This window comes from Cibotium barometz, chromosome 40 (assembly GCF_041138505.1).
Source record: "Cibotium barometz isolate CiBa-2024 chromosome 40, ASM4113850v1, whole genome shotgun sequence".
NCBI classification, from domain to species: Eukaryota; Viridiplantae; Streptophyta; class Polypodiopsida; order Cyatheales; family Cibotiaceae; genus Cibotium; species Cibotium barometz.
This window is the reverse complement of record NC_141085.1, coordinates 41581135-41653223: the sequence shown is the minus strand read 5'-3', so window position 1 is coordinate 41653223 and position 72089 is coordinate 41581135. Positions and strand designations below refer to the sequence as shown.

The window sequence follows — 72089 nt, the reverse complement described above, 5'->3', positions numbered from 1 at the left end:
AGTCATTCACAGACATACTCTTTTTCTCCACAGTATGAAGTTCATTCTTCAATTGTATCTTTCGTGCCTTGGTATTCGTTTCATAGAGTTTTACCAAGGTGTCCCACGCCTCCTTGGGGGACTTGGCATCCTGTATGTGCCCAATCATGGTGTCATGTATACTGATAGAGAACCAATACATAACTTTTCTGGCTCCTTGGTTCCAATCCTTGAACTCTTTCACATCTGCAGCAGTCGGATTGATCTTCGGTATCTCCGGTGCCTCTTCATGCTCACCTTCTATATAGTCCTAGTAACCCTTTTCCATCAGGAAATTTGTCAGCCTGAACCTCCAAGCATGGAAGTTGTTCTTATCAAGCTTCTCAGCAACACTCTGGTTTATGCCATCATTTGACATCTTGCCAGACACACAAATTTACGAGAAACAGCACTCTGGTTTGTCCTACACAAACTGCTGTATTTTCTACAGCGGTATTGTACTACACTCAAATGTCAAAACCAGTGACCTCAATGTGCATACATACACCCAATGGCAACTGTTGACCTCCTTCTTGCAGCACACACAATGTTTGCACAACCAATCTGTCTTCCTGCAGTTCTTAAAACAGAGTTCTACACAGAGAATCGATGACTTACCCGTAGTGCTCGAAATCGCGTGCTTTCTGAAAAATGGAGGTCATAACGCGCCCGAAACGCAATTTTGGCTTGAAAAATTCCGTCCAATAGGACAATACAATTGCCCTATAGCTTTACTACCACGAAGAAAGCTCCTCAATCAGAGATCGTTTGCCAGTGCCTCTCCCGTAGAGCTCCCGACAAGGGTGTAGTCACCAACACAAATAGGGAAGAGTAGATGAAGCTCTTACCCTCGTATCGCTTCCTGTGCTTCTCTTGCTTGTAGCTCAGCCCTTAGCATGAACCATGCTCTGATACCATGAAAAGATGCAGGGAAAAAGAGAGCTTGAGCTCTTGCAAGCACACACACACTCACAAAACCCTAAAAGAGAACACACAAGGTGAAAGGCTGAAAATCTTCTTCTTCTTCACGCAACACTCAACACACCATATACAAAGATAAGAGTACACCAAATATGAAAGGTACTCAACCAAATACATACTAGGGTTCTCTATAGTGTGAACCCAACTAAATGAGCCGGCGCTATAACTATGCCAATCTCTAGAATGGCTGTCACACAGCCTGTCATCCCACACTGGCCACATATCACCCATGATCTCACCAACCATGCCAGTGGTGTAAGTGTGGGGCCTATCCCCCAGGCGGGTCATCAGTGTCCACTGCCTCACTAGATGAGCTCAATATCTCAACAAGACTGGCATAGTTATAGTGTTAGCTCATTTAGTTGGGTTCACACTATAGAGAACCCTAGTATGTATTTGGTTGAGTACCTTTTCATATGGTGTGTACTCTTATCTTTGTAAATGGTGTGTTTAGTGTTGAAGGAGAAGAATATTTTCAGCCTCTCACCTTGTGTGTTCTCTTTTAGGATTTTGTGAGTGTGTGTGTGCTGCAAGAGCTCAAGCTCTCTTCTCCCCTGCATCTTTTCACTCCGAGGGTCAATTCTATCACATGATCTGCTTCCTGAATCAGAGGCATCTCTATTAGCTCTGTTGGGAATAAATCATCATATTCACTTAACCATTCTGGTTCTTTAGCTTTTAACTTTGTGTCTATCGGATTCAACATAAATGAGTTGTTTCTTTCTAAGTCCTTTCACTAACTTAGAAGCTTTTACTAATTGCAGACTTGGGGATCCTGAAATTTCGGTTCCTTGAACTTTGTTTCCGTGAAGGTCACGGAAGGAAATGGTTCCATTGTGACAGTGAATGTCGGCTTGATTTTTGTGGAGCCAATCCATTCCAAGGATCTCGTCGAAAACTCCCAAAGGTAGGACTCTGAACTGACAGTCAATTATTATATTCCCATCTAAATTGAACTGAATACGATCTGTCTCATGGTGAGTGAAAAGGATCTTCCCATTGGCCAATTCAACTTTCATAGGTTTCCCTGATTTCTTATCTAAGACTAGCTTATGCAAGTATCTAGGGGAAATAAATGAATGAGTATTGATCAATCAGAAGTTTGAATGACTTACCCTTATACTCAGCTGGAGTATGGATGACTGAGAATTGACAATTTGGCCCTTGGTTTTCAATTGCGGCATAAATCTGGCCTCTTTCCTCTTCCACTACTTCTGCTATTGTAACCGCTCTGGCTGCCTGCTGCGCAGACTGGGGCAGAACTCTTTCTCTTTGGTTACCACAGTTCTGGGAGGGAGTTCTGAGATTACTTTGTACAGAGGCAAATGGCTGAGCTGGATTCGTCCTGGGATTGCCCTGATTTTGACGAGATGGACCCTGATTTGACTGATAGGAAGGGGCTGGTCTCTACATTCTAGGTCCTTGACTTCCCTACCCTCTTGACATGGCAAGAGTCGGGCAGTCTTTTAGCTGGTGACCGGAACCCTGACATCCAAAACATCTATTCTCATTTCTAAGATCCTCCCTCCGAGTCCTTGAAAAAGGTGGGGCTCCTGAGAAAGTGTTCTGAGTGAGGGAAGGGTCTTCCTTCACTTCTGAATCTGCCAGCATCTTGATTTTGACTAGGGCCTTGCTGCCTCTTTGGGGGTGGAAAGTTTGAAGCACTTCCCGGGGTTTGGAACCTTTTAAAGCTTGAGGGTGCAGGCCTTGGCGACGGGACCTTCACAACAAATGCCTTGGCAAAGTCCTTTACCATTCTGATAGTGTTAAAACCCTAAGATCTCTCTAGATAATTGTTATGCATAAACATGCATAAATCAGGCATAAACTCAACCACCCAACCACCCCCGAGCCCAAGGGATGCACACATGAATCATAAATAAAATACATCATACCTCTATCTTGATGTCCCATACCATCAAGAGGTATAACTCCAATCCAATAGCATGTAGCTATAGTGTGAAATGGTAGAAGAGTAGATATGGACCTCTACACAAGAGACCATAGCATAAGCCTCCAAGCCTCCAAGCCCCCAAGTTTCCTTGAGTGTGCCCCATGCCCCTATTATATAGGAGGGCCCTCAAGTGACTCTTGACTTTCCATTTCCCATGTGTGACCCTTTACCCTAACCTTAATCCTTAAGGTTAGTCCTAACCCATGCTCCACTAGAGCTTGTTCCCATGCTCCCATGCTCACAAGGCTAATGTGGGTTAGCCTCCTAGTATATGCACACATGATGTGTATATAACATAGCACACATAATGTACATATAACATACTTCCCCTCTCTCAAAACATTGCACTCTTGCAATGAAAAGAAGGAGAACTGCGCTGAACCATCTCAACCGACTCCCAAGTCGAATCCTCAATTTCCCTATCTTTTCACCTAATTTTAACCTCAGGGATTAGTCAACTACAAAGTTTCCTTTCCCTGAATTCAAGTACCTTATCAGGTTCATATGGAACATAGGATAAATAATCGACTTCAACAAGTTCTTGAGGAGTAACTGTGTTATCATCACCTCCCAGTTTCCCTTTCAACCTATTGATATGAAAGACTGGATGAACTTTAACATGTGGAGGTAGTTTTAAGTTCAAACGCAACCGTGCCAATCCAATGTATAACTCGAAAATGGACCACAATATCTAGGAGATAAATTCGAGCATTTTTCTAATGACAAAGTCTGAGAATCTTTAGGAACATTAAAATAAACCAATGCTCTTGGTTCAAAAGACCGAGATGAGCGTCCCCTATCAGCATAAAACCGTGCCCTATCTTGAGCACTCCTGATAGAATCCCGAGCTTTGGTCAGCATTTCCTGTATATTACGCAAGAAATCTCTCGATGCATCAAGATCGATGTCCTTAAGACCGACATCAATAGGTGCCCTGGGTTGATACCCATACATAAGTATGCACGGACTAAAACCAATAGCCGTATATTTAAAACTGTTATAGGCAAATTCCATCATTGGAAGATATTTTTTCCAGTATGATGATTTTCTAGAGACATATGCACGAAGCATATACACTATAATTTGATTCATACGATCTGTTTGCCCATCAGACTGTGGAAAACATGGCATTATAACAACAGAAACCAGGGATTCATCACCCCGACATACCCACATCTGCATATGGGATAATCGACATCCCGAGTTACCCATATCAACATAGAGAGTCATCCACGTCTCGATGAGTCACATATGCCCATCCGTAAACAATCAACGTAGAGAGTCATCAACGTCTCGATGAGTCACATATGCCATCCGTAAACAATCAAGTTGACTATATAAATCACCTAAAGTACGGAACTAGAGAAAGAAATGCCAACAAAGGAAGAATCCAAATTTCCTTGTCCGAACACAACAAGATAAACTTGTTTAAACTCTAAAGAAAGAGATTTCAACAAGTGAAAATGCCGACGAGATTACCCTCATCAAGACATGTAGGCTATAGATAAAAGAAGTTTATCTAGAGAATGTCCACACTATAACTCCTAGTGAATTTAGAAAATAAGATTATCTTTGAATGTTGAGGTCAACATGCTACGTGATGTAAGCAAAGCAACAATCTTGAGCCCAAATTATCCCATAAGATAATATATGTGAGGGATCACTAGCATCCCATACCACCATGATACCACCCATACATACCTTAACAATTTGAAACTCCCTAGTATGCCGTCTAGGAAATATGAATAAAAATCCTGTATAAAAGGAATAAGATGGCCTTATCCAGACTTTCACATACTAAAACCTGTCTCTATCTACTTGAGACTACATCAAGGAATAACTCCTTCCGAGTACATCATTAGAAAAGAAATTGAATTATTGGCGCCTTTCTAATGATAACTACCCAAAACACAATAAAGTTAGGGTAGAAAAATAACTCACCTAGATACATAAGCAACTAGGTATCCGAGTTGGAATATGTACAAGAGTACAAGGAACATAGTCCAAAATTACGTGCAAAAAACGAAGGCAAATGCTACCTTCAAAGCACTGTAATTATTCAAAAGATCAAAAGATCCTTATAAAACCATGGATAAAAGCATAGAAGCTCCTCGAATCCATAAAGACCATAGTTGATCATAAAAATCAATGCATACCATCTAATGGACATTAATCATGCCAAAAGAAGCATTAAAATTGGTGGCCAACTCATCAATCCCTGGAGTATATGAACGTGGTGTCGTTCAAGCAAAACTCCAAAGTAAACAAGTGAAACACACGTGTGTAGCACTCAATAAAAAACCCCTAGACACAAGTGATCTAGGCGAAACCTGATGAGTCCATATAAAACTTGGAAAACATCCAATAAAACTCCACCAAAACAAACCGATCAACTAACCCATGATAGAATTTGTCTTAGGCTTAAGAAATTAAGCACAATCCACACTTAAATAAGTGCAAGATAAGTTATCATGAAAAAGTGTCAAAGGTAACACACTTTGAATGCAAATTATAGCCATCAAAAGAAATTAAGGAACATGTCCAAAAAGAATGGCTAAACAATGGTAAAAAATCATGAATACATCGTTTAGAATTAATCCAAACATAAATATCCATTAATACGAGATATAATCGTATTAATAATATGCGAATAACTCGCATCTATCTAATGTTACACGAGAAAACGTACTTCCACATTAAATAACCCTCGAAAATATTAAATTATCAAGAAAAAAATTATCATGATTTTTTTCTAATTTTTCCTAATTTTATAGGGTCTCAAAATATAATAATTTTGAATTCCACCAAACCTATCTTATGGAATTCCAAACCTATATTTTTCCAAAAAAAATTTAGCAATTGAATTTGCCAAAATATCGTTGATATTTTAAAAATACCAAATTTTCAGGATTTCTAAAAATAATTTCTAGAAAATTCCTATTTTTTTTTAGAATCCCATCGTTCACGAAATTTCCAATTCTGCCCGACAATTCTCAAATCCAATGAAAATTTATAATTTTAATGGATTTTCTAATTTTTTGGGTCAAAAAATATATTTTTAAAAAAATTTGAATGGTCATGGGCGCCGAATGGACACACCACATGCCAAACACCAACCCCATATTTTTTCAAATTTTAAAATAACCTTTGTCTAATTTTCCACTAGTTTTCAAGAATTTTTTAAAATTTTTAAATTACCCCGAACACATTTTAGAATATGAACGGTCAAAAAATTTCCAAATTCCAACGGTTTTCCCGGAATACGAAAAGCCAAAAGTTTTGGGAAAATGAAAAGACAAAAAAAAAATCGGAATGTGAAAGGTCAAAGTTTCCGGAATACGGAAGGTCAAAAGTTTTTCCGGAATTCGGAAAGCCAAAAGGTTTCAAGAAAACGGAAAGCCAAAGGTTTTCCGGAAGATGAAAAGCCAAAAAAATTCAACAAAAAATTTCCAGTAATTTTTCAGAGTTTTTTTCTCAAATCCCATATTTTTCAATATTTTTCAGGCTTTTTTCAAGCTTTTTTTTATAAAAGATTTCACAAGCTTTTTTTTAATAATAAAAAACTCATTTTTTAAAAATAAAAATAAAAAAATTTAAATAAGCTTAATTAAGCTTATATGGAATTTGATTTTTTAAGGGGGGGGACGTTTTTTTCCGCCGGCTGCTGCGCAGCCCCCTCCCCCCCGCTTGTGCGCAGAAAAACTGAGAGAGAGAGGGAGTGAAAACTCCCTCCTCTCCTTCTTCTCCCCTCTTTCCTCTCCCTCTTCTTCCTTCCATTCTCTTTCCTCCCCTCTCTGTTAATCAAAGAGATTAACTTAATCTTTCATTAAGATTTTTAATTAAACTCCTAATCATAATTAACCTTAATTATGATTAATGTTTAATTTAAAAAATTCCTTTTTAAGAGAAATTTCACGAAAAAAAGAAGGAAAAATTAGATTTGAGAGACGGAGAGAGTCCCACACACACGGGAGAGCATCTCATGCATCAACACGCTGTCCCCTACTGTATTTCAGTAGAAAATTGACAAAAATTTGATCGCATTCCCGCGGAAAAAACCCGTAAAAATGTATAAAAATATTTTTTTAATCAAAAAAATGCTAAAAAAATTCCTTAAAAATTAGGAAAAATTTCTAAAATTAGCCTCCAAGCCCCAAGTTTCCTTGAGTGTGCCCCATGCCCCTATTATATAGGAGGGCCCTCAAGTGACTCTTGACTTTTCATTTCCCATGTGTGACCCTTGGATGCCTGACCCTAACCTTAACCCTTAAGGTTAGTCCTAACCCATGCTCCACTAGAGCTTGTTCCCATGCTCCCATGCTCACAAGCCTAATGTGGGTTAGCCTCCTAGTATATGCACACATGATGTGTATATAACATAGCACACATAATGTACATATAACAGACAGCTTCCGCCATTGAGACTGGTTTGGCATTTTTCACTAAGGTATCCAATGGCTCGTTCATTCCTCGAGAATGAATCTGGCCCCATCAGCTGCTCTTCATCCAAAAGTGGAGAATATTATTTGAGAAGGGCAAATGCCTGATGGTACTCTTCAAATGTCCGGCTATCCTGCTTCAATTCCAAGAACTCATTCATTTTGGATTTCGGGAAGCCCGGAGGACATAACCTTTTCCTAAGGTATGCTTTAAGATCTAACCAGGTCTGGGTATTTCTATCGAGACAATTTATCTCGCAATGGTTCCTCCATACGACCCTGGCCGTTTCCACAATCTTTAATCTGGCGAGAGCCATCTTGCTCCTCTCATTGTAACCGGTTACATCAAAGTACTCTTCCATGGCCTCAATCCATTTTTCCACTATTTCTCCTAACTGTTCCCCTTCATCCTTAAATGGACCAGGTTGGGATCAGTGGAGGGCTTTACGAACGTCCGAATCTAACTCTTCATCATCGGAAGAGGATCTGGTTGCCTAGCACGGGCTGCGCGCCTCTAATTCTGACAAAACGAGATTTTTGTCAACTTAACTTTGGCATTAGATTTATGATTATTTAATTTTTGAGATTTATTTCTTAAACAATAATTATTCCATCATAATTCTTAAAATCAAGATTCATTCTGATAATTTTATTAACCAAAATTCACAACCACGAAAACAATTTGGAATCTTTTGCAAAACGTCATTTATTATCAAAAGTTTTTGATATATACATAGAGCATCTCAGCTCCAAAAGTCACTGCCTCAATCGCGTACGCATAAAAAGGCGATACTGCGATGGAGACATGCTATGATATACACGATCCATCACTGATAAGGGTGGTGTAATTCTACTTCTATAAATAAAGCGACTCATAAGTCTAAAAATTCGGTAAGAATTTCTAAAATTCCAGGGCGAATGATTAAAGAGTTGGACATAATGCACAACTCCTAGCCTTAACAAGATCATGGCTAGGGAGATATTATGCCTGAGTCTTTGAAGCTGATTGATATTGACATTAATACATCACCCTCCAGAGAACCACATGTGCTGACGTCGCTCTACAGGATCAGGGAAGTATAGATCCTCAAAGTGACGAGCGAGCCTCACTCTGCTTTCTCGGGTTGTAGCAGAGTTGATGAGATGTTCGAAGGCAAAGGCGATCATATCCTGACTCTACAGGATCAGGGAAGTATAGATCCTCAAAGTGACGACCGACCGAGCCTCACTCTGCTTTCTGGGGTTGTAGCAGAGTTGATGAGATGTTCGAAGGCAAAGGCGATCATATCTTGACTCTAGGAAAGTCCAGGAATGCTAGACAGATTTGGGGTATACATCTAAAAATCCAATTCAATTTATGAGTTTTCAATTTATGAATTCATTTCAAACATAATCTTAGCAAGTGAAAACATTTTTTTATAGATTTACTTTAAAAGTTTAGGCAATTTCTGCTGCTGTTTCATAAGTTTACCAACACTGCTCTGATACTAGCTCTGTGAGATCCCACTACCCCCTCTGCGCACCAGATTCCCGGTTGGTAGCTGCGAAAGTAGCTTCCTCTTGCGCGGGGTAGCGTTTCCCACTGGGGGCCTCGCCCTCGAATGTTCGTGCACGAGACTAATCTGGTGGTCATTCAAAAAACCAAAACCGAGAAAATTTTCTTTGCCCGAAAAATGAGGACGATTCCACCTTTTTGAATTTCTTAACGAAGTTTCTAATGGGGTCAAGAGACTAAACTAACCTTCATCTGATTAAACCAGATAAAAGAAAACTATTACAGACTTAACTTGAAGAAATCAATGCTTTTTTCCTAAATTGAATCAGGCACAGCCGTTGATCTATTCATTTGAGAAGTCTTCTGGCTTTTATTTAACTACTCGAGTTCTAAGCGTATTCTTATTAATCAATTTTATTATTAAAACTCTACTGATTCCAACCTAACCCCATCCGGCCCATGGGTTAGCCACCGCTCGCCCAACCACTGGAATTGGTAGAACCAGACAAGTACTCACCCACCCATTATTGAATGCCTTTCTTAACTTTTGCTTTAGAATACAATTTCCACACACTCCTCTTTAAACTTTAACTTATAAAACAATCCATTGACAAACAATTATTGGTTTTACTGATATTATAACTCTAAATTTTCATCCAATCCTTGTTTCTCAACAAAAATAGTATCACTCTGGACTCTCCGTTTGAGACCAGCTGGTCAGCCAACGAGATCCAGTAACAAACAGATTACAATAAACGAGATCCAGTAACAGATTACAATAAACATTGGTCCACCATACAATATCTTCCTCGACATACGCATGGGTGTCCTCGGCACCGCAAGCCCGTGCATCGCCTAGTCAAAACCCTCCAGGATCCTCCTTAGGTATCCTGGCACTTCACTCAGGGAGACCGCTTCGTCAGCCCTCGTCCATCATACCGGAAGCGCACCATTTTAACCATACCGAGGCTAGTCAATATAAAGAGATAGAAATTTCTCTCTTAGAGTATTTACTTATTTATTTATCAATTACTCGTAGAAATTAAACATAGAATTAAAGAGAACTCTAATTTTGATATAAAAATTCATTATGCATCTATTTATGCATAAATTCTAGCTTCAATGAAAATAACACTTTTATATAAAAGAAAATCCTTTTATGCATCTATTTATGCATAAAATCAATTTAATAGGAATAACACTTTTAAAATAAAAAAGAATTTCTTTTATGCATCCTTCCATGCATAAAAATTGAATTCAATGAAAATAACACTTTTATAATAAAAAATTTCTTTTATGCATCTTTCTATGCATATAATTTAAATCTAATGAAAATAACACTTTTATAATAAAAATTTTCTTTTATGCATCTTTCCATGCATAGAAATTAAATCTAATGAAAATAACACTTTTATAATAAAAAATTTCTATTATGCATCTTTCTATGCATAAAATTTAAATCCAACGAAAATAACACTTTTATAATAAAAAAATATCCAATATGCATCTTTCTATGCATAGAAATTGAATCTAATGAAAATAACACTTTTATAATAAAAAAATATCCAATATGCATCTTTCTATGCATAGAATTTAAATCTAATGAAAATAACTCTTTTATAATAAAATTTTCTTTTATGCATCTTTCCATGCATAGAAATTAAATCTAATAAAAATAACACTTTTATAATAAAAAAATTTCTATTATGCATATTTCTATGCATAAAATTTAATTCCAATGAAAATAACACTTTTATAATTAAAAAAAATATCCAATATGCATCTTTCTATGCATAGAAATTGAATCTAATGAAAATAACACTTTTATAATAATAAAAAAATTTATGCATCTTTACATGCATAGAAATTAAATCCAATGAGAATGACACTTTTAAAATAAAAAGAATTTCTTTTAGAATGCACAAACGGTGGGGATAATTCTTTTAGAATAACATAAAGATAAAACTTATTTTCACAAAATTTAAGAAAATTTTGCCATAACCTCCTTTGTATGGCTGACCATTTCTCAATTTTTACATTTTAAATTTACTTTAAAATTTATCCCAAGATGAAATAAAGCACTCTAATCTAATCCATTTTCACTTCTAAAGAGTGATCATAGGAAAAGTTTAACTCAATTTATTTGTTACCCATTTTAGGATAAAGAAAGGCTGAAATTCTTAATGAAGAGAAGGGGGAAGCCTTTTCATCAAGGCTTATCATCCATATTCACATTAAAAAGCAAAGAATTCAGAAAATCATAGATTAGAATTTAAAAAAATAGAATTATTAACTTACATGGAGTTTTTGTGAGCTTTCCTTTGACTTGAGGGATTGAGGATTCTACTCTTGTTTGGATCAAGAGTGGCCACTAATTCTTTGTAGAGGAATTAGTCAAAAACAAGTGAATTATCAAGTGAGCTTTCCTTTGGCTTGAGGGATTGAGGGTTCTACTCTTGTTTGGATCAAGTGTGGCCACCAATTCTTTGTAGAGGAATTAGTCAAAAACAAATGAATTCAATGTTTTTGGATCTGGGGAGGAGTAGAGTAACAATGCATAAACACTATTAAGCTTTTACAAAGGGGTAGGCTTCTATTTATAGAAAAAAGTGAGCCTCAAACCAAGCAAACTGATTCTAGAATTTTTCAGATCAGTTTGGTCAATTTTTGACCATTTTTGGGTCAATTCAGCTTACTTTTTGGAACTAGACTTGAATTAGGAGAGAGGGAGAGATGAAATATCTCATTTTATTGATTTAAAATGGAAAGCAATGATGAGAAAAAAGGCACCTCCTTCATGAGGGGGAATCCTCACTCTGAGGTGTCAAAAATTAGTTTTTTAACTATTTTCCTTGATCCTTAGTCCACTCTTCATCTTATGTGAGTATTTACCCATTTTTGGGGAGTTTTTCTTTATTTTTTCTCCTCCCTACATTTGGATTAATTTTATTGGCCCCTCAGAACCCTAATCTAAAATTTTAAAAAAATCTGGAGCCTTAGGCTAAGGTCTTTTTAGCAGATTATTTCTAATGCACCTTAGGAATTTCTTTTTAAAATTTTGTTTCGGGGGAATTTATTTTAATAAGAAAGGATATTTTTCCATCCAAAGATATCTAAAAATTGAGTTATCTCTCTCTAGAATATTTTCTCTCTCTAGGTCAAAACAGGTAGAAACAAGATCTTTTATTATTCTGAAAAGGGGATTGATTACAGAGGAAGATACTGGACATCTTGAGGGGCTAGGGAGGAATCTTACAAGAAGACCAGCATAAGATAGCTTTCAATACAATGTGCGAGACGTTTGCATAATACAAAATCATGCCTTTCGGTCTCACCAATGCCCCAGCAACATTCCAATGATTGATGTGCACAGCCTTCAAAGACTACTTACAGAAGTGGTTGGAGGTATTCATTAATGATCTGTGTGCACACTCTCAATGGTGGGCAGACCATCTAGCTTGCTTAGGGAAGGTGTTTGAGCAATGTCGATTATATAGTATATCCCTAAACCCTTTAAAGTGCCAATTTTGGGTCAAACATGGTGTGATATTGGGACACATTGTCTCAAAGAACAGTATATCCACATATGATAGTAAGGTTGAGTTGATATTGGAGCTACCACCGTCCACTAATTACAAAGGTGTGAAAAGATTTATGGGCCATGTTGGGTATTATCGACACTTTATAATTTTCTATGATGAAATCGCCATGCCATTTTACAAGCTACTCATTGTCTTTGAATGGACTGAGGAATGCCAGAAAGCATATGATCGATTGAAGCAGGCATTGGATAGTGCGCCAATTCTACGACCCCCATATCGGGACCTCATATTTCATGTGCATATTGATGCATCAGACTTAGCTATTGGATGTGTACTAGCCCACCCCAGTGAGTTCAAATTGGACTATCCAGTCTGCTTCGCTAGTCGTCAATTGAATGATGCAGAGGTGAATTACACCACCACAGAGAGATAAGGGTTGGCCATGGTTTACGTTGTCAAGAAGTATCAACATTACCTATTGGCCAACAAATTCGTATTCTTCATGGACCATCAAGCCTTATTATACTTAGTGAATAAGCCTTGCATGACGGGAAGAATCACACGCTAGTTGCTATTACTATTGGAATTCAACTTTACAGTTATTACGGTAAGAAACGGGATCATATGTCAAGAATTCCAAATGGGGAACCAGCAAACTGGTGTTAATGATAACCTCCCTGATGCTTGTTTGTTCAAACTGGACATGGTACCCGAATGGAACGAGGAGATATCTGATTATCTAGCTCATGGTTTTTTGCAGGAAACACCCTTGAATAAAGATAAAATGTGGCGGCTTATCAAGCTTGCTGCACCTTATCAATTAATTACGGGAGAACTATATAAGCTAGGTAAAGACAATGTCCTAAGAAGATGAGTTCGTCACCACGATATTGGTGAAGCTCATTCAAGAATAGCAGGAGGGCATTTTATTGGAGAGATCATGGCTTGCAAGGTACTTCAAGTAGGATTATGGTGGCCTACGTTGTTCGAAGACGCCATAGAATTTGTCAAAAGATGCGAAGAATGTTAGCGATTTGCTATCCCACAACAAAGGGACAAAATGCCGCTCACCCCTATTATTGTAAGACAACCCTTCGAAAAATGGAGGGTAGATTTTGTTGGACCTATTAGTCCAGCGGTACATCATCACAAGCCCGATATGTGATCGTTGGCCACCATGGACTGTTTCACCAAATGGGCAGAAGCCAAAGCCTTGAAGCGAGTTGATGCTTGAACAACAGAAAAATTCTTATATGAGAAAACTATCTCGAGATTCGGCTGCCCATTTAGAGTTAGCTAGTGACAGCGGCTCACATTTTATTAATGAGGTGATTGATCATTTACTTGCTGGATTCTTAGTAGTCCATCAGAAATCATCACCTTATTATCCACAAGCTAATGGTCAAGCAGAGAGTACAAACAAAATCTTGTGTACTATCTTGACGAAAACCTTGGAAGCAAGTCAAACGGACTAGGAGCATAAGCTGACAACGGCCCTATGGCCATACCAAACATCATATAAGGTAGTTATGGGATACACTACCTTCCATCTAGCTTATGTTGTTGAGGTAGTAATGCCTATGGAATACCTAGTTCCGAGCTTAAGGATTGCAGTGCAAGAACGTGTGATGGAGAATGCATTAGCTGAAAGGCTAATCGATTTAGAGAAGCTGGATGAGATCAGGCTAATTGCATCCCATGGACTCATGGTTGAGAAACTACACAGAAAGCATTGGTTTGACAAAAACTTAAAACAAAAAAGAACTGGAAACAAGGGACCTTTTCCTCATGTATGGTGTAGGAAGCACCAGGAAAAAGAAGCTCAAATATAGAGGCCTAGGACCCTTCCAAGTGTCGGAGATCACACCTCAGGGGTCCGTTAGAATTGAGACAATTGATAACGTACAAATGGAGGGTTACATCAATGGAAACAAACTCAAAAAATATTTTGGACCACTGACCCAAGAGATGCTCTTGCAAGAACATCTCTTAAAACAATAAAAACAGCTCGTAAAGGAAAAAAAACCAGCAAGCTCAAGAGAAGTCTAAGGCAAGGGAGGCCAAAGCTAAACAATTACTCCAAAAGAAAATGTTACACGTGAACATGGCTTCCTTGACTCTCCTAGACGAGGAGAAACTGAACATTGAGCTAGCACAACTAAGGGTGGAACTCTCTATGGCTAAATGCCATGCAACGAGCATTGCACTAATAGATATGGGATCAAGTCATAACCTGATCTCATATGAGACATGGGTAGCCTTAGATAGACCGCACCTTGAACCCACCAATGCACAAGTACGCAATGTGCACTTGATAACTATGAAAGTTGAGAGATTTTTAAGTGTTAACATTTCCATCAGAAATAATTCCTTGGTTGGAAAGATGTTTGTCATGCCTGCAAGTTCCATGGAAGAAGAAATGATCCTAGGACGATCCTGGATTTGCGCAAGTAATTGTAATATCCAATGGGAGGAAAGGACAGCACTGCTGAACGAGGGCAACAATGTCATGTCCATACCCTTATGGAGCCTAACAAACACAGGTAAACAGGCCATGATTGAGGAGATAGGAACACCGAGCAGGGTGACATCAACTCATAAAATTAAAAAAAAAAGATCAGTCCCACAAACCCTACACAAACAATATCCAAAATCACAAGGTACACAAAAATGGGTGCCCAAGCTTCAACTCAAAAACCAGCCCCATAAGAAGGAGAAGGAGGATAATACATAGACAATAAGAAGGATTCAAAAAGGGACCAAAAAAAAAATCAAACTCTTGGCCTTTACAAGCAGGTTGGTAGGACTCAAGACAAACAGACACCCACAAGGCATTCGTAAACAATGGGTGGGAAAGGATTTACTACTGGCACAAGGATACTACCAAGGCAATACGACAGTGTGGGTCCCCAAACCCCACCTAGTGGCCATCGTCACAAACTCCTCCGAATACAAAAGGAAAGAGTAGTAAAAGCATGCAGCACCAACTCCCAACTAAAACCAATGCTCAAACTGCACAAACACTAGTATGGAGGAAGAAGACAAATCAACAAGATGGGTTGAGTGTGGCCAAAGCAATATCAATTAATCACTTTGATCAAGGAGTTGGACAAGGACCTTAAAGGAAGAAACAAAGAAGTTTAGCAAAAGGACACGGATAAAAACCCACAAGACCCAGTAATAACATTGTTCAGTTGGGTAGAAGGAAGAATCAAACACTCCCACACGGAGTTAAAACGCCTGCCAGCAGCAACACCTACCCATAAGTGCCAAGGTGTCACCTTGGTTTTCATGGAAATAAAAGATGAAGGTATCCATTTGTCACACAATGGATACAAGGTAGAACTAGGTATCATTCCCTCATTTAATGCATGTTTGAATGACTAAGTAGCATGAAGAGAAATAGAAGGTATCAATCTTGCACACTCATGATTCAAAAAGGTTCACGCCGTGAACCAATTCAAAATAGTTCACACCGTGAACTAGTCCAAAAAGCTTCATGTCGTGAAACGGTTACTTCTCACGAGCCAATTGCAAGATGCCATGTGGCATTCTTCATTAAGGCAGCCGCCCAGTCCGACGACTGCGCTATAAATTCAAAAATCTTTCCTTTTTCGTCATTTTGCATCGTGTGCTCCAATGCAATTCGCCGTCCATCTTGAGCTTCCGCATTCAATCATGCATCGCATTCCTCGGTTCCTCTAACTCTAATCGACATTCACCCATTAAGGTGGGAGCTTGGACCCTTCATTGTTTTCTTTTCTTTTTCTTTTATCCTTGATTATGATCAATCAATATCGTGCACTTTAAAAAGCATCTGCATTATCATCACACGAATTCTGTGTTTTTCTAAACTCTGCTTCTGTATCATCACTTGCACTCGCTGAATCTTTTGGATAAACAAAAACATAAACATCATAAACATCATAAGAACCTACAGTTTCACAGAACTGCCACGAAACTGCAATTTCATGGATGCATACCATGAAGGCAAGTCTTAATTTGTAGCCCATCGAGCACTTGTGCTACTGGTGCAAGCATCATTCATTTGATATACATGTCCACCAAGGCATTACCCAAGAACCCTTAACAGAAAATTGCATTAGGAGTTTGTTTTCTTTGTCACTTGCTCCTCTACCGCCCACATGCCTACGATGTAAGTGAAGTTGACCATATCTAAACAAAAGCTACATCAGTTCAACACATTTCAATGTTACTTCACCTTGGATATTTTTGGTGATACCTCTTAGCATACCAAGCGATTTTTTTTGGTGCAGATGTGTTGGCAAGCACAACACATTTTACAAACATGCTAAGTTAGTCCTACTCCATAGGCTTTCAAGGTGCCCATAGTCATTGCATTTGCATTACACACACACACTAGCATGCCTCCCTCTCTTTTTCGCTCCTCTCTCACCTTATCACACCACACGTCGTTGCCTGCTCGCCGTTTACAGAGGTGCAAGCTTCTCTCTGTTGCGCCCTTGCCATTAGCATCTCACTCTTTAGCCTGCAAATAAAAAGAAAATGAAAAAATACAAAATATCAAAATTACAAAAATCAAAACTACATTACAAATTGCTACACAGAGATCAAAGGCCCCGTAGTAGTGTTGCCACTACACTCGCACCCCTCGTGGAACTAGGCAACCTCGCCCTCTTGCAGGAGCTTTACCTAAGCTACTTCAACGTATTCGATAGAGCTACTTCAACATATTCGACAGAGGAATTCCTTATGCTCTATGCTGTCTCACTGAGCTGGTTCCCCTTGAAAGCCATTGAAGCTTCCATTAAAGCTTCAAAATCAAGCTTCTTTTTGCTCTAATCCTCTCCTCTTAGCTCTAATTACTTAAGTGCTCTTGTGAGGGTTTGTTGTTGATCTTAATTTGAGTTTGAAGTGGTGGGCATACACCATGAGGTATTCACAAGCCTCATTCTCATCAAGCTCCATCAACAACATCTTCAAGTGCACAAAGCTTTTCAAAGTGTGCTTATAAGCACTAATAGTGTTGATTAACACTAACGAGACTTCTAATCCAGCAAAGGGGAGTCATTCCAAAGTGTTTTTAAACACTAAGAGTGTTCTTAAACACTAATGGTGAATCTAATCACCAATGCAAGTGTCATTAGACGCTAGAAATGTGCTCTTAAGCATTAATCATGTTTTTAAACACTAATGGTAATCTTAATCACCAAGCAAAGTGTTCATTGACACTAATGAAGCTAATCTCCATCAGAATTAGTGGTTGGACACAAACCCTAAGTGCTAAACCATAAAATTTACCATCTTAATCTCCTTTTTATGCAACATCCTTGGCTTGATTAAGGGTTGTTGCACTCTCATAAGCCTTTCTCTTTCTACTTAAGCCAAAACATCACAAATTTTTGGTTTTTTTCTTCTTCATACATCAGCCCATTACTCTCTAGTAATCTCCTTCAATACCCAATGTCAAAGGATAACACCCAAATTAAGTTGTTCTCAGGAGAGGGCTTCCACACTTGGCAAGTCCTTGTCAAATACAAGATGATGTCCAAAGGTTTTTGGCCATTCATCTCCGGCACTAAGGTTATTGATCGAACTAAGGCTGAAGATATTGAAGATGATGAGAGGGCACAAGCCATCATCATGCTTCATCTTGATGAGGCTCTCATTCACCATATGGACTAGCTTCCGACACTGCAAAGGAGAAATGGGATGAGCTTGATAAGCTCTATGGAGCTTGTGGTAAGAATTCCAAGATCTCACTTAAAATTGAATTTTTCAGCTTGGAACTCAAAGAGGAAGACGGCATTGGAGCCTTCATCTCTCACTTGAAGGGCCTTATGGCTCAACTTGCATCAGTGAATGAGAGAATGGATGAAGATGATGCAGTGGCTGTTTTGCTAAAAGCAGTCAAGAAGGTGTACCCCACCTTAGTCACCACCCTGAAGAACATACCTAATCCCACCCTTAAAGGAGTCATTCAATCTTGTCTTGATGAAGAAAAAAGGCCAAAGGGAGGAGCTGAATCTTCAAATGCAACAACTTCATCGCATATCGAACAAGCTTTGTCACATCAAGTGATCAAAGTAAGATGTGTCCATTGCAAAAAGGTGGGACATTTGGCAAATAATTGTTGGATCAAATATCCCAACAAAATGAAATGTAACAAGTGTAAACAAACGGGACATATCACTTCTAAATGTCCTAACAAAGAGTCAGAGGCTAACTTTGTATCAGTCTCTAACTCCACTGAGAAATTGTTTTAAATCTCAATGTAACCACACCTATATTCCTAACCTTGTACGCCTAATGTTATAAAGGCAACCTATGTCCAATACCACCTATTCCAATTTTCTTTCATAGTTGGTATTGAGGGGGGGTATTAAGAGACTAAGGTTTTGTAAAAGGGGAGGAGAAGGGTGTGTGTGTGAATGGACTTATGGTCCACTAGCTCACCTATTTAAAGGTGGAGCTAGAAGGCATTTTTGTATTGAGCAAGAAGCCTAGTTGTATTTTGAGCAACTTAATAAGCAAGATATTTTTCTTGTATTTTGTGTCTCTTTCCTCCACATCTTTGATCTAGCATGAGTACCATCAAATTCTAACACAAAATGGCTGTGTTTATGAAATTTTCTAGGCTACAAGTTGTAAAGCTTTTCTAAGTTGATGACGTACATAAAAAGTTTGAAATTAGGAGGTCCTTTTTTTTGGGCCATGTAAGATAGCACAGAGAGAATGGAAAAAAACCCATAAACTAGTAAAATAGTACTAATATAAAAGAATAGAAAACAATATAAAAATAAGAGTCATATCTTCTTTGTAATCTTATACAAAATCATTACAATCAAACATCATTAATATACCAATTTTTTCAAGGTAATGTACATAGAACAAATGGTTATTAATGTATTTCTCTCTGTATCAACAATCATTTAATTCCCTAAAGTCATTAATTTTTTTTGTACACTCATTCGAGCCAACTCATCTTCTTTGTTTCTCATTCACTTTTTAAGCCCTAAAATCTATAAATATTCAAGCGGGGATGCTTTTGTTGGCACACGCTTGGGGGAGGGCTAGTTGGGACCCAATCTAGTGTTTCTCTCTCGCGTATGTATTTAATGTTCGATGCGCTTCTCGAGGTCCGTGGTTTTTCCCATCAAAGTGGTTCGATGTGCTTCTCGAGGTCTGGGTTTTTCCCGTCAAAGTGGTATTGGAGTCCTCTCCATCCGTCAGTAAGAAAAGTGTGTGTGTGTTTGGGGCACTCAGACAGCCTGGGACCAAGAGTCTTGTGGGTGAAGTTAGAGCGACGGCACGAAGCCCAAGTGAGTCCAGGCACGACAGCGTGCGAAAGTATTACTTTCGCACATCAACGCAGTGAGCACATGCTTAGCAACCCTCGCGTCAAAGCATCGAGGTGGAGGCACGTCTAGCAATAGAGGCGACGGGCTGTACCACCCGCACCAACCAATGCGACGACATCTAAAACACATCGGACAGACCACCGACAACAATCGGCGCCGCGACGGGCAGTAGCAACGCTCAGCGCGGATGTCTCCTCAAGAGACAAAGGCAATACATATATTGTTTTTCCCTTTATACTCTTTTTGTCAAGCGAACAGGACGCCATATGAGATTAAAGGAGGACTGCATGGCAGTGCGAGAAGAAAGGAGGAGGAGGAGGAGGAGGAGGAGAGAAGAAGAAGAGGAGGACGAGAGAGAAGAAAGAGAATATAAAACTTGGTAATGTAAAATAGAATGTAAAAGTAAGAAGGTCTTACCTTGATGTATTATTGACTATAAAAATGAAAAACTTAAGAAAAATAGAGAATTTAAAATAATTTGTAAATAACTAAAAAATATAATCATGCGATAGAGATGAGGACTTATCATGCATAAGTAGAGCTGATAATTATCGGAAGCTCAACACAGCTCCATGGTAGAGATCATTGGTATAACCTTCACATCATGCTTACACCACGTGTAACAATATGCCTAGCCTCATGTACAAACTTAAGACTATTATCTTCATGATTACGACATAAACTACTTAAGAAATAATCACACAACCTAGAAAAACGTTGGCCTTGAGCTAGTAGGTGCATAACCAAAAAATTTACTCAAGTCTCAAATCCTTGCAAAGTTGAGGACACATCGAATTGGGTTTGGTCATAATAATATTCGTTTTTGGTCTCTTCTTCTTTTCCTTTAAAATATATATATATATAATTCTTTTGTTCTTTCTCTTCTTGTTTTTCTTCTTCTCCTTCTTTCCCCTCTTATTCTTATTCTTTTTGTTCTTCTTTTTATTATTATTATTCTTCTTCTTCTCCTTCTCCTTCTCTCTTTTCTTCTTCTTCTTCTCCCTCTTCTTTCTCTTCTGCTCTCTCTTCTTCTTCTTTTCCTTCTCTTCTGCTCTCTCTCCTTCTCTCTTTTCTTCTTCTTCTTCTCCCTCTTCTTTCTCTTCTGCTCTCTCTTCTTCTTCTTTTCCTTCTTCTTCTTCTTCTTCTTTTATTATTTTATTTTATTTTAACTTCAAGTGTAAATTAATCTTTTCATTATCATCTCGTTGAACATTAAGCTAATTTTATAGATTTAGACTTATTTATTTAAACTATTTCAAAACCTATTAGTCTTGTTTGAATTTAAAGTTTGTGAAGTAACATATTCATTTTATTTGATTATCTTTACAATAAATTTTATTTAAGACTTTTTGTAAATTTCAAGGAGAGTTTTTATGCATTAAAAGTAGAACTTCTTGAAGGAACTAGCTCTTCCATCTTGAACTGTACTTTATGAATTTTTGATTATGTATTAGTCTTGTGGTATGGGACATGAGATTAATCATGTGTGAAGTATTCCAATGCTTACTTATCTCTAGATTTGTGTGGGATAATTTCTGGTGGTATGGGACACTAGAATTTATTACACATAGAAGTCCTTGATACACTGTCTCTTTTATATGTCTGTGAGACGAATACTTAGTAATATTTATTTATGAGATAACTTATCACAATTAAGTGTTGAGAGGGATTCTATTTGTGAGACGGATATTCTATCCTGACTCTTGGCTATCTTGGGTGACCCAAGTGTGATTAAAGAATTAATTGTAAGAGTGAATTTGATTAATTCTTGAGAGGGTGACCCAAGTGTGATATAAGAATTCAGAGAGAATCTCATTAATTCTTTAGAGGGTGACCCAAATTGGTTGTGAGTGAATCCAACCAGCTATGACACATGTGAGACGTGTGGTATGAGTTTGATCAACTCTGTGAATACGTGATGCGTATGAAGACATTGTGAGTGAATCCAATGTGGCAGTTTGATTGTGAGTGAATTTGATCAACTCTAAAACACGTGTAATGCGTGTAAAGGTTGTGTGAGTGAATCCGATCTACTCTATAAGACACGCATGACGTATGGAAAGACATTGTGAGTGAATCCAAGGTGGGAACAATTAATGTGTTTAATCAGTCGTGTGCGCTGATATTTACAACTAAGGACGGTTGTATTCTATCACGGAAGTGAGATTTTTTAGATATTTTATTTTTCTAAAAGAAAGCTTGTGAAGCAAGGAAGGATTTTTCAGATATTTTATTATCCAATTTTTGTAAAAGAAAAGCTTGTGGAACAAGCAAGGGCTAAAATAGCCATGTAACCTATTTTTGAAGTAATAAAAATTCTCAAGCGGGGATGCTTTTGGCCCACGCTTTGGGGGGCAGCTGGTTTTTCCACTGTAGCGAACGCTTGGAGCAGCCATTAGGGCTAAAATTTGGACTGTAAGACCTTGAGGTTATGGGCTTCAAAAGCCCTAAGCTCTCATAGCTTATAATCGCCATCGTTGTACGGCATCGATGGCAGCCAGATATCTGCCGCCGTCGGCCTGCTCAGACGGCAATGCCGCAGCCTGGAGAAGAGGAATCCGTCGATTGGCTGTACGAGCTCGAGCGCCTGAAGGTCTTCTTCACTTTCCTAGTTGAAAGCTCCACGAGTTGTTGCCTCCACGAGTTGCTGGAGTTGCTCCACTGGCAGGAGGTTCAGCTCCACAAAAGAAAAAGGAATAAAATTGACCTATTCTACACCACAAAAGAGGCCTAATCTTTCCAAGCTCTAGATACCATGTTAGAATTTTGTGGTGCTCATGCTAGATCAAAGATGTGGAGGAAAGAGACTCACAAAATACAAGAAAAATATCTTGCTTATTAAGTTGCTCAAAATACAACTAGGCTTCTTGCTCAATACAAAAATGCCTTCTAGCTCCACCTTTAAATAGGTGAGCTAGTGGACCATACACACCATTCTCCTCCCCTTTTACAAAACCTTAGTCTCTTAATATTCTGAGCTTCCCAGATGGTGACTATGACTATATCCTCGTTAAATCCCTTGCGAAACCTCAACAAGAGATGGGTTTAGCCTCTTGGTGTCTTGAGCACTAACTAGATTGAGTAAATTCTCATCCTCTCCTCAAAGGTGCTACCACCCAACAGCCCCAAAATAAATGGAGAACATCTTCTCTTGATGTCTTGGAAAGTAGGCATAGTGTTCCTATGTTTACCCATTTACCTATATTTGTCCCTATTGGAAATCTCTTCTGCATGTCTTATGTATGACGCCACACACCAACATGTTTAAATGGGACACTCCCATTGCATTCAAGACTATAGCAACCCTCCCTTTCCAAGTCAATGCAATCTTGGAACTCAATGATTTAGCCACTTAAGGTCAATAACTTAGATGCGTATAGTGTCGCTCTATGAGCCTTGTGTTAGGGAATCTATATATATGGATTGAATACATTACACAAGCACCACCCATGCAAACGAGGCCTCAAAACCACATTATATTTTTGACATAATTGGTAGGTGATGGGTGGCTTCTAAACTCACAAACATTAAAAGGAGGTTCTAAACATCTACGTTAGGCCGATGCATGAGTACCCAATCACGGGACCAAAAAGAGCTAATGTAGTAGCCCTGTCCCAAGACCCCTCATTACACATTTGAAGTGTATAACATCACATTTATGTCTTCTATAAACGGACTCAGGTTATACCTTTGATCACCTTAGAATTTGGCAAGCACCCCCATGGATGCCACCTCCTTCAACTCCACCCCCCCCAAAGTCGGTTATGCAAATTACATCATTAACCTATGTCTTCGTTTTAAGAAATCAAACTTCCATCTTTCTCTCCTCCACGCCTCTCTACTTTTGCTTATCAAATTTATGTAACAAGAAGTTGCTACTAATTAAACAGTGCAAGAAATTAAGTGCAACCCTTGCCACCAAAGTTTTGAGCAAATACACCCAGGAACGATGGCATATATTTTACAAAGGTCGAACATACTTTACTCCATGATAAATGAGAATCACCACGTGGCGGTGCTATTTCTCAAATGCTAAAAAATTACTCTAAAGTTCTCTAAAATTATTCCTCTCTTTCCACCACATCGAAACCCGAGTACATTAATCTCAAACATTTTGGAACATTCATGGAGCTCTGTTGCTCTGTTGTTTGGAAGAGCTAAGGGAGACGGTACAACACGACTGTGTGCGATGATTTTGAGAACATAAGGCCTAAAGGACATGAGAGGCCAGCAGGAAACAAATCCCTCCAGAGAGAGCCAGACGCCCTCGATCTCCCAGCTTTAGGTCTGGGACTTGCTTCAGCAAACACAGAGGCAACCGCACAAGTGTTACATATTGAGGCCAGGTACACAATTCATGAGGTCCTGAGGAGCTTAACACATTATATTTTGCTGCCTACTTTCTTGTACATGCAGGGTCTACTTAGTACATTGACCCTGTAGAACCTCTCAGTAACTGGTCTTTTGTTTTTTTGATATTACTCATGGATTACATGTAACAGCTTGGGTCTTTTGTAAACGTTACTAACATCCACCTTTCTTCCCTTCTCTCTCTCTCTCTCTCTCTCTCCCTTTAATTTGCGCACTCAGTCTAACTTTTCATGTTTCCTCTACGTTTTAAAAGAGATTGAGTAAAAAGATTTGAACTGTCACTATGAGGACGGAAGACGTGCCCACGTCTTATAAAACTGTGTGTGTTTTACATAAAAGATCAAGGTAGTCAACAACCTGCAATGAACCTCCTGCAAATGCTTTGAGGAAGAAGAAACCCCTGTTATTGGCGACCCACCTTTTGACCAGGCCCAATGAATGTGCTTACACAAGCTTCTTGATGGACTTAACTGGTTTAGAGAAGAATGGCTACAAAGGAAAAGAATGCATTATGTCACAACCTCAAATGAGAAGGCATCATTATACAGAGGCTTAACACATAAGCAGTAGATGCTCATCACTGCAGATCAAGAAGACCACTCATAGCACCTCAGGTTCCCGCAAGGAATTGCATGCACCTAGAGTCAAGGTGCAGCGATGTTTCCTCCCACCAAAGCACATGGCTTTTTAGAAGTTAGGTTAAGCTGGTCATCAGTGTATCTTCTTGAACTCCCGTAGTGATGTTGGATGAACATTTAATGTTCGGCTCGAGCAGCTGCATCATCGACCATAGAACCTGGACTCGATGGACATCTTGTCCCGCCTTGCATGCAAAATAATTCAACCCTTAGCATACCACTTCAACAAACAAGTTGCTGATCGCAATAGGTCCTCTGCTAAAAGCATGTTATCCTTGGGTGCCCAAATGTAGAAAAGACCAGATGCTTGACTAACAAGTAGAGCATTTCTAATTGATGAAAAAAGACATACCTCAACCAGAAATCGAGCCCAAATTTTGTCATTCCTCACTTCCATAGCGCCCTTTAGAATAATCAAACCTAATCTTCTGATAGAATTTGCAATTTCCAAAAAAAAGCCTTTTTCTTCACACAGCATCTGCATAGAGAAAGACAAGCATGAGTGCAAAGATGTCCGTTCACAACAATCATGACAAGAACCGCTCAACTTACTCAAACAAGCTCCATGCCAGCAAGTGTGCACATGTTGAAGAAAGGAAGGGGGGGGAGGGGGAAATCGAGACGTGTAACATGGGTGTTGGGTGTATGAGACAACCTCTTAACCACTCTGTCAGTTAACATGGCCCGCCCGCCCTACCATAAGACGCTTCGCCATCTTACCCGCATATAACGGAAGCCTATGCTTTGTAAGACGACGTTGGACTTTATGAAGCAGCCTTACCCTGTACTTAATGCCAAATAGGGAAGTCACATACTTCGTGTATTGCTTAAGGCTAGAAATAGTGGCTGAGGACCATTTTTTAGTTATGGCTGGCCAAGTGTGAACACTTGCCATTTGTATATAAGTCAATTTTCACATTAAGCAATACACATTCATTCCCTTGTTATTAAATAGAATACTTCTGAGCTCTCCCCCTCCCTATTCTTTTGCGTGTGTTCTATTGAATCACTAGTTGTTTGTATATAAGTCAATTTTGACATTAAGCAATACACATTCATTCCCCCACAATAGGATACTACTTGGTGAGCTCTGCCCTCTTGCTTGCTTGTGATGGATGCTTGCTAGATAGGTTTGAACTTTGATTATAAATCTCTCTTGCATGAACTACTCTCTATCCACCTCTTGTATGATTGGTCCATAGTGTGGACAACCTTCTTCTCACCTCTATCAAGCTGATTGAAGCTCTACCTTCACGCCCCATAGCCATGGAAGCATTCCGATGTGACAACAGAGTGAGGACGCAACGGACGTGCTAGGGCACCCACAAAGGAGTTGCATTTGCGGCTCTACGTCAAAGTACCAAACAACACTTGTTTCGGCAAAGGCTAAGGTAAGCCCTTGTCATGAACACAATGGTAGTCCATCAATGCATAGATCCATCATGCACAATGGCATGTAATGCTTGGTAATGCACAGCAATATGTAACACATGGTAGATGTGAAACCGATCCCGTCAAGTGGGAATAGACTCCGTTGGACACCCACACGTTTAATAGCACAACTTAATATCACAATTTGAAATGGACAACTTAATAACAACTGAAATTTGAAATGAAATGAAATGAAATAGATGGACACCAGCACTGGGGCCGGAACGGGCCGACCCCCCCCTCAATATATGATATATTATTGGGAGTATTTAACAAATACAATGCTCCATGGGTTCAAAGAACCAGGTGATGTCCATGTACAAATGAATACAGTACCAAACAAAAGGCTCGAAGTAGATGTTCAAAGGAGAGCGACCACTTGAGTGGTCCAATCTCTACGGTCCTATGCCTTCATTGGAATCCGCGGAGAGTGCCCCACTGGTGTTCCAGGACCACGCACAAACAGGCACTCCCGTACTAACACCTGGCTCTCCCGATCTCGGCACCTTTGGACCGTGGTTCTCCAAAAGCTTGAACCCCGGCACCGAACGGGTGTTAGCCGTAGAGAGAATCCCTTATCAGATTTACAACAAAGTTCTTTACTTAAATCTGAATTCACTTACTTGTAGCTTGCAGATGGAAGACCAACACCCGAGGTGTTTGTGTGCAGCTACTAGAAGTGGACACCAGGACACAGCAGCATGTTGAAGAGAAGGAGGAGGAGCTCCCAGTGTAGAAGGTGTAGCCACTGGAAAAGTGGAGAGGAAACCTGGCTGCAGTGGAGAAGGGGCAGCCGTCTGCAAGGGAGGAGGATTAGGTGCACCCGTCAACTGGAGGTGGAGCCGCCTGGCTGCTAAGCAAGTGCAGTCACCTTGTAGAAGGCACAGCCGCCTGTATGGAGAAGGGATCGCTTGTATGGGAGGAGCAGCAGCCGCCTGCAAGAGAAGAGGAGCAGCCCGCTGGAAATGGACACACAGCCGCCTGCTGTGGAGGCAGCGCAGCCTATATGGAGGTGATGCACAGCCACCTGCAAAGGGGTGGTAGCGCAGCCTGTATGGAGGTGACACACAGCCTGTATGGTTGCCAGGCTACAGTGGAGAAGGGAGGGCAGCCTGTAGTGCAGCCGCCGGCCTGTAGTGCACAGCTTACTGGAGAGGACACAGTGGACAGCCGCCTGCTGGAGCTGGATCACAGCCTGCTGGTGATGGACAACTGCCTGGCTGCAGCCGTCAGCTAGGGCCGCCTGCAGAAGAGAAGGCACCGCCTGTTGGAGAACATGCGCAGTAGATGGTCCCGGCTGTATCCCCCGTACGGGTGGGGTGGTCGTTCTTTTATGTAGAGATTGGAAAGGTAGTAACATGACCACAGCTGGCCGGCTCCCCACGTTTGCATGGGGGCGGCCAGCTTCATGGTGGTGTGGATAGGTGACCATGCACCCACCCCCCCACACACAAAAGGTTAAGTGTGGCTCCCCACCTTGGCCCATATGTGGGTGCCCACTTTTACGTGAATGTGAACATACAACCTTATAAAACAAAAGGTTAGAATTAAAACTATTACACCAACAAGTGCAATACACTTACCACCTGTTCACATGCAACAAAACTTGTCAGAAGACAGAGCAAACTTCACGACTCACTGGCAGGCGTCCCTGCTCCGTAAGTGGTACGTCAAGCAAGCAGACACAAAAATACAAGTCATGCGAAAACAGTTTCAAACATGCAAAACATGAGTGCATGTACAAATAGTATCATGGACATTTCTCCCATTCATGGAACAAGTACAAAATATCTGTCGGGCACAAAAATGGCACGACATAAAACATAAATCCTGGTCTTCCTATGGTGTGATAGTCCCATAGGTAGCCTCCCTATGGAGTGACAGTCCCATAGGCAAGACACGGCACAAATACTGGCCCTTCCATGGCGTGACAATCCCATGGATAGAACACAGTCCAGGTCATACACGGGTGGCACCAGTCTAGCTCCCGTCCATACGACACCATCTTGCTAACACATGGGTGGCACCAGTCTGGCTCCCGTCCATGTCAAGCAAAAATACTGGCCTCTTCACATGAGACACCGGCCTGGCCTCAAGTGAACGAGACACAAAACTGGAGATGAACCAAATGGTCGGCCAATTGGTGACATCCCCCCGGGCTTCTAAAGAGTTGTCCTCAACTGAAAAGCCTCAAGATATGCCTGCAACAACTGTGGGTAGTCAACAAAATAATCCTTATTTACCCACTTTGCATCAATAGGCAAATAATTTTTGAACTTCACAAGGTATCTCCTGGAAAGCTTTCTTGCAGGTAGCTTTCTCTCCTTGTGAAAGACAATTTGTTCTGGCTGGAGGATCTCCTCAAGCTTATCAATCTCTGGCGGATCTTCTGTGAATGGCTCATCAGGATCTGGCCCCACATATTTCCGAAAAAGACTCACATGAAATGTGTTGTGAATCTTCCAATGACTAGGTAAAGCAAGCCTGTATGACACTTCATTGATCTTTTGAATCACCTTGAAGGGTCCATAATAGCGAGGAGAAAGCTTAGGATATGATCCTTCTCGTCCTGGCCTCTTCCGAAGCCTGGCCTTCTCAAATTTCAGCAAAACCCAATCACATTCTTTGACTTGCATGTCCCTTCTATGCTTGTCAGCAGCCATTTTATGCTTATGTTGTGACCTTGCAATGGCTGTCCGCACCTGAGCAAAGGCTACCTCCAAGTCACGAACATATTCATCAGCTGCAAAAATCTCATCCTTTGTACGAAGGATGGGTGGCAATACCACTCTGCCATAAATAATCTCAAACGGAGCCTTTCTCGTGGAAGCATGGATCGTTTGTTGTAGGCAAACTCAACAAGTGGAAGATACTTCTCCCATACAGTCTTTTGATCTGCCCCACAACACTTCAACAAATCCAACACGGCTGAATTGGCAGCTTCGCTTTGGCCATCCCTTTGGGGATGATAAGCTGATGAAAAATCAAGTTTAGTACCCATGTTATCAAATAAAGCCCTCCAAAAGAGGCTCGTAGTTTTGGGATCTCTATCCCCAACCATGGATTTAGGCATACCATGATGCTTGAAGATATTAGCAAGAAAAAGCTTTACCATATGATTAGCTTTAATGGTTTTCTTGACGGGCAAGAAATGAGCTTGTTTGCTAAATCTGTCCAGAATGGTCCAAATAGCATCATTCCCATGCTGGGATCTAGGCAAGTCCATAATAAAATCCATAGTAATACTTTCCCAAGGTTGGGAAGGAATAGGCAATGGCTGAAGCAAACCTGGAGGTTTTTGCTTGTCAAATTTCACCTTTTGGCAAGTAATACATGCACGTACATAAGCCTCAATGTCTTTACGCATGCTTGGCCAAGAGAAATATCTCTCAATCATGCGTGTAGTGGGCATGATACCTCTATTACTAGCATAAGGTGGAGCGTGACATTCCTCCATAACCTTTGGACGCAAATCCTTCACCACACATAGGCAATTATCCTTCATAAGGTAACCCTCGTTGATAACATAAGAGGCATGTGAATGACCAGCCATCAAATCAGTCCATATATGGCAAAAATATCTACCATTGCATCAGCTTTCCTTGCTTCAATGGCACTTTGCACATGGGGATCTTCATGCAAAAAATTTAGCTCTTGCTCTTGTGCCTGCAAAAGCTTTCTCATATGCTCCATTTCAGCCCTCATTGCATCAGGCTCTTCTTCTTGCATGACTGTCTTTCCTCGAGACAGTTGTCCCATTGAATCACTATCATTTACCCTTTCAAGGGGCTTGTGCCTTCCTCGTAGAGCATCAGAACCACGCGAGGCACTTGATGGGCCCCTCGAATTAGGCACTTCCAAAGGGTTGCCTTGCCTGTCCATTGTGTTAAGTGTGCTAGAAGCGGGGTGTCCAATACACAGGTTCCTTTCCCCACTAAGAAGAGGGAAACAACCGTGCTCTGATACCAATGAAACCGATCCTGTCAAGTGGGAATAGACTCCGTTGGACACCCACACGCGTAATAGCACAACTTAATATCACAATTTGAAATGGACAACTTAATAACAACTGAAATTTGAAATGAAATGAAATGAAATAGATGGACACCATCACTGGGGCCGGAACGGGCCGACCCCCTCCTCAATATATGATATATTATTGGGAGTATTTAACAAATACAATGCTCCATGGATTCAAAGAACCAGATGATGTCCATGTACAAATGAATACAGTACCAAACAAAAGGCTCGAAGTAGATGTTCGAAGGAGAGCGACCACTTGAGTGGTCCAGTCTCTACGGTCCTATGCCTTCACTGGAATCCGCGAAGAGCGCCCCACTGGTGTTCCGGGACCACGCACAAACAGGCGCTCCCATACTAACGCCTGGCTCTCCGGATCTCGGCACCTTTGGATCGTGGTTCTCCAAAAGCTCGGACTACCCGGCACTGAACGGGTGTTAGCCGTAGAGAGAATCCCTTATCAGATTTACAACAAAGTTCTTTACTTAAATCTGAATTCACTTACTGGTAGCTTGCAGATGGAACCAATACCCGAGGTGTTTGTGTGCCACTACTAGAAGTGGACACCAGGACACAGAAGCCTATTGAAGAGGAGGAGGAGGAGCTGTCAGTGTAGAAGGTGTAGCCACTGGAAAAGTGGACAGGAAACCTGGCTGCAGTGGAGAAGGGGCAGCCGTCTGTAAGGGAGGAGGTGGAGTAGGTGCACCCGTCAACTGGAGGTGGAGCCGCCTGGCTGCTAAGCAAGTGCAGCCACCTTGTAGAAGGCACAGTCGCCTGTATGGAGAAGGGATCGCCTGTATGGGAGGAGCAGCAGCCGCCTGCAGGAGAAGAGGAGCAGCCGGCTGGAAATGGACACAGCCGCCTGCTGTGGAGGCAGCGCAGCCTATATGGAGGTGACACACAGCCGCCTGCAAAGGGGTGGTAGCGCAGCCTGTATGGAGGTGACACACAGCCTGTATGGTTGCCAGGCTACAGTGGAGAAGGGAGGGCAGCCTGTAGTGCAGCCGTCGACCTGTAGTGCACAGCTTACTGGAGAGCACACAGTGGACAGCCGCCTGCCGGAGCTGGATCACAGCCTGCTGGTGATGGACAACTGCCTGGCTGCAGCCGTCAGCTAGGGCCGCCTGCGGAAGAGAAGGCACCGCCTGTTGGAGAACATGCGCAGTAGATGGTCCCGGCTGTATCCCCCTTACGGGTGGGGTGGTCGTTCTTTTATGTAGAGATTGGAGAGGAAGTAACATGACCACAGCTGGCCGGCTCCCCACGTTTGCATGGGGGCGGCCAGCTTCATGGTGGTGTGGGTAGGTGACCATGCACCCACCCCCCCACACACAAAAGGTTAAGTGTGGCTCCCCACCTTGGCCCATATGTGGGTGCCCACTTTTACGTGAATGTGAACATACAACCTTATTAAACAAAAGGTTAGAATTAAAACTATTACACCAACAAGTGCAATACACTTACCACCTGTTCACATGCAACAAAACTTGTCAGAAGACAGAGCAAACTTCACGACTCACTGGCAGGCGTCCCTGCTCAGTAAGTGGTACGTCAAGCAAGCAGACACAAAAATACAAGTCATGCGAAAACAGTTTCAAACATGCAAAACATGAGTGCATGTGCAAATAGTATCATGGACATTTCTCCCGTTCATGGAACAAGTACAAAATATTTGTCGGGCACAAAAATGGCACGACATAAAACATAAATCCTAGTCTTCCTATGGAGTGATAGTCCCATAGGTAAAACACAGTTCCAGGCACGAGCCTCCCTATGGAGTGACAGTCCCATAGGCAAGACACGGCACAAATATTGGCCCTTCCATGGCATGACAATCCCATGGATAGAACACAGTCCAGGTCATACACGGGTGGCATCAATCTAGCTCCCGTCCATACGACACCATCTTGCTAACACATGGGTGGCACCAGTCTGGCTCCCGTCCATGTCAAGCAAAAATACTGGCCTCTTCACATGAGACACCGGCCTGGCCTCAAGTGAACGAGACACAAAACAGGAGATGAACCAAATGGTCGGCCAATTGGTGACATCCCCCCGGGCTTCTAAAGAGTTGTCCTCAACTGAAAAGCCTCAAGATATGCCTGCAACAACTATGGGTAGTCAACAAAATAATCCTTATTTACCCACTTTGCATCAATAGGCAAATAATTTTTGAACTTCACAAGGTATCTCCTGGAAAGCTCTCTCTCCTTGTGAAAGACAATTTGTTCCGGCTGGAGGATCTCCTCAAGCTCATCAATCTCTGGCGGATCTTCTGTGAATGGCTCATCAGGATCTGGCCCCACATATTTCCGAAAAAGACTCACATGAAATGTGAGTGAATCTTCCAATGACTAGATAAAGCAAGCCTGTATGGCTCATCAGGATCTGGCCCCACATATTTCCGAAAAAGACTCACATGAAATGTGTTGTGAATCTTCCAATGACTAGATAAAGCAAGCCTGTATGACACTTCATTGATCTTTTGAATCACCTTGAAGGGTCCATAATAGCGAGGAGAAAGCTTAGGATATGATCCTTCTCGTCCTGGCCTCTTCCGAAGCCTGGCCTTCTCAAATTTCAGCAAAACCCAATCACATTCTTTGACTTGCATGTCCCTTCTATGCTTGTCAGCAGCCATTTTATGCTTATGTTGTGACCTTGCAATGACTGTCCGTACCTGAGCAAAGGCTACTTCCAAGTCACGAACATATTCATCAGCTGCAAAAATCTCATCCTTTGTACGAAGGATGGGTGGCAATACCACTCTGCCATAAATAATCTCAAACGGAGCCTTTCTCGTGGAAGCATGGATCGTTTGTTGTAGGCAAACTCAACAAGTGGAAGATACTTCTCCCATGCAGTCTTTTGATCTGCCACACAACACTTCAACAAATCCAACACGGCTAAATTGGCAGCTTCGCTTTGGCCATCCCTTTGGGGATGATAAGCTGATGAAAAATCAAGTTTCGTACCCATGTTATCAAATAAAGCCCTCCAAAAGAGGCTCGTAGTTCTGGGATCTCTATCCCCAACCATGGATTTAGGCATACCATGATGCTTGAAGATATTAGCAAGAAAAAGCTTTACCATATGATTAGCTTTAATGGTTTTCTTGACGGGCAAGAAATGAGCTTGTTTGCTAAATCTGTCCAGAATGGTCCAAATAGCATCATTCCCATGCTGGGATCTAGGCAAGTCCATAATAAAATCCATAGTAATACTTTCCCAAGGTTGGGAAGGAATAGGCAATGACTGAAGCAAACCTGGAGGTTTTTGCTTGTCAAATTTCACCTTTTGGCAAGTAATACATGCACGTACATAAGCCTCAATGTCTTTACGCATGCTTGGCCAAAAGAAATATCTCTCAATCATGCGTGTAGTGGGCATGATACCTCTATTACTAGCATAAGGTGGAGCGTGACATTCCTCCATAACCTTTGGACGCAAATCCTTCGCCACACATAGGCAATTATCCTTCATAAGGTAACCTTCGTTGATAACATAAGAGGCATGTGAATGACCAGCCATCAAATCAGTCCATATATGGCAAAAATATCTACCATTGCATCAGCTTTCCTTGCTTCAATGGCACTTTGCACATGGGGATCTTCATGCAAAAAATTTAGCTCTTGCTCTTGTGCCTGCAAAAGCTTTCTCATATGCTCCATTTCAGCCCTCATTGCATCAGGCTCTTCTTCTTGCATGACTGTCTTTCCTCGAGACAGTTGTCCCATTGAATCACTATCATTTACCCTTTCAAGGGGCTTGTGCCTTCCTCGTAGAGCATCAGAACCACGCGAGGCACTTGATGGGCCCCTCGAATTAGGCACTTCCAAAGGGTTGCCTTGCCTGTCCATTGTGTTAAGTGTGCTAGAAGCGGGGTGTCCAATACACAGGTTCCTTTCCCCACTAAGAAGAGGGAAACAACCGTGCTCTGATACCAATGAAACCGATCCCGTCAAGTGGGAATAGACTCCGTTGGACACCCACACGCGTAATAGCACAACTTAATATCACAATTTGAAATGGACAACTTAATAACAACTGAAATTTGAAATGAAATGAAATGAAATAGATGGACACCATCATTGGGGCCGGAACGGGCCGACCCCCTCCTCAATATATGATATATTATTGGGAGTATTTAACAAATACAATGCTCCATGGATTCAAAGAACCAGATGATGTCCATGTACAAATGAATACAGTACCAAACAAAAGGCTCGAAGTAGATGTTCGAAGGAGAGCGACCACTTGAGTGGTCCAGTCTCTACGGTCCTATGCCTTCACTGGAATCCGCGGAGAGCGCCCCACTGGTGTTCCAGGACCACGCACAAACAAGCGCTCCCATACTAACGCCTGGCTCTCCGGATCTCGGCACCTTTGGATCGTGGTTCTCCAAAAGCTCGGACTACCCGGCACTGAACGGGTGTTAGCCGTAGAGAGAATCCCTTATCAAATTTACAACAAAGTTCTTTACTTAAATCTGAATTCACTTACTGGTAGCTTGCAGATGGAAGACCAATACCCGAGGTGTTTGTGTGCCACTACTAGAAGTGGACACCAGGACACAGCAGCCTATTGAAGAGGAGGAGGAGGAGCTGCCAGTGTAGAAGGTGTAGCCATTGGAAAAGTGGACAGGAAACCTGGCTGCAGTGGAGAAGGGGCAGCCGTCTGCAAGGGAGGAGGTGGAGTAGGTGCACCCGTCAACTGGAGGTGGAGCCGCCTGGCTGCTAAGCAAGTGCAGCCACCTTGTAGAAGGCACAGTCGCCTGTATGGAGAAGGGATCGCCTGTATGGGAGGAGGAGCAGCCGCCTGCAGGAGAAGAGGAGCAGCCGGCTGGAAATGGACACAGCCGCCTGCTGTGGAGGCAGCGCAGCCTATATGGAGGTGACACACAGCCGCCTGCAAAGGGGTGGTAGCGCAGCCTGTATGGAGGTGACACACAGCCTGTATGGTTGCCAGGCTACAGTGGAGAAGGGAGGGCAGCCTGTAGTGCACAGCTTGCTGGAGAGGACAGACAGTGGACAGCTGCCTGCTGGAGCTGGATCGCAGCCTGCTGGTGATGGACAACTGCCTGGCTGCAGCTGTCAGCTAGGGCTGCCTGCAGAAGAGAAGGCACCGCCTGTTGGAGAACATGCGCAGTAGATGGTCCCGGCTGTATCCCCCGTACGGGTGGGGTGGTCGTTCTTTTATGTAGAGATTGGAGAGGTAGTAACATGACCACAGCTGGCCGGCTCCCCACGTTTGCATGGGGGCGGCCAGCTTCATGGTGGTGTGGGTAGGTGACCATGCACCCACCCCCACACAAACAAAAGGTTAAGTGTGGCTCCCCACCTTGGCCCATATGTGGGTGCCCACTTTTACGTGAATGTGAACATACAACCTTATAAAACAAAAGGTTAGAATTAAAACTATTACACCAACAAGTGCAATACACTTACCACCTGTTCACATGCAACAAAACTTGTCAGAAGACAGAGCAAACTTCACGACTCACTGGCAGGCGTCCCCGCTCAGTAAGTGGCACGTCAAGCAAGCAGACACAAAAATACAAGTCATGCGAAAACAGTTTCAAACATGCAAAACATGAGTGCATGTGCAAATAGTATCATGGACATTTCTCCCGTTCATGGAACAAGTACAAAATATCTGTCGGGCACAAAAATGGCACGACATAAAACATAAATCCTGGTCTTCCTATGGAGTGACAGTCCCATAGGTAAAACACAGTTCCAGGCATGAGCCTCCCTATGGAGTGACAGTCCCATAGGTAAGACGCGGCACAAATACTGGCCCTTCCATGGCGTGACAATCCCATGGATAGAACACAGTCCAGGTCATACACGGGTGGCACCAGTCTGGCTCCCGTCCATACGACACCATCCTGCTAACACACGGTGGCACCAGTCTGGCTCCCCTCCATGTCCAGCAAAAATACTGGCCTCTTCACATGAGACACCGGCCTGGCCTCAAGTGATCGAGACACAAAACTGGAGATGGACCAAATGGTCAGCCGATTGGTGACAAGATGTGTGGTGATGAACCGCTATGGACTGTTAGAAGTCATCTCCTGTCCAGTTTTATACACCAGGGCCTTTGTTGTGGGTGTGCCGGCCCTTATGAGAGGTTTTATCATTTTTCCCCACCCTCCGCATTTTTCCCTTATTTTTCCTATTTTTCTGTGGCTTGGGAGGCAACTCATTTGCTGGCCGACTGCTAAACTGGTCCACGATCCCATGTCTGAGGTGGCCGACTCTGCTGATGATCTGGCCGACTGGATGGTGTGCTGGTTGTGGAGTTTTCAGGGCCAGTCGGCTGCCCTACACCAGGCCGACTGCTGATGTGGGGGCATATAAATAGGCCCCCAGCCCCTTTGCCACTTGTGTATCATACCCGGGATCTTCTTGTGTATATAGAGCAGAGTTACACGCCTACATCTCTCTCTCTCTCTTGTGCGGTATTTTTTCTGCATGCGTTTTGCTCTTGTGTTCCTAGATCTGGTCATCATCTCCGTTGCATATTCTGACATGGTATCAGAGCATAGGCTCTAGATAGTTCTTGGGATTTGTGTGAGCAAGAGGGGGATTGTTTTGTGGCTGATTGGTGGACTGTTTTGGACTGTTCGGGAAGAGGAGAAGCAAGAGAACGGCGGGCTGATTTGCTAGACAGCCACTTGCAGGTATTAGTTCTTCTTTGTTCCCACCCACCCACCTTTTTGTTCCCACCCACCCACCCTTTTCAGAGTACATCCCCGCAATGGCAGATCTGTTTGAGATGGCCGAGAGGCATGTGAAGATCCTGACACTCCCCACGTTCCCGGTGGACCGTCAGTTGGACGGGAGCAACTACGGCATATGGAAGGTTATGATGGAATCTGTTTTGGAGTCTTACGACCTCGCTGATTTCGTCGTTGTTGGTGTTCCACGGCCGAAAGTAGAGGAAGGGGAAATTCGAAAGGACCGGGAGGCTCAGACACAGATGTGGGATCGTGTCAACGCCAGGGTCCGTTCGTTTATCTTTCTCAACTGCACACTGCAAGTAATCAATCATGTAAAGCATATGACACTGGCCAGAGGTATATGACAGCATTTGGCCTCTCTTTACAACAGGGTATCGCCCATGAAGAGGATTTCCTTGGAAGTACAGATGCGGGTTATGAACCGTGCAAAGTCGTCGACGATGCGGGAGCATATTAACAAGCTGTAGGCTCTTCAGCAGGAAGTTCTTCAGGCTGGGAAGGAGATATCGTCAGACGACATGGCCATAACGTTGCTGTTGCACTTGTCCTCTTCGTACTCAGCATTTTACTCGTCTTTGATTACCAGTGGCAAGCTCAGCACCATCACGTGGGAGGAGCTTGTGCCCATGGTCCTTGACCAGGAGGAACGATTCACGAACCCTCCTCAGGGTGGAGATTCGGAGGCCTTAACTGGCCAACGGTCGAAAGGCCGTAACGCGGGCAAAGGGAAGGCTTCGTCAGAGAAGTCTTCTGAAAAGAAGTCCGTTACTCACCACGAGAAACTAAAGGCATAGAGGACCTGTAATGATTGTGGCGAGAAAGGCCACTATTGGAGGCAGTGTCCCAAGCAGAAGATCGAGAAGGGTGAAGATTCCTCAGCAGCAATCATGAGGTGGTGGACACCGATGTTTCATTTTCTTCAGGCAGGGAGGAGATTGGAGGATTCTCCGCAACGGATACTCGGGAGTGGATTCTAGATAGTGGTGCTTCCAAGCACATGACTCCTTCCCGTTCGGGTTTACAGGATCTCTGCAGGCTTTCTGGTCACATTCTTACTGGGGATACATCCACTATCCCAGTTCACAGTGAGGGCAGGATGGAGATAGTTCCCGATGGCAGAGGGGGGAAGCATTCCTCCCAGGTGTTGTATGTTCCGTTACTTGGTTTTCATCTGTTGTCAGTGCATCAGGTTTGCAAGACTGGCGTACGGGCGGAGTTTGATGAGCATTTTGTTACTCTTCGGGACAAAGCAACAGGCCAGGTAGTTTGGGAAGGCGGAGTGGAGAATGGAGTTTACAAGCTTTTAGCACTCTCTCTCCCAGGTCCTCAGGTTTGTGATGAGTGGCACTCTGGTAATGGCCACTCAAGTGTGGATACGCTGCAGGTGCGGGCTTTCCGGGACCAGATGGTAGATAGCTTACCAGTAGATGGCAGCAGTTGGCAGGAACTCTCCAGTACCGATGTTGGTAGTTCTTGTGTTCGTCAGTCAGAGGAAACTGAACAGGTCACTTATGCTCTGATGTCTCATAGTATTCGGGGGACAGAACCTCCAGTAGATGAGGATGTTCTTTCCACGGGGACCTTTCGGAAAGCCAGGCAGGTGGCAGGTGATTACTTGCAAAAGGAGGTGGTTTCTCCAGGCTTTGTGGTTCCGGATTCAGAGGGGGTGGTTGACAAGTTTTAGAAGGCCTTGTGTGGTCTTCATCAGGTTTCCAGGACTTGTTTTTGCACCGTAACAGGTGTTGATCCTTGTGAGCAGTGTGATGCCTCTTTGACTCAGAAGCAGAATGGTTCCTTGCTCTGGTTGATGGACACCAGATTGGATGGGAGCTTCCTGATGAGGAAGTTGAGCTCATGGTTGCGGATGACTCTTTGGGAGGCAGGATTGCGTTTCCTGTGGTTTCTGCGGCGTGCGAAGGATCATGGACTCTTGTACACAGGAGGGGGATTGTTGGATGGAGTCCGACTCCACGGTTGGAGTGACTCAGTTTGGGGAGGAGATCCGGACACGAGGAGATCTACTTACGGAGCAGTAAGAGGCAGTCATCTTTTACCTTGTCGCGGACAGAGGCAGAGTACCTGGCTGCTTGTGATGTTGCTTGTGAGGTGGTGAGGATGCAGAGGTTGCATTGCAGGTTTGGGCTTCCACTGGAGGAACCCATGGTCATCCAGAGGCACTTTGTTCGTGAACAGATCGTTGCTGATGACATCTTGCTAGAGTTCTGTTCGACCGAGGACAGTACGGTGGACCTCTTCACGAAGTCGCTCTCTCAGGATTTGCTCAGGCGGCACCCCAGCTCCCTGTGGTTGGTTTCACAGCCAGGAGATGAGAGGGGGTGTTAGAAGTCATCTCCTGTCCAGTTTTATACACCAGGGCCTTTGTTGTGGGTGTGCCAGGTGTTTTATCATTTTTCCCCACTCTCCGCATTTTTCCCTTATTTTTCCTATTTTTCTGTGGCTTGGGAGGCAGCCCATTTGCTGGTCGACTGCTGAACTGGTCCACGACCCCATGTCTGAGGTGGCCGACTGCTGATGATCTGGCCGACTGGATGGTGTGCTGGTCGTGGAGTTTTCAGGGCCAGTCGGCTGCCCTACAGCAGGCTGACTGCTGATGTGGGGGCATATAAATAGGCCCCCAGCCCCCTTGCCACTTGTGTATCATACCCGGGATCTTCTTGTTTATATAGAGCAGAGTTACACGCCTACATCTCTCTCTCTCTTGTGCTGTATTTTTTCTGCATGCGTTTTGCTCGTGTTCCAGATCTGGTCATCATCTCCGCTGCGTATTCTGACATGGACTACCAACAATAACCATTGTTCCATAGACCCTTGTGGTCTTTTTTCTCATGCATGCAAGGAAAGAACAGTAACGAAACGAATTTTTTTTCGGCTTCTAACAGAATACCACAAAGGTTTATGGGACAACGATAGTCCAGCAATCTACACCATGCATCATGCAAAAAGGCATGTAACACACACAGTTAGCCAGGTAGATTCCTTTCCCAGAGCTTTTCACTACAGCTCCAATCGTCCAAGTCCTCAAGGATGCTTCAGACATAGGTCTCTCCATGAAGTAAAGAAGAACGCCAAGCTGCATATACTTCTCAAGGCTTTTATCAGGATAAGAAGAAGAAGAAAGAAGGCTACGAAGAATAACTCTCTTCCTAGGCTGCTTGGCAATGTAACTTGGTATTTGTAACTAACAAGTAGGGGATCTGCTGTAACTGGGATTGTTCTTACAATATAAAATCACCTGTCTAAAAAAAGACATGGAACACGCAAGGGTCTAACAGAAAATGTTATTGACTTCTAACAGAATACCAGAAGTCTATCGACAAAGGTAGCCCATCAACAATCATGCAAAAAGGCATGTAACATGCATCAACATACACCATCAATCATGTAAAAATGCATGTAATGCGCATGATGGATGCATGTTGATAGACTACTGGTAATACTTCTTTTGATATCAACCACATCTGATCCATATGACAGCACTGAAGTGCATGGAATGGACTTGAGCCCCAGATCTCTCAATTAGGAGCCTGGTGCTTAAACCTCTCCACCAGTGCCCACATACACGCCCACACAGGGCATGCACTCGCAACTTCAGATCCCCATGCAAAAGGCTGTAAAGGCCTCACCTCAACCAGCATCTGTCGAGGTTGGCTAAGATTTTCGACTATGATGGGACAACCCCTCCCTTGCCCACCTAGCTCCACCGCCCAGCTTGCATTAACTGCTGTATCATCAGATGCATGCACAATACCATCGCCATCATCATTCTGCAAAATAAAAATGTCAGGTCTGCCTTCTTCAAAACTTCTCAAAGACCAGTCACAATTTAGGTCTGCAAATTCATTCAAAAGAAGCATCTACACGCTACCAGAACCATTAAGGACACTAGAAACTGATTGGAATGATGTCAACCTACCCGCAACCTGCTAGTGTCGAGTGACGCTTTCTGTAGACTGTTCATGTATTTGACGGTCTTCTCAAGCAATGTATCGATGCTATACTGATGTCAATACAGTAACACAAAAATATCTCCTTGAGACAAAAACTCACTCAAAAAAAAGGACGTGTATCGACGAAGAGCTGAGTGAAAATGTTTACCTTTGCTCCATCAGGTATAATGTTGCGAAGCTCTCGAACACGATCCTGGATTTGCTGCCTATCTTTTGGCCGGGGCCTAACAACCTCACACGGCCGGGACCTCTTTTTGCCATTTCTTACAGTTTCACCCTGCTTACTTGCAGGAAAAACTGCCACTTCCTCCTGACAGCCCATTTCGGCATCACCATCTCTGTGTCTCATACATGGAAAAGATACTTCTTCAATAGTTTGTGTTTTCACAAACCTGTCGGTTTGCACTTCACTTCGTAAGTTCGCCACCTCCTTGCACGACAAAGTTTCTTCCATGGCAGATAAATTTGTGATCGTCTGATCATCAGCAAGGGTGGGTAAATGACGTTCAGACTTCACTTTTCCTATAGCAACATGGCAAGAAGCTGCATTTGAGCCCCTCACATTGTTTGCATGATCTTCTTTTCCTTTTGCAAACACACCAAAATCTTCAGCAGTGAGTGATCCCAAATTCTTGTTTGAAATAAGGTCGCCCATGGATGCAAAATCCACTCCTAGCTTAGAGAATACATCACTCTCTTTCTCCTCTTCTCTTGTAAGCGACCCAAAAAACTCATCAAAATCATCTAGCTCACTACTAAACACATTTTGAACACAATTGCCCCAGGAATCCCAAACACTCAGCTCTGAATTCTGAAAGAGTGGCTTCAAGGACAGCACATCCTCAAAATAGTCTTCACATAGCAAGCTAGATGAGCTAATCTGATCAAAGCCTGCTTTTCCCAAGGACAAACCATTGAGGCCATGACTGTCAGCATTTTCAAACTGTTTTGCCAGCTGTAGCAAATCAGACATTTGCACATCGAAATGGCTGCTGTCAGGGGAACCCAAAGTTTGCAACCTTTCACGTGGAAAACTTGAATCTCCAATATCCAAGCAAGGGGATTCTCTTTTGCATAAGTCATTTTCCAAAATAAGATGAGTGCTTCTCTCTGAAAGCACAGGACTGCAACCAGATAAATCCAAACTACAGGAGATTGAAGATTTGCTACCAACAAGCTGAGAACTTTCTACTGAAGATCTGCCAGTAACAAGCTGAGGACTTTCTATTGAAAGTCCGGCACCAACAAACTGGGGGCTTTGTACTGAAAATCTGCCACCCACAAGTGGAGGGTTCTCTACTGAAGGTCTGATACCAACAAGCTGTGGGCTCTTTACTGAAGGTCTGCTGCCAACAAGCTGATGGCTCTTTGCTGAAGGGCAGCCACCACCGACAAGCTGCGGGCTGTCTGCTGAAGTTTGACCACCACCAAGCTGTGGACTTTCTGCCGAAGGTTGGCGGCCGACCAGCTGCAGGCTATCAGCCCAAGGTTGGCCGACAACTAGCTGCCGGCTCTCTACTGAAGGTTGGCTGCTGACAAGCTTCTGGATCTCTGCTGAAGACTGGCTGCTGACCGGCTGCGGGCTCTCTGCTGAAGATCGGCCACAGTCCTGCTGGCTCTCTGCTGAAGGTCTGCCACCATCCAGCTTCAGGCAATGTGCTGAAGGTCTGCCACCCAAAAGTTGTGGGCTCTCTGCTGGAGGTCTGCCACCCTTCAGATGCAGGCTTTCAAGTCCACCAACATGCTGCAGGCTCTCAACTAAAGGTCTGCCACCGATGTGCTGGGGACTCTGGATTGAAGGTCTGCCACTCACAAGCAAAGGACTTTCCAGTAAAGGTCTGCCATCCACAAGCAAAGGACTTTCCAGTAAAGGTCTCCCAAAAACACGCTGAGGACTTTCGATTGAAGCTCTGTTATCAACAAGGTGACTTTCTACTGAAGATCTAATACCAATAAGCTGATCACTTTCTACTGAAGGTCTGCCACCAAAAAGCCGAGAGATTTCTATTGAAGATCTTCCACCAACAAGCTGATGACTTTCTATTGAAAGTTTGCTATCAACAAGCTGAGGGCTTTCTGCTCTTGAAACTGGCATACTTTGACCAGGTACTCTCAATTGATTAGCTGTTCCTAGAAAGGAGAGATTGGTACCTTTGCCTCCTGTGGAAGAAGACTTAATAGTAAGTGGACAGTAGCCAAAAAGCCCGGTTCGAGGTGGAGGATTGGAATTCTCGGCGGAGACTGTCGAGACAGGCACAGCCATACAGGAGGATTTGGTAGTCCGTGAGAGATGGCTAATGATCCTAGTTAGAGGTGGAAAATTAGTTTTCTCAGAAACTGGCAATGAAACAGGTGCAGCCATACATGAGGACTTGGTACTCAGTGAGAGGCGACCAATGATACCAGTTCTAGGTGGAGGATTGGCCTTTGCAGGTGCCATGTCCATGGGTTCTGCCCAGGAATTTGAAGACTTGACAGCTGAAAAGGATGGCTGGCAAAGTGAATCTGAACCAGGATTATGAAGCAAGGAATGCTGTAATTGCATGAAACTCCCTTGTGAGCCAAGTACCTCTGGCAAAGGCATTGACTGTGAATGTGAGCCAAGTACCTCTAGCAAAGACATTGACTGTGAATGTGTGTGTGGCTTCTGTGATGCCAACAGCATTGGCAGCCTTCCAACACCAGAATGACCCAGATTGCTTCCAAAGGCACCAATACCTGGAGTGGCAATACTACTATTAACTGCTGGCACTGACAGAGTTCTGATTAAGGTCGGATCTGCGAGATTCATTGAAGATCGGTCCCTTGAAGGCATCTGAGGTGCCGGCACAGCCATGGGATATAGTGTATGAACGCCTCCCCTCTGAACTTCAGATACAAGATCAGATAGAAACGCTCCGGGAACATTTTGTAGAGTTCCAAACAATGCCTTGACCTTTCCAACTAGTTTCAAGTCTTCTGCAACCTGCAAAATTTATGAAAAAAAATTCTTATGAATGGTAAAATCACATTTGACCTTTCAAGGCAAGAATTTCTCCTAGTTTTGTAAGTTTCCTAAGGAGGTGTAAAAGGTACCATCTGTCTTGAGCCCAGCTGCACAACACCTTGTGGCACAGCTATCACTGCAATTGTCTATATCATAGATATCACAACTATTAGAAACCCTTAAGCTTGGTCCATAACTTAAACTCACACCAAAATAATCCAGCTGAATACAAAAAACTAAGTTCATGTACCTTAATGCCAGTTGCGAATTGATGCTCCCATCCGGCTGGGTACTGCAGAATGCAAAGAGAACAAGAAATCAGACATGGCTACCTATAATGAAAACGAAAAAGGGTAGCGACATAAATTTTTGGCCAGAAAACTATCAATACAAAATTTCCCACCCCTTGCAATCCAACACTTGACAAGCAAGATAAATCTGATAAACCTTCTCAGGCTGTGTTCGGATGTTCCTTTTGTTGTTAGGAGTCCCATCTGCCATTGTCACCTTCTCTCTTGAGCTAAAAACCCATTGATGTTTGTTTGTAAACGCCACTCGTCCAATTATCCTGCCAAGAAAACACATCATATATCCATATGAAAATTGTGAAAATTTGTTCCAAGGTCATTTTCACTCATAGGATTGCACTTGAGTGACTATGGTATTTTGTAAAGCATACGGAGTTCTTTCCTAATGTAGCATCATCACTTGAAACCCTTATGGTATGTTTCTACTGCCTAGAGTACATTTAAGTGCAGTGATACTCCACATGTGAGCATAGGCATTCACTTGAATGAATAAGGTATATTTCCGACGCCTATGCCCTGATGTAGGTTCTGACACAACTTCCCACAGATTGAAGGGGGGAGGCTGCGTCCGGGTCAAGAACGGGCTTTTTCAGCCATCCAAGAGCATGGCTAGCCCAAATGCAAGCCACCCTACAGAGAAACATATGGGCTTATGTTAAAGTAGAACCATTGCTTTGATAGTCTCTCTGGTATGCCACAATTGCAAGTTAAGGCAATAACCGCAGAACAAGCCCCACAAGTGAGACGCTGGGAATTGTGTGTTGGAGATGAGTCAGAATGGCATGCCACAAGGGGATACCAAACTTCCAAATATTTGTCAGTAGCAGCGGGAGTGTTACAGACAGCCCCACGAGTGAGCCACTCGGCAGATTAGTATGAACACCATGCCCACTAGTTAAGAGAAACATGCATTGGAGATGAGTTGGGATCTTTGCCAGTAATAGTGTGATATGCAGCGAAAGTCTTTGTATTGGAAGATCCTGTCACACAAATGCTCACACCGTCTTCTATATCCCGAGTTTCGTGAGTTTAGCAATCCACTTTAATACTTCAAACTTTAAAGAGATGAGTGAGAGATATATGAGAACTGTACACCAGATTGGGTCCCAAATTACCCACTGAAGGGCCCCCTATCCCGATAACGAGATAGTATTTGCTTTATGACTTTAGAGAGAATGACTGTGGATTGTAGATAAGCCAAACGCAAGATCTCGGAGGATCGGAAGCCTAGCTGAACTGTACACGGCTGTAGAAACACCTCAATGAACTGATCTCGAGCCTATGCACTCTTCCCAAGGGCATGAGGAAGGGCTGCACACCTGAGGCTGAGAAGGGACTGCGGTGGACTATTCTAAGCTATGTAACTATGCTGTAAATGCTTATGAATGATATGTTACCTTCACCAGATGATTGTTGCATGTATGGATGATGCACAAAAGGCAGAATACTGTTGTAAAACTGATGCTGGACTGAAACGCAGACTGTAGACTGAAACGCAATGCTGGAAACTGCTGTAGATTTGCAAACGCAGGGCTGAACTGACCTGAATATCTGCTGGTGGTGATCTATGCTCAAAACGCAGAGGTACCTGTTGTACTGGGGCCTGGCAAGGTGCTGTATGCAGGCGCCTATGGGCTGTATGCTACGTTAGGGTACAGATGGCTGTGCCTGATGGCTGTAGGGACTGTGGAACTGATGAATGATCTACTGAACTGTTGCGTCGAGGTACAAGGACTGCTATACTGCTGCGTTAGACTACTAGGGTTGACTGAAGCAAAAACGCAGGTTCTCAAGGTTGGAGAAGCAAACGCAGAAGCTTCAAGAGGGATGGATTAGTCTAGGTTGAAGGCGGAGAATGCTCCTAATGCTGAGGATGAAGGTGCCTAGCTCACTGAAGACTGAATGGGAGAACTAAGCCCTATGTAAGCCTATTTATACTAACTAGGGGTTGGTCAAGTTGGCTGGTCATTTATTTAATAAAGTTTATATTTATAAATGACATTAAATGCTAAATAAATACCATAAAATATTGAAAAAATACCAAATAAATCCTAGTAAATTTCCTAAGGCTTCTGTGATGTTCTAAATGATGCACAGGCATATGAATGCATGTTATGCAAAATGCAGAGTGCTTTCTGATGCAAACCCTAAGGCTTCTACTGACTCTACATGCATGAATGATTCTCTCCAAGTGGGTTAAGGGACTTGACTGACCGACTGACCCGCTAAGGCTAAGGAATGACCTTCGTAGCTCGTGCCTGACTTATCCTGGACTGAGGATGTACAATGGGGTCACGGCATACGACAAATATCATCCTACTGGATTCTAATAATGTACAAATGTTGCATTGCTGATGATGAGCCAGTTTGTTACCATGCACTAAGTGCAGAGTGCATGTGACATTCCCTTCTGCTTAGCTTGGCGGCAAGTTCATGGCTTCCAAGTAGTCCGCTAACAACTGGGGGTACTCCTGGAAGAACTCCTCGTCAAGCCATACGGCTTCGTGGGTACCTTGATCTCCAAATTTCGTATAGAACTGACGTATCTATCGACCGGAACCATGCTTCCGTCGATGAAGAAGGATCTACTCGGGCTCAATAACTTCTGCTTCGTCTACCACGTCTGGCTATTGTTCATTTGAAACATCAAACACTTCTGGACCAACATATGGTTTTAGCCAAGAAACATGAAAAACATCATGCATTGTCCAACTGGTAGGCAACTTTAACTTCATGGAGACATCACTTAACTTCTTAACTATTGGAAAAGGGCCAAAACTACGGAATGAAAGCTTGGGACAATGTTTGCCCACTTGTTTCAATCTCTGTTTCATGATACGCAAATAGACCCAATCCCCTTCCTTGAAGTCGACATCTCGTCTAGACTTATTTGCCTGTCTGCTATATGCTTCCTGAGCTTTGGTCAAGCGGTCCTTGACTGACTCAATGGTTTGGGAAAATGCTTCCGTGGTTTTATTAGCCTCTAAAGATGGAGACACTATTCTCGTCAAAAGAGAAGAAAAACGGCGACCAAAGGCTGCTTCATATGGAGTTCGTCCTCGACACTGGATGAATGAGTGTCGTTCAAGATAGCTTGGACCAATGGAAGATAATGTTCCCATTTGGACTCCTCGTCGTGACAGTATGACTTGAGAACATCAAAGGCCAACTAGTTATAAATTTCTGTTTGGCCATCTGTCTGCGGATGGAATGCACTAGACAACCGCAACTTAGTTCCGAAGTTTTCAAATAATGCCCTCCAGAAATGCGAGGTAAACTTGGAATCTCTATCTGATGTTATGGTGCTAGGCAAACCACAAACTGGATACCAATGCTTGAGAAACAGACGGGCTACGTCCTCGGTTGTGGCCGTATGCTTGCATGGGATGAGCATGCACAATTTACTAAAGCGGTCCACAATGGTAAAACACTAAGTGTTACGGGATCCGGTGGATGCTGGTAGAGGTCCTATAAAGTCCATAGATATGTCGATGAAAGGTCCGTCAGGGATAGGCAAAGGTTGAAGTAAACCTGCCTTCTTTGTATGGGAAACCTTGACTTTTTGACAAATCTTACAGGCTTGTACATGTGCGTAGACATCACGGCTCATCTTTGGCCAATAAAAGGACCGTTCTAATTTCTCGAGGGTACTGTTGATACCCCTATGTCCTCCAACTAAGGAGTCATGGGCATCGTAGGGAAGAGCGGAACGCTTTTCCCGAGTAACACAGAGACGGTTCTTGTAGAACAACCAACCGTTCTATACTGAATAGTGGCCAGGCTCATAATTGAGGGCCAAACTGTACTGAGTACCAAACTCAGGGGAGTCGACATATTGGTCTTTCATACTATCTAAGTCCTTCCTCGTGATTTCGAGAATGGTAGATTCTTGGACTGCCTAGATGCTGGACTTTCGACTAAGAGCATCTACTACTACTGGGTTATGCTTACCAGGGATGTATTCAATCATACCTCCAATTTGTTGGAAGATTTGACTCTATCTAGTGTGCTGATCACTCCACTGGGCACTTGGCATCGTCGGGAGCCCACTTAAGTGCTTGGTGGTCTGTGGTGACTGTGAAAATGCGTTCATAGGGAACAGTTTTCAAATGTTTAAGTTCTACTTTTTCTTCTTTCCTTTGGGCCTCATCCTCTCTCCTTTGTTGTTCCATCTGAAAGAAGAGGGAGATGTAGTCGGGTGCTGCTGGAGGCGGAGAAGGACGTGCTGCTGTTGCTCCTGCCAAGAGAGAGATAGAGTCGTGCTGTTCAGCCCAACAGTCCCCTGGATATGTCTCTACTGGCTGCTTCCACAAATGCAGCCACCAGCACCTGCACATGGCACTACTCCATGCCGCAAACAACCTCCCACCTGGCGTCTCCTTTCGGCTGCCTGTTGTTGCCCGCCTGGTTGCCGCCTGGTGCCCCTTTGTTGGTACAGCCCGCCTGGCTGTAGCTCATGTGCGCGGCAGCGCCTGCCTGTAGCCTATGTGCACAGCAGTGCCCGCCTCCTGTAGCCTATGTGCGCAGCAGCACCCGGCTGGCTGTAGCCCATGTGCGCAACCCATCTGTGCCACACGTATGCGCAGTCATACGCAGTCCGATGCAGCCCGTCTGGCGCCAAGGTGATGCGCTCGCGTAAACCACATGACGACCACACCACCTTGACCCACCATAGTCACGACCACAAACCGAGAGAAGCGCCTCAAGCCACTCGACGACTTGACACGGCGACCTGCCCTCTTCAGCTCCGCCACCCTTCACTTTATAAAGAGGCGATATAGCTTTCTCAAAAACCCAAAAGCAAAACGCATGCCTTCAAAAAAAATATATATATATATATATATATTTAAGCCTTCAAAGGTTATTAAACCTTATAAACTTTAAAATCCCTTTTGTCCCCTTTCACACTTGGGTGGCCACCATATATGGGTTTCCTTTTTATATCCAAACTGATGCCTGTTCACATTGCTCACATTGTCCATCCCGTGCCCGTGCCCACCTGCTTGTTGTCCAGAGGGAAAAACACAGGGTCGTAACATACCCCCCTCTTGAAAAATAGCAAGCGTCCTCGATTGCACTCAATAACACAGTAAACCAAAGACCTGTATCCGATAAACCATAGACCTGTATCCATAAACCATAGGCCTGTTTCCTCGATACTAAAGTCCTGTTTCCTCTCGAAAACCAATGTCTCGTTTCCATGACAGATAATACCATCAAATCACAGTTGCCAAAACCTAGAGAGAGAAAGATAGAGGACGTGTCAAGCAATCCTTGAATACACATAAGTCCAAGATAAAGAGCAACAACACATCTCTTCCAAGAACATCATCCTATGCATCTTAGCCTAATTCTCTATATCCCAATCCCGTAAAACTAGGCCTGCAATCCACGATGAGAGAGAGAGAGAGAGAGAAAAAGGTTTCTCGGCTGTGTATTTCCTGCAACCCCACCTGCTTGTGAAGAGAGAGAGAAACCCCTAGGCTGTTAGCCCCTCGGTGCCTCCTTCAGCTCGTCTCCTTCCCAAGAGAGAGATAGTCGTGCTGTTCAGCCCAACAGTCGCTTGGATATGTCTCTGCTGGCTGCTTCCACACATGCACTTGCCAGCACCCGCACATGGCACTGCTCCACGCCGCAAAGAGCCTCCTCCTTCTAGCTGCCCGTTGCTGCCCCCCTGCTTTGCCGGTTGCTGGCTGTAGCCCAGCTGCCTGGTGCCCCTTTGCTGGCTGCAGCCCGCGCCTGGCTGTAGCTCATGCGCGCAGCAGCGCCTGCCTGTAGCCTATGTGCGCAGTAGCGCCTGCCTGCCTATAGCCTATGTGCACAGCAGCACCCGGCTGGCTGTAGCCCATGTGCGCAGCCCATCTGTACCACACGTATGCGCAGCCATACGCAGTCCGATGCAGCCCGCCTGGCGCCAAGGTGATGCGCACATAACCGGCTCCAAGGTGATGCGCCCGCGTAACCACATGACAACCACACCACCCTGACCCACCATAGTCACGACCACAAACCGGGAGAAGCGCCTCAAGCCACTCGACGACTCGACACAGGAACCTGCCCTCTTCAGCTCTGCCACCCTTCGCTTTATAAAGAGGCAATACAGCTTTCTCAAAAACGCCAAAAGCAAAACGCATGCCTTCAAAAATATATACATATATATATATTTTAAGCCTTCAAAGGTTATTAAACCTTATAAACTTTAAAATCCCTTTTGTCCCCTTTCACACTTGGGCTGGCCACCATACATGGGTTTCCTTTTTATATCCAAACTAATGCCTATTCACACTGTCCATCCCGTGCCCGTGCCCACTTGCTTCTTGTCTAGAGGGAAAAACACAGGGTCATAACACCTATGCTGCTGGTCGGCCAGAAGCAAAATGGGCAAAATAGCATTAAACGCTATCATAAATGCTGCACATGGGATAAAGCTGCCTTTTTTATGCTGCCCGACTGCCTAATGACCACGACCAGCTGCTGGTGTGTTCAAAGCCCTGGCCAGCTGGAGTTTGCTTACCATAAATGATGTTGGCCTGCTGTATATGCTGACCAACCGGGGCAAGACTGTTCCAGAAGCCTGTCAGCTGTCCCATACTGCTGTCCAGGGCTGTGGTTAATCATTAGCCCTTGGACAGGCCAATAAAGCCAAGGGCTGGCCCTTAAGCAAAGCCATGCTTTAGACTTAATGCTACTGATGAATACCTACTTCTAGGGCTGACTCTACATGCACTATCTGATGATTTCTCCAAGTGGGTTAAGAGGACTGACTCTCGATTGACCTCTGAGGTACAGAGACTGACCTACGTAGCTCTACCTGACTGTCCTTGGACTGAGGGCGGACAATGACGTCATGGCATATGACAAATATTCCTACAAAAGGTACTACTTCTATACAAAATGTTGCTCTGATGATCATGCCAGTGTGCCACTGTGTACCCCAATGCAGGGTGCACGTGACAGGAGGCTTACAAATCAGGATTATACTTTGATAAATAACTCAGCCCTTTGTTCTTGACGATGTATAGCATGCTACACAATGTAATGAGAATAAGAGTGTAGGAGAGACAATACAGTGTTGGGTCCCAAATACCCTCTGAAGTGCCTCCACCACGTATGGTGTATTTGCTTTATTGAATGAGTTGAATGACAGACATGCTGGCTGTAAATAACCAAGACTGAACTGACTTGGAGACCTTCATTTGACTGAAATGTCTTTAAGCCTGAAGATGACCCTTGGTCTTCACTCTCCACCTTGCCTTTGGCTCCTTGGCTGTCTCAGCTGGCTCTTGCAGAGAATATGAGATGATTCATGCAAAAGACTGAATATCACTTATATAGGCACCTCCATATGCTGGTCTGTTGGTTCTAATGTTGTCGGCCTGCTCATGACTAGGGACGAAAGCACTTAAATGCCATCGCTTCACACTGTGCTGCTGGCCAACAGTCTCCATGGGGCTCCATAGGGCAACCTATGGCATTAGGGTAGGCCTATGTCTAGCCCCCATACCTGCCACATGCACCCATGCACTGAGGTGCAGTGTGACACACTGGCTTATTATCAGTGCCATACTTGTATGGAAGTAGTACCTTTTTTAGGAACATTTGTCATACGTTGTGAGCCTCAGTCAGGCACATGCTACGTAGGTCCTTCCAAGCCTTAGGTGTCAAAATCAGTCACTTAACCCACTTGGAGAACAGTCAGTGCATATGATCACCTTAGAAAAGCAAACATTTAGAAGCCTTAAGGAGCAGGTTTAGCAAAGGGATTAAAGTCTTCAGGCCAGCCTTTGGGGCCCACCTATGAGCCTTGACTTGTGGGCCACCATGGGCCACACCTAAAGAGGGCATACAAGAAGCCCTACATCCAATCAGCAGTCCTACAGGACTTGGACAGCCAGTTGACCAGCAGCCATGACAGCAGGTGCACCACCACACATGCGGAAGCAATTTCATAAAATACTCATTTGCTGCAGTCATGAGCATTTTCTACAGGCCATCAGAAGTCGAGATGACAGACCAGCAAGTAGACATATAAGCCCCTCAAATCCCAAGCAAGTAGACATATATAAGAAGTCCCTTGATTGGGAAACCATGCAACTCCAACATCAGCAGTCACTAGCAACCTTGCACGCCTGTCTGGTGGCAACACTTCCCAAGTTGGCACCTGGTCCTAGTTCCTCTACCACCGTCATTTGAACTCAACTGAACTTCAGTAAGTAAGTGTGATCATTCTACAGTCCAAATTTATAAATCAATTTGTTGCATATTTGCCAGTGGCTAAAGTTGCAAATCCTCAAGACAAAGGCCATCTAGCGGCTCCACACCACACTAGGGAACCCATTACTTGGTGGCATCATTGGTCGGATCTTCATACAAATCCAACCATGGGCACAACTCATTACGTGTGGGAAACTTTTGTGTCCGACCTTAACGCTAGGCTTCTTTCACCCCAATACACGACCAATTTGGAGAATGAGTTTTACAAACTCTCCCATAATGGGTCTCCCATGCTAACCTATTCAAACAAGGTCATAACCATAGCACAACAGCGGGAAGTCAAAAGAAGAGAAGCTGAAACAATTTCTCAAGGGTCTTCCTGTATAGAATTTAGAGCCTCAATAAGATTATCGAGCTATGACTTTGGCTTAGAATCTAGAAATGATGTTGAACGGAGACAAGCCCAAGCACGTCCAGCCAAGCCCCGAACCCTAGCAGCAACAATAGTCTTCATCCTAGTCGGGTAAGGGAACACAAAATAGCAAAGACAGTAAGGACAACAAGCCTCAGAGCAACTTTGGCGGCAAGAAAAACACAGAGGGCTAAGCCTAAAAAGATGCCTGAGGAGGCCGAGGAAGGACTTACTAGAGATTATCTCCAACTAGACAATCAACATCAATACCAAGCAAAGAACCGTTGTTTATATTGCCATCAAGAAGTATGCCATGGTAAGAAGGATTGCACCAAGTAGCAAGCTCAGAAAGTCACCAAAGCATCATCCTCTACAGTGGCTGCCGCCGAAGCTAACCCCACCCCTCCACCCTCAAATACGAATGTTGTTCAGCTATTACCCTCTTTGAATCTAGTACCGCCAGTGGTATTTGACAATAAGCAAGAGGCCGATAGACGAAAGCTCTAATATGTGCCTATGGCACAACAAAGGGACAACAACTCATTGTCACGTTCGATATGGGCAACTCTGAGAACGCCATCTCTCCGCAATTGGCTATGAAGATGAGTTGTACGTTAGTGTCACACAATTTAGTCGTGAACGGGTTCACACCTGGTCTCGACCACACATCACTCATAAAGCTCAACATTTTGAGTTCAATGTTCAAAAGGTCACATTTCGGTGAGATTTCATTGTTTCACCACTTTCAGGGTGTGACTTGATTCTCAGCATCCAGTGTTTCCAAGAGCATGCACGCATTCCTGATTGGCTACAAGACACCTTCACAATTGTTAACAGTTTACCTAAGCCCTCGTCGGGATAGAAGCATTCCTGAAATCCCACTAATTTCACATGTCCAAACCAGGGAGTTGTGTTGGTTCATGTCCATGCCAAACAGTCCAACAACACCCTTAGAGAAAAAATTTGCAGGTCTCCTTCTTCCAAAGTTCCAAGACATCATATTAAGAGAACCTCCCACCCGAGCTCCCACCCATTCCTTTGCAGCAGCAGCATCGCATTGAGTTAGATCTCCGAGACAAGGCCACCCAATAAGTTTCCCTATAGCCTATCTAAGGTATTGAAGGGTGAATTGGAGCAATAGTTATCTCAGCAGCTCCACGCTAGATTTTTCAGCCCATTATCCTCGTCGTTCACTGCACCCTTCTTATTCGTGCAAAAGAAAGACAAGGTCACACGTTTATGAGTAGACTACAGGGCACTAAATAAGCTCACCTTCAAAAATAAGTTCCCAATGCCCAAAATTGAGTACATTCTGGGGCGTTTGAATGGTACTAAGTGTTTTTTTAAAATAAACATCCAGAGTGGCTATCATCAGGTTCGAATATTTACAATCAACATTCCAAAGACAACTTTCCGGACCGAACGTGGCCATTATGAGTTCGTGGTGGTGATGCCATTCAGTCTCAACAATGCACCGACGACATTCAATAAAATGATGTCTTGGGTATTCATTGAGCTAATTGGGAAGTGTGTATTCATCTTCTTGGATGATATACTAATCTTTTCTGCCATTGCAGAGCAGCATGAGCGGGATGTGGAGGTCTTGCAACTTTTGCGAGACAATGAGCTCTACATTAACGAGAAAAAGAGCACATTTGGCTTGTTGGAGGTCCATCATCTCGGATACGTGATCAATGCTTCCAATATTTGCCTCAACCCTAAAAAGATGCAAGCTATATTGTATTGGAATGTACCCAAGACTAATCAAGGGAACAAGGTCTCTATCAGGCCTACAACACCATATGGACAAATTTTCCGACCTTGCAACACCTCTTGCAAATCTGCTCAAGGATATGACTGTGTGTCGTCAAAAAGTGTCCGTTACGAACAAAGCACTCGAGGCCTTCCATGCATTGAAAAAGTGGCCTCAAAAGTAGCAATTCTCAAGCTGGCATTTGAGGTTATCACACAGACGCAAGCAACCTTGCCATCGGCGCTATTTTACAACAAGAGGACAAAGTAGTGGACTAATTACAGCCGCAAGCTGAATAGCGCTAAGAAGAATTATTCGGTGTATGACAAGGAGCTATTAGTGGTGATCACAACACTCAAGCATTAGAAACCTTTCCTTTACGGGATAAAATTCACAGTGAAGACTAATCACCAAGCACTTAAATGGTTACAAACCATGCCTAGTGTCCAAATGAATCATAGGCAAGACATGTGGAATGAAATCTTCCAACAATTTGGAGGCATAATTGAATATGTCATAGGAAATTCAAGGCAAAGATTTGGATAATATGAAGGCATAGTATGCTGATTTAGTAGAATTCAGGACTCCATACAATTTGGCCCTCAGTTCAAAACCGGATCATTATACAGTTTAGAATGGCTGGTTATTTTACAAGAACCGAGTATGTGTACTTAGGAAGAAAGAACAAGCACTTCTTCATGATGCCTAGGTATCAACAATACCTTGGAGAAGTTGGAGTGGTTATTTTATTGGCCAAAGATGAGAAATATGTCCAGGTATGCCAGATTTTCCAAAAAGTGAAGGTTCCACACTCGCAGCAGGCTGGGTTGCTTCAACCTTTGCCTGATCTGGAGGGACCTTTTCAATATATCAATATGGATTTTGTAGGTGCTCTTCCAGCAACTATGGGAACCAAGAATACAGAGTGTTTGACCATTGTTGACTGGTTCACTAAGTTTTGCATGCTCATTCAGTGCAAGCAGATGGCCACGACAGAAGATATTGCTCGCTTGTTAATTCGACTTTGGTATCCCGTTTGTGGTTTACCACGGACAATTACTTCAAACACAAATCCCAAGTTTACTTCCCATTTTTGGAAGACATTATTTCATAACTTTGGAACTTTACTTCCCATTTTTGGAAGGCATTATTTCATAACTTTGGAACTAAGTCGCAATTGTCTAGTGAATTTTATCCAAAGGCAGATGATCACACAAAAATATATAACCAACTGGCCTTTGATGATCTCAAATCTTATTGCCATGACAAGCACTCGAAATGGGAATAGCTATCCTAAATGACACTCAGTTATCTAGTATTGGCAGAACTCCATATGAGGCGCCATTTCTCTTCTTACGAGGATGGTATCGCCATCGTTGGAGGCCACAGAAAGATTCTCAAGAGATTATTGAGTCTACGAAGGAGCGCCTAACCAAAGCACAGGAAGCATACACCAGGCAAGCAAACAATTCTGGACGAGATGTCAACTACAAGGAACAAGATTTGGTATTTCTCCAAATTCAGTTAAAGCAAGTGGGCAAGCATCGTCCTGAGCTCTCTTTCCAAAACTTTGGACCGTTTCCTATTGTAAAGAAGCTCAGTGATGTTTCCATGAAGTTGAAGTTGCCAGATAATTGGACTATGCATGATGTCTTCCACGTCTCATAGTTAAAGCCTTATGTTGGATCAACCTTACAAGCAGTATGTTGGACAAGCCTTACAAGCGGTTCCACATGAGCAGTAGCTTGAAGTGATCGACGAATCAAAAATTATCGAGCCTGAGCAAATTCTCCTCCACAAGTGGAAGCATGGTTCCGGTCGAAGACTCCGATAGTTCTACACCAAGTTCAGAGACTGAGGCACTCACTAAGGCATTTGGCTCAACGAGGAATTCTTCCAAGAGTACCCACAGAAATAGCAAAACTACCTAGGGAGCATGCAACTCTACTGCCAAGCTAAGGAAGGAATGTCACACGCACCATGCACTGAGGTGTAGTGTGACACATTGGCTCATCATCATTGCCATACGTGTACAGAAGTAGTACCTTTTTCAGAATATTTGTCGTATGCTGTGACCCCATTGTGAGTCCCAATCTAGGGACATGTCAAGCACAAGCTACATAGGTCCTTCCAAGCCTTAGGTGTCAAAATCTGTCACTTAACCCACAGTTAGTGCATATAGATCACCTTAGAATAGCAAACATTTAGAAGCATTTAGGAGCAGGTTTAGCAAAGGGATTAGCTCTAGGGTAGCCCTTGGGGCCAGCCCATGAGAGCCTTGACTTGTGGGCCACCATGGGCCACACCTAAAGACGCCATACAAGAAGCCCACATCCACTCAGCACATGCTGGCATCTGGATTCTGACTACAAGCACATTAAAGATAAGAATCCTACAAGACTAGTATCAGTAGAAAGCTATACATTGTGCATCCAATGTTGTATACACAAGTAATGCATGGTTTTAATCAACTACAAAGTAGCCAACACGGTTATTAACCAACAATAGATTTTATGCTGGAAAGAGTATGAGGTGGAAGCTGACCCCTCTCCAACTGAGTAGACATGGTACGACATTTTGGCAACAGACAACCCGATTGGGTCCTCAAAATCAGCGAGTCCTCCACTCAATTGCTGTCCAAAAGTTCCAGAGGATATAGGTATATCCATAGCCATTGAATTTGAATTGAGTTTTGATATTTCCTGAGACTTAGAGCGTTCATAAAATGCATCCTCCCAAGTCAACACCCTGTAATTAAAGCCCAATCAGAAGATATTGAAAACACTCAATTTCATCGTCAGATGCCTCAAATCCATTCCATATTCAATACAGAAGTACATGTTCAATACAACTCAAACTCAAATGTACTTCAAAAATCACATTAATATGCCATTAAGCCACATTATCGACATGCATAGGCATCAGCTGGAACTTCTTCCCTCAAGAAGGTTGGATCGATATGTCACGTCATCATGCCACATCATCAATGCGTATAGGCATTTGCTATAAGTATATTTGCTGTAGATGGGAGATTGAATGTGCCACATCATCAACATGCATAGGCATTAGTTATAACCTTTTTCTCCGTATATGGGAGGTTGTTAGTTAATTCATAACAAAAAAGTGCATTAGGATTGATGTGATTGATGAGCCTTCAATCTGTGTGATTGTCACGTAGTGTGAGCAAACTCTTTGAGTTGCTGTGCGTGTGAATATCAACATAGCAGCAAAAACACCATGCTACAATGTCTTGAGTGAACTGTGGAGTCTGGACTTGATTTCAAGCATGTCAAAATGGCATGCGCCTTCCTTCCTTTTAAAGCATCCTATACAAAATTTTGTTACGAAAACACCGTGTTGATGCAACTATGGTTGGGGCTTTTACAGTAAAGGCTGTTCTAGGAACTCACATAACTCATTCAAAAAGACAATTAATAGAGTATATATATATATATATATATATATATATATATATATATATATATATAAGGAACGGTAGTAAGCAAAGCAGAAGTACTCACGTCCGGGCTTGTCGTTTGAGCTTCCAAAAGACTCCATAGCACCATCCGGTGTCGTAGCAAAGACCTCTGAGGGTTTCTTGCAATACAGAGGCCATGGTGAGGGCTCTGAAAGCGCAGCTCAGAACAACCCAAATTGCCCACTCATTTTGTGTTTATCAAAACAAAAAGCACATCAGCAAAGTGCGGTCTCCACCTGCAAGGTCTGCCTTATGCCTCGTACAAACCACAGTGCCTTCAGCTTGTGCTTTGTTCCGCGAAACTGAATCTAAACAGTGTCCGCTTCCATGAAACTAGCCTGGAAAGAAAACCCTAATATGGGGCTATCTGTAGAAGACCTGCTGTATCTGCCCGTATTACCACAGTGTTTTTTTCGCAAATCAGCATAAAAAGCATCTGTTGTTGATGTAGATCCCAGAACTCGCTTTGTCCGAAGAAGACGCTCCTGATTGCGTGCAGTGACAGTGAGCAGACCCAGGTTGCCGCCTCACGAAACACTTCAAGAAGTGGGTTTGCTTAAGACACTGATGGGTTTGCTTGAAATCCCTTAATAAGCCGATAAATTTCTTAAAACACCCTTTACTCTGCCCAAAATTTTTCCCATACAACCCAAACTCTGCTTAATGAATCGAGAGTTCGCTATAAAAACCGGCTTAATTGCTCCTTGCAAATGTGCGAGTTTGCTCTCCTTTCAACAGAAGGTGCTTAAAACATTGTTAATCACTTAATCACCATTTAAACAATGATTAATGGTAAGAAATTGTGGGTTTGCTTAATCACCGCTTAACACCGCCGAGGATGTGCTCTGCTTATCATCAAAAAAGAATTCCATCATAGAGTCTAATGTGCCTGCTAAACCGATATAGAGATGGTTTATGACTGATAATTACTGATAAAATTGACAGATGATTGTTGATATGACGGTGGGACGGCGGAAATCAGTGTGTGGAGCTGTAGACTAATCCGCATTCTGAGATGGGACGGACAGCAAAATGAAACCAGAAGACGCTATCCTGCTTTTAATTGCGCTTGCTTCATGCGGAAATATGCTGGCAGCTGTCCTATCTTTTGCTTTTCTAATGAGCCGTTTTCAAGACAAAAGCAATCCTTCGCATCTTTGTTGTTTGATTCCCTTCCTGCAGCTGTGTTTGTATAGGTTCTGAAGCACAAATGTGGGTTTCCCTTTCAATCAGTGACAATCAGCTGGGTGTCACGCGAAAAAGGTACCTCTGGTTCAGGTGAAACCCTAATTTGCCAAAATGAGGAAAAAAGGTAGACGCCCGAAACTGCCCAATGGGCAGGGAAGGGCAGTACAGGTACAAAACCTAAATAGCCCACACGCGAACTGTGTATAGGTATGTAGAAACCCAATGCACAGAAGGGGCAGCTTAAAGCAATCCCAGCTACTCTTCTACCAGCTTATTAACACATATGAGGCCTGTAATGGAACAGGAGATGAGCACAGTGAAGTGTCAACGATAAGGCATAAGGTACAATGGGCAAGTTGCCAATGGAGATGAAGAGAGAGGACCTGCCCTGCCGCTTGGACGGAGATGAGGGTCCCCCATCCTCTCTATCCACGTCCTGGGGCTTCTTCAGATCGGATCCGACAAGAAAGTTGAGAAGATTTTTGCGAAGCGAATTGAATGGAAGTGCAATATTGAGAGAGGGAGAGAGTAGAGATTTCAAATTGGAGAGAGAGAGAGAGAGAGAGAGAGAGAGAGGACACACTTGGAAGTTCTAGAGATTCAAAAATGGGGAGAGAGAGAGAGACAGGAGAACTTTTTTAACGTAGTAGGAAACTATCCCAAGAGACCAAATTGATCTATCCAACAAGATTTGAACTCAAGATCTTTGATTCAAGAGAGAGAGAGAGGGAGGTGTACCGTGTGAGTAAATCCATATTACCCTCCAAAAAGCGGATGGCCCTCTAACCGAAGAAGAAACTTGGTTTGCCCAAAAAAGAGCCATCTGCATTTGCTCTTTAAAGTTTACACAAGTGTGACAAGTGCGTATTAATGTATAATTTTGTGTTTTGTTATCACTTCTAGAACTTAAAATAGAATGGCCTGTTTTGCTTTGCTGTTTTTGAACATGTCCATGTAGGGTAAGCCTGCTCAAAATCATCCCCAACACAATGGCAAGAAGAGTGGCACTAAATAGCATGGTGTTTGATTTGAACAAAGGGCTAACTCTCCCATACCTCTACAAGCTACAATTCTTTTTTGGCTGGACATTGCCTCATTACATTTGAGGACATATTTAAGATGCATGTTTGACCACTTCTTGGTTGGACTTGCCTCATTACATTTGAGGACATGTTTGAGACGCAAGCTTGGCCTTCAAGTAAGAGCCTTACACCTGGAGAACACTTTGCATCCGTTACTTCAACTCCGGCTAGCTCGAAAGATAGAATAATGCGAGTTAGGAAGGGAGGCACGATAACACTAGGGTTAACATGATCAATTCTTTGGTATATTGCGGCCTTATTTTTTTGTAGTGCATGTAGTGCAATGGCACATTTTAATTATGTATTTTCCCACACTAAGTGCTTAATCTTTAAGAGATAATTTAAGAGCTAATGGCTACCACCTCCTGTCAGTAGTAGTTTTGGATCATAGGCACCCTAGCCACATAGTCTTAGTTAGGCAGCCACATATAAAAAGCTGGTCATGCATATAAATACACTTTTGCTAATGAAGGACAATCTTACTATCCAAACTAGATTGTATTCTCTTACTCTCTTGTGTGTGACGCTCTTATTGTGTGCCAAGTGTGGTTGTGTACATGATTGAGAGAGGGATTGCTTCTACTCTTCTCTATCACAAGAATACGTGAGGATAGCGGTGTTGTGTAAGCCCTATTGCCCACTTCCAAGCATTGCTCCTTACGTGACGGGTGGAGGACCATGATTACAACAGAGTGGATATGCAAGCACAAATAGTTTCGGCCAGTAGGAGGTTGAGCCATCGGCTTTGAGGCAAGTCCCTTAATGACCCTTGCATTAACTAGGCTAAATAGAGAATAATGTGATTAGAATTGATTTGCCGAAGTTAGAGAAGAGTAGATAGCTTTGGGAAAAGTGAAAGAATTTGATGAGTTTGGCTTTGTGTCAAACACTTGTCAAAATGGTTGGGCCCTTTCCACATGGGATGGAGAAGAGGTGGGAGTTGTGAGATTTTGTTGCCTCATGGTCCCAAAGGGCTGTTTAGAGTCGGGAGATAATGCAACATGAGGTATGTGTATAGGTAAGAGTCAAGACTATGATTCCCAAGGTTACGTCTATGAAGAGAGCCAACTTTTGTCATTTTACACTTGGACGTATACCCCAAGTGTGAATGCCACTTTGCTTTTTGCTTTTTGTGCCGACTTTTTGGAAGGACAGCGACACAGTGCATATAATACACTTTTGCTAATGAGAAGGACACAATCTTACTATCCGAACTAGTGTTATTAGTGTATTCATATGTGGGGCCATGCTAGTGTTATTGGTATTGTGGGTGATTTCATGTTATATATTGAGCTAGTGTTATTGGTGTTTATGTTTGTACCTGTCATATACTATCATGTTAGGATTAATTGTGAGGAGTCCAATTGATATTCCACATGATATCAAACAACAAATATGCGATATGTAATCTTGCACCTATACGACGTCGTAGTCGGCTCCGTCGTAGTGTTCATCACCTATTACTCACAACAATGCCAACCATGTTAGAGGACCACTTTCTTCACATCCAACTTATGAAGAGCCACCTCTAATTGTTGATCAACAATGCCAACCATGTTAGAGAACCACTTCCTTCACATCCTACATCTCTAATTGTTGATCAAGAGGAAATACTTGAATTGCCACAATCATTGATCATTAACACACTACCACAATGCCACCCATGTTAGAGGACCACTTCCTTCACATCCTACTTATGAAGAACCACCTCTAATTGTTGATTCAGGAGAAATACTTGAACCTGGGACAATCATTGGTCATCAACACACTGCCACATGAAGAGGAATCATAGACACCAAGTGTCTTCTTTTAATCTTCAAGGTGTTAACCCCATTTTGGGATTAACCTAGCATCTCTCCATTACACATGAGAGATAGCATGTTAAGTGTCATTATGTAACGGCACTCTAAAGGTTGTAATTATGAGAATAGCTGGCTATGCCACAAAACCATGTAATTTGTAACCATTGAGTCCATCTTTTATTAAGTTTTGGGCCTAATATTGTTTGAATCGTAAATATCGTTTTGCTTGGCGCAGAGAAAGACTTCTCCCGTGGAAAAAGGATGCGTTTTGCAATGGTAATCAAACTTGCCAGAAAAGATCTCTGAGGTTACTTGAGGTGGTAGTGGATCCGGCCCTTTGTTACGAATTATAGGAGAGCCTTCCGGTTCCATTCCCGTGTGTTCGTGAGATTCTCTCTTGTATTCATAGCTTTCTCTTCACGAAGACTAGATGTATAAATTCATGCATGACTGCCATGTCACCCAAAATCAAGGTAACAGAATTTGATTAGATATACCTCTAAAATAGGGTCTAAAGGTTTCAGGGAGCTCATTTAAATCCTTGGACCATTTTTGAAAAAAAATCATTGCGTGATTTTGAAAGGGAATCATGTCCGCGATTCTTAAACCTGTAAATTCACATCGATTTGATACTCTCTAAATCAAAAGGAAAATTGTGTAGGAGGGTTCCTAAGGGATTCCTGACACCAATGGAAGTGGTAAACACTTGAGAATAACCAGAAAAGAATACGTGATTTCTTTTAAATCACGCTCGTGATTATTAATCACGCTGTGATTCTGCAGATCCTTTCGTGATTTTGTAGGAAACTGTTAGATGCAAATTTGAAAACTTCAAGTGTGTGCAAATCTTATGTTTTGGCCAGTTAAAACAAATGCATGCACTTAAGGTCGGGAGGCTTGTTGGTTTGTTGACATTGCCCCTAATAATAGTGCATCCAGAGAAGCCTTGGGTCAGCTCGCATGATCGTCACACAAAGGAATGTGCATTAGGAGAAATATGGACGCTCCATTTTGCCCCTCAAGGGGTTTCTCTCACTTCTCTCTCTCTAAAAAAAGATTCTAAAATAATGTTATAATATTAGCTCTTGTAGAATCAAGGAGATCTCTTTATATTGTTTTTAAAAGAGATTCACCTATTATTTTATTGTAGTATTGTCCCATGTCCAAAGTTAGGACCACTTGTCCTCAAAATTCTCAAATATGAAATAATAATATTCTATTTGATCTAAAAACGTGAAGCATCTAAGATGTGACACTCTTAAATACCCACATGACTTTTTAGCTTCTAAATCCTTCCAAATAGATTGCATTTACATATTTCAAAATGGGAGAAGTTAAAAAACGGAATAACTTGATGTGTAATGCAAGGTTATTGGGATACACTAAGAGGCTAGCAATGCAAGCTCATAGTGTTTACACATCTATTTAGTGCACCATGATGGGCATGGATGCAAGGATTAAGGAGCTCACAAAATCACTAAGTGAAAAGGAGAAAGAGTATCAAAGTCTACAAGATGCGATGCATGTTATGGAAAATGCAGTGCATGTTGTTTAGGTAGACAATGCAGAACTGCATTGCAAAATGCAGGGTTTGGAGAAGGACAACAAAAAGATGGCAGCAATGCTTGCAAAGACTATTGTTGCTAGACCCTCAACGAAAACCAAACAAGCACGTGAGCGCGTGAGGTTGCTCAAACCACTTCATGAGTTGACCAGAGGGTCTATGCACAATGTGCAAACATGTTTTCTAACCCAGTGAAGAGGTTGATGACGCAATTGCAAATGTCGAAGTATGCATTGGAAAACCCCAAATTCAAAACCATTGGTGATGATGTTGCAAGAGTACGCTTGAAGGAGGTAAGCAATACCCTCACAGCTACAGATGCTCAAGACATACGTGACAAGGTAGGGATTAGCTCCGAATCTTATGCTAGGATTTATAAGCAATTGGATGCAGGGTTTAAGGTTGTTCTTAACAAGAGAAGGGTGGTGCCTATCCCTAAACCGTTCCATGTAAAGCAGACATGAAAAGATCTTAATGCAAAAGTCTTAGACACAATTGGTGAGCAAATGCATTTGGAACATAAACAAATGCTTCAGTCTGGATCAAAGGAAGTGCTCTTTAAATTGCATGTAGACAATAACTTTGTATTGAATGTATGCAAGCTACAAGCAGCAATGGTAAAGTTCTACAACATGTATGTCGAAGAGTGCAGAGATAAGCTGCAAGATCCCTGTCCCCACCGCGCAACGGATTCGGGGTGCTAGCAGCGGAAGTAGCACATCTTGCGCGGGGCAGGGTCCCACACTCGGGGCCTCGCCCACGGATATCCGGACAGGTGACTAATTCCTCGATTCTTCCAAACCGAACTCGGAAAAACTTCTCTTGCCCGGAAAGCACGGGTGATTCCACCAGGATAACTTTCCCCTAACGTAGTCAAAAGCCTTAACTAACCGAGCTCATCTGACCGAACCCGTAAGTCCCATAGTCAGATCAGGGAAAAAGACTGTACTTGGATCATAGAGACCAACGCTTTTTTCCTCATTGAGAGGCACAGCCGTTGATTCTTTTTCATAGAACAATTTTTGTCCGGGATTTACTTCATCTATCGAACTAAACAGAAATTGAGTCTCGATTTACGGATCCATCAGTCCAGCCTAACCCCATCCAGTCCCATGGGTTAGCCAACCGCCCAACCACTGTAGTGATGGGATCCAATTAGGAATTTGGTTAGGTTTTATCCCGGGTACCAGGGAAAAGAGTTCCCAGGCCCCCTAGCCGGATTTTCAAGCAAATTTAACTCCAGTCACACCACTTACACACCCAATATGAAATTGCCTTTTTCCTAGATTCAAATGTATTTAATTCAGTCATTTAATGAAATCATAGTGTTACTGATCATAAACTTCCAAGTATTCGGTTGAATCTTAATTTCCAATCATTCCTTCATTGGAGTATCTATGGCATCATTGGCAACCAGAACGCTCACCACCTGTTCACTCAGGGGTCTTTTCTATAGTTCCTAGCTCATAGTACCCGACAGATAATCACTTATAAAAATCAAGATGGAATCCTCGTTGAAATCAACCACCACAGATCCATATAAGAGAGCTATGGACTCATCAGTTGAAGACCAGCAAGGTCAATCAACTAGATCCATACTCGGTTTCAGAAAACAACTCTTACTCCTTGTTCCAATATCTTCCACGACGCACATGTGGGTATCTTCGGCGACCCAGAGCCCGAGCACCGTATGGTCAGCACCCTCTAGGATCCTTCGCAGGTCACCTAGCGCTTCACTCATAGGCCGCTTCCTTGGTCCCTCATCCACTGTACCAGAAGCTCACCATTTAAATCGAACCGAGGCTGGTCAAGACCTCGGCCGACCTTGCTACGCGAGACATCCTCCATTGACTCTCCGTCAGTAGTTGCAACTTTATCAGTTAGGTCTCCACCACGACCTTAATCACAAGACGGTCAAAATGCTTCCCCAGCATTCTTGACATAAAACAGTCATTTACAGACAGGTTACAAATACAGTTTCTATAATGAACTCACGTCTTTCCAGATTGTTCCACATCAATCCATAATACTTAACCAAATTCCAAATCATATGTGTATCCATTCTTGACCAGATACATCATTTTCCATCCCATCACATCAGATTCATTCACTTCACATAACATCCATTCCTATCTTTCTTAATTTACATTACGTCTGATCACATCCATTTCTCATTACATCTCATTCGTTCACATCTTATCTCATTCGTTCAACTCTTATATTATTCATTCACATCTTATATTATTCATTCACATTCTGATTCACATGACATCTCATCTCATCCATTCGCTCATATCGACTTCATATCCATTCACATACATTTTTGCATTCATTATTCCACATACACATCCACATTCGTACATCCACATTCACATCTACATCCATACATCCATTTTCACATCCACATCCACATCCACATTCATACATCCACATTCACATCTACATCCATACATTCATTTTCACATCCACATTCATACATCCACATCGATACATCCATTTCCACATCCATATTCATACATCCACATCCACATCCATATTCATACATCCACATCCACATCCATACATCCACATCCACATCCACATCCACATCCACATCCACATCCATACATCCATTTTCACATCTACATCCACATTCTTACATCCACATTCACATCTACATTCATACATACACATCCATATCCACATCCATACATCACCATCTACATTCATACATCCACATCCACATTCATACATCCATATCCACATCCACATTCATACATCCACATCCCCATTCACATTCATACATCCACATCCACATCCATACATCCATTTTCACATCCATATTCATACATCCATATCCACATCCACATCCATACATCCACATCCACATCTACATCCATATATCCATTTTCACATCTACATCCACATTCTTACATCCACATTCACATCTACATTCATACATACACATCCATATCCACATCCATACATCCACATCTACATTCATACATCCACATCCACATCCACATTCATACATCCATATCCACATCCACATTCATACATCCGCATCCCCATTCACATTCATACATCCACATCCACATCCATACATCCATTTCCACATCCATATTCATACATCCATATCCACATCCACATCCACATCCATACATCCACATCCACATCTACATCCATACATCCATTTTCACATCTACATCCACATTCTTACATCCACATTCACATCTACATTCATACATACACATCCATATCCACATCCATACATCCACATCTACATTCATACATCCACATCCACATCCACATTCACATTCATACATCCACATCCACATCCACATCCATATATCCATTTCCACATCCATATTCATACATCCACATCCATACATCCACATCCACATCTACATCCATACATCCATTTTCACATCTACCTCCACATTCATACCTCCACATTCACATCTACATCCATACATCCACATCCATATCCACATCCATACATCTATATCATACATTCACATCCGCGTTCACATTCATACATCCACATCCATACATCCATATCCACATCCACATCCACATCTACATCCATACATCTATTTTCACATCCACCTCCACATTCATACATCCACATTCACATCTACATCCATACATCCATTTCTACATTCCCATTCATATAACCACATACGCCTTCACATCTGTTCCCCATATACATCTTATTCCATCAGATACACTTCTTACCTCATCCCATACACATCTTATCACATCCTAACTCATCTTATCACATCCTAACTCATCCCATATGCATCTTATCACATCCTATTACTTCTCATACACATCTTATCACATCCTATCACTTCCCATACGCATCTTATCACATCCTATCACATCTCATACACCTCTTATCACATCCTATTACTTCTCATACACATCTTATCACATCCTAGCACATCTCATACACATCTTATTAGGCATAAAGATAACTTTAGTAGGAATAACACTTTTATAATAATCCTTTTATGCATTTTACTATGCATAAATTCTAATTTAAATGAGAATAATACTTTCGAAATAAAAATAAATCTTTTATACATCTTTCTATGCATAAATTTCCATCTTAATGAAATTAACACTTTTAGAATAAATCTTTTATGCATCTATCTATGCATAAAATCAAAATTGATAAGAATAACTCTTTTGAATTAAAAATAAAATTCTTTATGCATCTTTCTATGCATAAAATCAAAATTGATGAGAATAACACTTTTGGGTTAAAATAATTTCTTTATGCATCTTTCCATGCATAAATCCAATTTAGTAGGAATTACACTTTTAGAATAAAAGAATTTCTCTTATGCATCTAATTTGTGCATAAAATCTAATTATGATGAAAATCTCACTTTTAATATAAAAAAATCTTTTATGTATATGTTTATGCATACAAATCATTTATGATGAAAATCATTCTTTTAATATAAAAGAATTTCTTTTATGCATCTAATTTATGCATAAAATCCTTTATGATGAAAATCACACTTTTAATATAAAAAATTTCTTTTATGCATCTACTTATGCATAAAAATCAATTATGATGAAAATCACACTTTTATAAATAAATATTTCTAGTATACATTTTTCTATGTCTAGAATGAAAATAACCCTTTAAGAATACTCATACGATGGGGATTACTCTTTTTAACATAAAATATAATTACTAGAAATCCTCTTTTTCTTAAATCATCAATTATGCATAACATAAAAATCAATTTTTCCGTGATTACAATGAAATTCTTTCAATTAATCTAGGATGATAATTCCTAGAATATGGTAGGAAGTCCTCTTTTCATGCTTTGAATGAAATTATTTTATGTGTAATTTTTACAAAAATTTTACCATAGCTCCGTTGTTATGACTGATAAATCTCAATTATTTTAAAGGATAAAGCTTATCATTAAGGGAATGATTAGAATGATCCCTAATTGGATCATTAACCCATAATGGATTGAATCATCAATATTCATGAAATACATAAACTAAAAGCATAGAAAAAAGCCATTATATTGACCTCAAGCATAGATTAATCTTGCATTAAGGAAAAGCTTTATGAAAAGCTTCATTTGGATTGAGAATAGGTCATGAGAATGACCATTCTTTGAGTGAGAGAGAGAAATTGCATAAAAACCATTAATATTAAGCATAAATAAAAATTTATGTAATTTTTTACTACCATTCATCAATTAACTTCAATAGCATTCAAAAACCATTCCAATTAAGCTTCTCAAGCTTGAAAGGGGTTGAGAAGAGAGAAACATTGAGAATTTATAGAAAATATCAAAATTCACCATTTACCTTACAAATTGCTTGATTCTTTGTTCACGGTAGAGGCCCCCAACCAATCAATTGGTTTGGTGTGCTGATGGAGTCACCAATGGAGATTGAAGAAAGAGGGAAGCTCCAATTTCTTCAATTTGGAGAGAATTTTAGAGAATAGTAAAAATTAGCATTATTTCAGCATAATTTTGGCATAGTATGATTCTCCTATTTTTTTACAAAGACTTAGGTTCTATTTATAGGAGAGGGAGGCTCTAACCAAGACCAACTGATTTCTAGAATTTTTTAGATTTCAATTTGGTTGAATTTGGACTAGATTTGGACCTAGTTTGGTTCCTTTTTTATTCGGTTTGATCCAAGAGAGAGGAGAGATAAAAATATCACATTATTTTTGAGTTTAAAACTCGTTCAAGCATGTGAAGTATGCACCTCCTTGAAGGGACTCCCCTTCCTTACATATGTGTCAAAATGGAATGATTATACCCAAAATATCTCATTTTTTTAGTAATACTCATAGTTTTTTACTAATAACCCTTGTACATAGTCAACTCTTCATCTTATGTGAGCATTTACTCATTTTTGGGTAATTTCTTTTACAAATTGGATTTATCTCCTCCCCACACATGGATTGATCTTATTGGCCTATAGGAACCTTAATTTAAAATTTCGAAAAAATCTTGACCCTCAGGATAATGCCTCTTGAGCAGATTATACTTGATTTCTAATGCACCTTCTGGAAATCTTTTTGAGCTTCTGTTTCAGGGGAACTTATATTAATAGGATGAGAAATTTTTCTATCCAAAAATATTCAAAATCTAAATCATCTCTCTCGAGAACATTTTCTCTCTCTAGGCCAAAACAGGTAGAAACAAGATCTTTGATATTTCTGAAGAGGGATTTGACTACAGGGGAAGATACTGGACATCCTGAGAGGCTGGGGAGGAATCTTACATAAGCTTTAATTTATTTTGAAGCTTGATGAGAGTGAAGTCGTTAAGGGCTAAAAGCTTGAAAGTGTTAGCTTGACACTAATGAATAGGGCGTTGGATCCCAGCATCAATTCAAAACATCCAAAATATTTCAGTGTGCAATCGAAGAATGAAATATGGTGGCTTGCTGCATTTGAGATACCAAAGGAGGACCATGAAGTACTTAAGATTTTTTTTTAACTTAACAGAGATACCATATATTGTACGATGGCAAAACAATGGTGAAGTTTTGCATGTCGATGGATTTGGTGAATACAAGGTAGAATGGCATCTTGCTGGCGATTTGAAAACATTGAAATGTATGTTTAGTGTTTCAAATTCAGCATCAGCTGAGTTCCCTTGCTTATATTGCATGCAATCCATAAAGAAAGGCAAGGATGGGAAGAAACAATGGATTGTAAGGACATGACAACGTGGTGCTCCAACACGTGACCAGTGTGTTCAAAGGAATGGAATGTTGGTGCCATTAGATCCTAAGTGGGATCCTATTTTAGAAATACCCTTAACAAGGGTCCACTTTTGCACCTTGCTGCATAGTAAGGATAATAGAGAAGTTGATGTTTGGGTATGTGTGTTTTGCCTACAAGATGCAGCCTGCTTTTCAGATGTTGATGCAACATGCAAGAAGGTAGAACAAGTCTTATTTGATGTTGGATTACACTGGGGCCAAGTAGAAATAAAAAAGGATGAGAAAAAGTCAGGAAAGAGTGAAAATTTGCCATGCAAACCATGTTTTGGGAAAGCGAAGGCTAGGAAATTCTTATCTCCACCACGAGATGAAGATGGTAAGTTGCTTGTAAAACAACCAGAGAAGTACGAAGCATGGAATATACATGGCTATCCTTGATCGGAGCAATGGGGGAACGGACGCGGATAGCAAAGGCAAATGTGTGGATTGCACTTGATAAATTGACACCACTTTTACAAAAGATGACATTCAATTCTGATGATGCCAATGCATTTAAAGAGGCGGTTGTAAACTTTCATAACTCAATGATAGAGGCATGGACTTCAAATTGCATTACACACTATATGGTCAGAGTGGTCTCCATTTCATTTTTACAATTAAATTGTGAATGTAATATTTTGAGTTTAATTTGTGGATCCTGTGTTTTTGAATGCAGCGCATACTTGAGGCTCATGGTCCATACTTTGTTGAACAAGGAAGTTTGGCGATATGGTCAACACAAGGCATGGAGCGATCTCATTGGCAAGCTCGATGCAGATTCCAAAAAGCAACGGCACATGGAGGTGGAATCAATGATTCCAATCCTATGAGGCAGCTACTCCAATGGTGGTATAGTAGAATAGAGATAAGATATGAGGACAAATTAATAAAGTCCAAATCCAATGATACAGAAGCTGTTCGCAGGGCAATATATGAAGTGAGGAAAGCAAGATATGAAAATAGCATGGCCAAAGAACATCATGCAGAATGGTTGACAACCCAAGAGAGAGTCGGTAGCAAATGGAAATATCGATAGAATTGTAATTATGAAATAACATTTTATGTTTATGAGAGTATTGGAGCAATCCAATGTTTTAAAGAAATAGGTTTTTGCTAAAGTCAACATGGATAACTTTTTCAAAATAAGTGTTTACTAAAGTCAACATGGATAACTTTTTGATAGTGTTGATATTTTTTAAAAGTAAGTGTCAATAACTTATAGTAAGTTTCATTTATAAATAAAGGCACTTCTTTCATTTCTTTACATTCCTCCATTTCTCTCCATTCCTTCTAGCTTGTGAGTATGGCGTGTACTAAGCAAAGAGCAAACAAGATGCCCTCCAAGACATCGGTTCATTCATCCGAATCTAGTGAACATATTGACACCGACAATGATGAAGGTCAAGCTCCTTCCGCTACTCCCAACTAGGAAATCTGCTTCCGTTGCTCCAGCTGGAAATGCTCATCCACCTACACATAAGAAGAGAATATGGAGACTAGGAACTACCTCTCTTCGTGAAATTAGGAGGTTCCAGAAGACTCCTGAGTTGATTATACCTAAGGCACCTTTCTCGAGGTTGCTGCGAGAAATACTGCAAGATCTACAAAGAGAA

General features: G+C 42.2%; 1 protein-coding gene across 3 annotated transcripts; it reads right to left on the bottom strand.

Annotated features, from left to right (window-relative positions):
• Nucleotides 1–24429: 24429 nt before the first annotated feature.
• On the bottom strand, nt 24430–59048 carry LOC147615508 (uncharacterized). 3 transcript variants are annotated; one of them, XM_086779612.1, is made up of 11 exons: nt 58140–59048; nt 57163–57366; nt 44379–44499; nt 44182–44223; nt 44021–44077; nt 42818–43910; nt 41094–42781; nt 40912–40995; nt 40622–40762; nt 25134–25259; nt 24430–24966 (listed from the first exon to the last, which is right to left on the bottom strand). In XM_086779612.1, the coding sequence occupies exons 1-11, from the start codon at nt 58232–58234 to the stop codon at nt 24838–24840; spliced, it is 3780 nt and encodes a 1259-aa protein (XP_086635738.1). In that variant the 5' UTR covers nt 58235–59048; the 3' UTR covers nt 24430–24837. The 3 variants fall into 3 exon arrangements, with proteins under 3 accessions (XP_086635738.1, XP_086635737.1, XP_086635739.1); XM_086779611.1 differs by having other exon boundaries at nt 41094–43910; XM_086779613.1 differs by lacking the exon at nt 58140–59048 and adding an exon at nt 56664–56769 and having other exon boundaries at nt 41094–43910; nt 57163–57298.
• Between the last annotated feature and the right edge of the window lie 13041 nt (nt 59049–72089).

Coding starts and splice junctions, on each gene's coding strand:
- LOC147615508 (XM_086779611.1), bottom strand. CDS start 58,234: ATGGCCTCTGTATTGCAAGAAACCCTCAGAGGTCTTTGCTACGACACC. Junction 57,367..58,139: donor CTCAAACGACAAGCCCGGAC/GTGAGTACTTCT, acceptor CTTTAATTACAG/GGTGTTGACTTGGGAGGATG. Junction 40,763..40,911: donor TCGACACTAGCAGGTTGCGG/GTAGGTTGACAT, acceptor TTTATTTTGCAG/AATGATGATGGCGATGGTAT.